We start from the raw sequence: 70,770 nt of genomic DNA, 5'->3' as shown, positions 1-70,770 counted from the left end.
AGGAGGGGGCGGAGCGAGGGCAGGAAGAGGCGGAGAGAAGGCGGGGCGTTGGGGGAAGGGGCGGGGCATCAGGGCTTTGCTGAGGGAGAGCACCCCCCCGAGGAGAAGGAAAAGTCGGCACCTGTGGTGGAACCAGAAAAGGGGAGGACGGAGACAGAGGAAAGCGTGGAGGGAAATAGAAGTGAAGGAGCAGATCCAGTCACCAGGTCTGACTCTCCACTACCTTGCGCCTTGGGCTGCTGCGCATGGCCATCCGTAGTGGGTGTGAAATGCTAGCGAGCCAGAATTGCTTGGCACGGGTATCAATAGCAACCAAGGCAACAGGGAATCAGGCTCAGCCCTGACAGAGGCACAAGCCTTGTCTACTCAACAAAACCCACCCTGTGTGTGTCAGCAAAGAATCAGTCACCAACACAGCTCAAGTTGCAAGCATACTTGCCTCTAATAGCACTATATGACCCCCGGCCACCTCACAGTCTTTATCCTCACAATACCGCTGTGAGGCAGGGCCATGCTAGTATCGCCATTGTACAGGTGGGGAAACTGAGGCACAGAACAGCTAAGTGACTTGCCCAAGGTCACACAGGAAGCCTATGGCAGAGCAGGGAATTAGGCTAGTATCCTAACGAGGGAACCGTCCTTCCTCTCTTTAGGGGTAGGGTTTCCTGAGGGCAAACTGCCTTTGTCTCTATTTCAGGACACTGTCATGAGAACCCACCTAGAAGCTATGGCTCCATTACTCCATCCACCCATACTCCAGCCCATTTCTGGATTAACACTGCAAATGTAAAAAGGCTCTTCACCAGACACATCACATTCAGATGGACCAGAATTAAGGTTCAGTGGATGAAGAGAGAAGACAGACAAGGCGTTTTCCCCTTGGCAAATGCCTGTCTATGGTGCCACATACCAGATAAGTTTCCTCCTGAATAGCTTAGACCAGTGGTTTTCAACCTTTTTTTTTCATTTGTGAACCCCTAAAAATTTTCTAATAGAGGATGGGGTGGACTGCACCCTCAGCAAGTTTGCAGATGACACTAAACTGGGAGGAGAGGTAGATACACTGGAGGGTAGGGGTAGGACACAGAGGGACCTAGACAAATTAGAGGATTGGGCCAAAAGAAATCTGATGAGGTTCAACAAGGACAAGTGCAGAGTCCTGCACTTAGGATGGAAGAACCCCATGCACTGCTACCAAGTGGGTAGGCAGCAGTTCTGCAGAAAAGGACCTAGGGGTTACAGTGGCTGAGAAGCTGGATATGAGTCTACTTGTTCTCAAGAAGACTAACAGCTTTTTGGGCTGCATAAGTAGAAGCATTGCCGGCAAATCGAGGGACGTGATCATTCCCCTCTATTTGACATTGGTGAGGCCTCATCTGGAGTACTGTGTCCAGTTTTGTCCTCACACTACATGAAGGATGTGGAAAAATTGGAGAGAGTCCAGTGGAGGGCAACAAAAATGATTAGGGGGCTGGAGCACATGACTTATGAGGAGAGGCTGAGGGAACTGGGATTATTTAGTCTGCGGAAGAGAAGAATGAGGGCGGATTTGATAGCTGCTTTCAACTACCTGAAGGGGGGTTCCAAAGAGGATGGATCTAGGCTGTTCTCAGTGGTAGCTGATGACAGAACAAGGAGCAATGGTCTCAAGTTGCAGTGGGAGAGGTTTAGGTTGGCTATTAGGAAAAACTTTTTCACTAGGAGTGTGGTGAAGCACTGGAATGGGTTACCTAGGGAGATGGTGGAATCTTCTTCCTTAGAAGTTTTTAAGGTCAGGCTTGACAAAGCTCTGGCTGGGATGATTTAGTTGGGGTTGGTCCTGCTTTGAGCAGCGGGTTGGACTAGATGACCTCCTGAGGTCCCTTCCAACCCTGATATTCTATGATTCTGTGATATCTTAGACACAGTCTGTGGACCCCCAGGCATCTGCTGACTACAGGTTGAAGGCCACTGTTCTATGGTAATGACAACCTTTCGCAGACCCCTGAGACATAATCTGCGGACCCCCGCCATGGGTCCATGGACCACAGGTTGCAAACGACTGGCATAGACAGCATCAAGATGCATTCAAGTCTCCCTGGTCAAAATGCCTATGTGGAATTCCTGCTGAATGGGACTCTCCAGATTTTTAAAGAGGGGTGTGGAGCTCTTCCAAGAACCTGCAATGTCACAGTCACCGAATTGGGGAACTACAGTACTGGGCAAGAGGCAGAAGATGTTTCCACTGATGCAAAAAGAACCAGTGATGCTAGGGAAAGGAATGCAGAAGAGGGACAAGAGGGGGACTCCATGAAATACCTTATTTTTACTCATTTCCCTTAGCAGAGCACTTTCAGAAATGGTCTGCTATCTTTGCTCCGTTACACAGCTCTTGACAGAGAGAAGGGGGAGCAAATTGTGGGAGGGACCAAGGACCTTCATTGTCTACAGAGCCAGGGAGCAGGAGCTGTAGCAAGCATGCAGGCCACTGGACCCAGATGATTGGATACAAGCAGGAAAATTGAAAGCAAATACTTATACAATAAATATCCCATTCCTTGTGCCTCTGAGGTATTTTACATAGAAAAGAGATAGCATCAGGTGTTTGTGCTGATAGAAAGCCAGGCTATCTGCGTAATCTGGGCACTCGCAAAGGTAAATTTGCACAAAGCACATTATCGGGCTGTTTCCCTCATTCCCTGCCAGCTGGAGGAAGCAAGCGGCCCCTTGTCCATCCCTCAAGACGTCAGAGGCCAAGAGGAAGCATTCATAAGAAGCATTAATGTTTGATTGCAGTTAAGAGCTGATAACGGCATTACGCGTCAGCGGGCTCGTTGGTATGGAGTTTTTCTGATTCACTGGTCAGAATAATGGAGTCCGCTGACCTAGTTACAGGATTCGAGGGCTGGTCCAGTCAGAGGCACTAACTTGCTACTGTGCCGGGGGGCGCTCAGCCCCCAGCTCTGCCCCAGGCCCCACACCCACTCCACCTCTTCCCCCCAGACCCCACCCCCGCCTTGCCTCTTCCGGCCCCCGCTCCACCCCCCTCCCCTGAGCGCACCCTGCCCTCACTCCTCCTCCCCCGCCCTCCCGCCCCCAGCACCTCCGATCTGCAGTGGGCAGGAGGCGCTGGGAGAGACGGGGAGGCGCTGATCAGCAGGGCTGCTGGTGGGCAGGAGGCACTGGTGGGAGGGGGAGGTGCTGATCAGGGGGAGCAGCTGATGGGTGATCAGCACCCACCATTTCCCACCCCCCATGGATGCTCCAGCTCCAGAGCACCCACAGAGTCGGTGCCTATGGGTCCAGTGGCCCACAGCTATAGTAGTAACTCAGCTATCCCTACTGGACCATTGGGTTAATGGTCGAACCTTGTTATGGCCAAACTGCAGAAAGGGCAAGGAACTGGGAGTCAGGACTCCTGGGTTCTATTTTCCAGCTGTCTGAGAAAGTGTGCTCCTAGTCACAGGGCCCTAGGGAGTCCAGGCTAGTTACTAGCACTAGCCCAGTGACCCAATACCAAGGTTTTCATATTACCCCAGGTGGCAAGCATAAGGCAGGCAGCATGGTACAGTGGGGTAGGACACTGAACTGGGAGTTTTTGGAAACCTGGTTTCAACTCCTGACTCACCCGCTGACTCACTGCGTGAAAGGAAGTCCCATCTCTCTGTGCCTCAGTTTCCCCATCTATAAAAGAAAAGCAATGATACTGACCACCATTATAAAGTTAGATTGGTGAACCTGGATCATCTGATGAGACAACAGCTGCGGTGGCTCCCGGGTGTACCCCCTTTGGAAGTGCAAACGATGAAGATTTCTTTTTGCAAAAGCACTTTAGAGAATTCATGCTGCTTTGCTGCTCATTAATTGTAATAGCAAACTGTTACTCATGAATTACCACCTTGCTAGCCACTCGTTAGTATTAATTGCATGAGCGATCCATTATTATTCTCTTTAATTGCTTATATAAATGATCTCACATAATAGCCTATCATTAGCTCAGTGGTTTGAGCATTGGCCTGCTAAACCCAGGGTTGTGAGTTCAATCCATTTAGCGATCTGGGGCAAAAATTGGGGATTGGTCCTGCTTTGAGCAGGGGTTGGACTAGATGACCTCCTGAGGTCCCTTCCAACCCTGATATTCTATGATTCTTATGTTATTTACTGAGTACCACCAAGTTCTCTGTGCTGCAGCATATAAGAATGTGCTCTCTGCCCTACAGGTTGGTCCCAGTCTATCTAGGTCAGTGGTTTTCAACTTGTGGTCCGTTTGGCTGTTTGGCAGCTGAGGGAGGCGCTTGGGGGCGGGTGGAGAGCAGGGGGCAGCGGGGAGGGGTTGGAGCAGGGGCAGGAAGAGGTGGAGCGAGGGTGGGGCCTCTGGGGAAGGGGTGGAAAGGGGGTGGGGCCTCGGGTCAGTCACGGATGGAGCCCCCCTGGGGAAAAATAGAAGTCAGCACCTACGTGTAGACATGTGCACAAGTAGGTCGATGCAAGGTGGCTTACGTTGATCTAACTTTGTAAGGCAGACCCGGCCTTTGAGAAAGAAGAAAACAAAACCTCATGAGAACCAGTGTCATGTTCCCAACAAATCAATCCAAGCCTGTCAGGAATACAGTCACTTGTGTGGCCGGTGCATGGGTTAGGATGGTCTCAGCAAGCCATAGAAAATAAAGATGGATCTGTTGCAGAGCTGGTAAAAAAAAACAAACCCCTTTTCACTGAAAGTTTTTTTCCCCATGAAAAATGGCTTTTAGACAAAACAGAAATTTTCACACACATAACTGAGGCAGCAAGCCCAGAGGTGCCGGGGCTGTAAACTGCCACGTCTAGAGGTGCCAGGGCTCAGCCCTGGCACAAATTAAGCACTGCTCGTAGGGTCACCAACAATCTCTTATTGCAAGGGACAGCCTTTATTTTTTTCATCTCTTTACAACAAGATCGGGAGTTGCTGCAAAAGGCAGCTGGAAATATCCCTGGCGAATGTAGGTGGGCACTGCATATTCATTAGGATTATTATTAATATTAATAATGATGATGGCTATAATAATGATGATGATAATATCAGGAGGTGGTGTGGGGCAGAGGTGCTAAGAAAACAGTCCCTTAGTTTTGAAATACAGTGTTGGCAACTGTAGGGTTCACCTTGGTTCAGCATGATCCTATTAATCTGGTACAGAGAGCAGCATCATCCATGTCTGTCATCGGGATCCCTGAGCAAACAAAAGCAATGCTGGATACCCCAGGAACAGCTGGGTAGTTGACTATTGTGGTAAGTGACTTGAGTATCTCAGCAGTCGGACACACTGAGTCATTACCTGCACGTTGAGGAAGCAGAGTAATTGTTCGCAACAACAGGGAAAGGACGATGATGGGGTGTGTAACGCCCACGCACTCAGGAAACGTGACGGTGACTCTGAGAACGAGGCCATGGTGAGGGAAGACCAGCCCAGGTGGCCAAAAAAGAACCGGCTCAATCCTCCAATTCTCCTCCCCACCCCACCCCCACCCCCGACTCTGAATGAAACTTTTAAAACGTTCATTAAACCCTCCAGCCACGGAGCATCATTTGCACTGGTCATAATTTCTTGCCAATCATTCTTAGAGTCCAGGTCCTATCTCTGCCTGGTACCTTTGACCCCACCTCACCAGTAGGACACTCTGAGACAGGGATTCCTTGGTCATAAAGATAATGCACTCTGGAGGCCTGCTGAATCAAGCTCCATTGAGTTTATATATCTCTTTATAGACGCACCTAGTGGCAGTCACCGATGGCTTTACCATGTGGGGAGTCTGGAATGGCTGGTGCAGGACAATAGTTGCTCTTTCAGACTCCAGCTTCTTTCCGGTATTACAGATGCATCTTTGCAAGACGAGCTCTGCCAGTGCAGCTCAGTCCCCATCCGGAGGCCCCAGTGCTGTGCCAATCCTGGGCTATTCCACGTCTCTGCCCGTGCACCTCAGGCCTGACCCACAGTCCCCAGGCCCCATGCTATTCCAGAACTCCGGATGCACCACAATCCTGACCCACACGTCTCCCCTGTGCAAACCTACTATTCCAGTCCCGGACTCTCATACGCACAGTTTTGCCAATGCACCTCAACCCTCACCCGCAGCACCCCCAGTCCAGGGCCCCCATCCAATTCTGCCACTGCAAAAGAGACTTGCTGGCATCACTGTATCCACCCAGTTCTGGGTCTTTCCTTGGCAGACACCAGCAACCACGTCAAATTGATTGGTGGTGTATGGATACATACACAAATGCCCGTTATGGACAAGGCTACACCCCACCAGCCAGATTCCGTCTGTGTTCTAACACAGGCTTTGAAAAAGCTAGAGGTTGTGCGCAGCAATGGGCCGGAGCCACAAAGAGCAGCTCGAGCGCCGTGTTCAAACCTTCTCAAACTTCTGGGGCTTGGGGACCCAGGACTTCTAGTTCGGCCCAGTAAAAAAATATGGGCTAGTCCTGCCAAACTTCAGATGGACATGGGGAGGAACAAGAAAGAAAGAAAGCAAAAGCAATTAGATAGGTAGTCAGATAGATAGCTGTGTATGGGGATAGATAGATAGACAGACAGAGTGGGTACATGGGATAGATAGATAGATAGATAGATAGAGTGGGTACATGGGATAGATAGATAGATAGATAGATAGATAGATAGATAGAGTGGGTACATGGGATAGATAGATAGATAGATAGATAGATAGAGTGGGTACATGGGATAGATAGATAGATAGATAGATAGATAGATAGATAGATAGATAGATAGATAGATAGAGTGGGTACATGGGATAGATAGATAGGTAGATATTCAGACCTGGATCCAAACTCCAAAGTTTGAGGAAGTTCAAGATTGAGACAAGCTGTTCAGACCCATCTCTAGTTCCCCCAAAACACCACTTCCTTATTTTCCCATCCCCGCTGAAAAGGCCAGTGGAGGTGAAGAGAGGGGAGAAAGGAATGACTGACACAGGAAGAGGGACCGTAGTAAAAGGCAAGGAATAACGCAGCTCAGCTTTGTGTTTTATGGCATCTCTCGAAGCTAATTTATGAGCACCTGAAATGGGCAAATGCCACATAATAGAGGGGGCAGGGTCTGAAGCCAGATACAGCTGGAACAAGAGGAAAAAAAGCATTACGTTTCCAAAGACCCTGACCCCACCTCCTGCCACAGCAGATCCCTGGATTTGCTGCACACGGACATATATAGATAGATATCTCGCACACCAGCACCTTTGCAGGCAGCAGCCACAGCAGCAGCAATCAGGCAGCTGTTAGGGTCATTCCTGGCAAACCCCATGATGTGGGAGCTCCGTTCCGTAGCCTTCACCCGGGCTGTCTTTGCTGAGTTTCTGGCCACACTGCTCTTCATCTTCTTTGGCCTGGGCTCTGCCCTCAGCTGGCCTTTGGCCCCCCCAGACGTCCTGCAGATCTCGCTGGCTTTCGGCTTGGCCATCGCCACACTGGTCCAGGCCCTGGGGCACATCAGCGGGGCGCACATCAACCCAGCGGTGACAGTGGCGTGCCTGGTGGGCTCTCACATCTCCTTCCTCAGAGCTGTCTTCTACGTGGCGGCGCAGCTTCTGGGGGCGGTCGCCGGGGCAGCTCTCCTGTACGAGCTCACCCCGCCGAACATCCGGGGACACTTGGCCGCCAACAAGGTAAGGATTCCACCAGCGCAGGAGCTCGCAGGGGGACAGGAGTGATGGATGGGTAGGGCTTTTGGGGAAACGAAGGCAAGTCAAGCGAGGTCATGTATAGCTGGGAATAGAACCCTGGAGTCCTGCCTCCCAGACCCCCCTTGCTCTGACCTGCCTCCCTCCTTCTGCTGGGAATGAACCCAGGTGTCCTGACACCCAGTACTGCGTTCCAACTATTAAACCGTGCTTCCTTCTAGCTGTGGGAATAGAACTTGGAGGTCCTGGCTCCCAATTCCCCCCACTCTAAGCATTCCCCAGTGCGGCCTATGAGACCAACCAACAAGAGTCAGGAAATTCACAGCCAAGCTGCCATTTTGACATAAGAGATTTTTCAGAGTTCCTAGCTCTGCCATGCTTAACCCTTCTCTGGGACCATGTTCCATCACCTCTACAATATCCTTGTTGGTGTGGGAATATGTAGTCTGTCTCCTGGTCACGTTAGGTCTTGCCAGTATTTCCAGGATGCTGGTTCCACTCCAGGCACCCGGATATCAGAGCTGGTACGACGGGTTTTTTTAAATACAGTCGCTGCTTCGCATCAGATAATGCCACTCAATGCTTTACTTTCAAAGGCTGGTAGTGGACCCACCTGGTTCATCACAATGCCCGGTAGAGAGACCCCTGCCCTGGCAGTGCCACCTTGCGGCCTCACCTGCCCTGGTCTGTAGCAAGTTAGAAGGATTTGACTCTGGTTTCGTACACTGTGCAACATCAGATTGCAGGGAGACATTTAAAGCTCTGACTTACAGGCAGAAAAACAAGGGAACTTGGGAAGTTGTACCTAGAAACCCCAGCTGATGCCCTGTCATTAACACACCGGGTCCGGATTCTCCACTGCCTTGCATTTTGTGCCATCATTGACACCTGGGAAAAGGGTGGGGAGGGAGGTTAAGCAGCTACAAAATCAGAATGTGAGCATTATGAATCCACTTTGCAAGGTGTAAATGACACCAGGTTGCAAGCCAGTGGAGAATCTGGCCCCATGCTGTCCTAGGAAGACAAGAAAAGCATCTATAACAGCACTGCCAAGTCTCATAATTTAATCGCGAGTCTTGAGCGATTTGGTGTCTTTCTTAAATCCCCAGCTCCTGGAATCATAAGATTTTGAGAGAGGCAGTTTTTATTTTTAAAATTTGTAAGTTTCCAGCCTTGATGGCTGCAACGAAAAGTTTGAAAATGACCCTAGGGTATCCTAAAAGTTCAAAAACTAAAAGGCTACAAAAAAGAACCCCAAATATATTAATAGTTTTAAATCTCATGATTTTTGGAGGCCTGACTTGTGTCTTTTAATGCTCGGGGTTGGTAATACTGCTGTTAACTCCAGCATTCTCATTATGTGGGCTCTCCTTTACCATGCCCCTAATAACAAAAACATTATGGGTCAGGTTCTCGGCTATGTAAAATTAGCCTGATATCCCTGGACCAGATTCTCATCCAAATCATCCAAAGCACAGGACTTGGTGGTGACGGGGGACTTCAGCTACCCAGACATCTGTTGGGAAAATAACACAGCTGGGCATAGATTTTCCAACAAGTTCTTGGACTGTATTGGAGTCAATTTTTTTATTTCAGGAGGTGGAGAAAGCCACTAGGGGAGAGGCTCTTCTAGATTTGAGTTTGGCAAATGGGGAACAACGGGTTGAGAATTTGAAAGTGGAAGGCAGCTTGGGTGAAAGTGTTCGTGCAGTGGCAGAGTTCATGCTTCTAAGGAATGGGAGGAGGGAAAACAGCAGAATAAAGATAATGGATTTCAAGAAGGCAGACTTAAGCAAACTGTTGATGGGTAAGATCCCTTGGGAAGCAAGTCTAAGGGGAAAAACAGCTCAAGAGAGTTGGCAGTTTTTCAAAGAGACATTACTAAGGGCACAAAAGCAAACTATCCCACTGCACAGGAAGGATAGGAAGTATGGCAAGAGACCACCCTGGCTTAACCAGGAGATCTTCAATGATCTGAAACTCAAACAAGAATCCTACAAAAAGTGGAAACTAAGTCAAATTTTGAAGGATGAATATAAACAAATAACACAAGTATGTAGGGACAAAATTAGAAAGTCCAAGGCACGAAACTAAATCAAACTAGCTAGAGACATAAAGGGTAACAAGAAAACATTCTACAAATACATGAGAAGCAAGAGGAAGACCAAGGACAGAGTAAACCCGTTACTCAATGGGGGCTGGGGGGACAACAGCAGAAAATGTGGAAATGGCAGAAGTGCTAAATGACTTTTTTGTTTCAGTTTTCACCAAAAAGTTTAGTAGTAATTGGACATCTAACATAGTGAACGCCACTGAAAATGAGGTCGGCTCAGAGGCTAAAATAGGGAAAGAACAAGTTAAAAATTAGACAAATTTTCAAGTCACCAGGATGAAGCACATCCTAGCATTCTCAAGGAGCTGACTGAGGAGAGATCTGAGCCATTAGCGATTATCTTCTAAAAGTCATGGCAGACTGGTACGATTCCAGAGGATTGGAAAAGGGCAAATATAGTGCCCATTTAAGGACAACCCAGGGAATTACACACCAGTCAGCTTAACCTCAGTACCCAGAAAGATAATGGAGCAAATAATTAAGAAATCGATGTGCAGACACTTAGAAGATAAGAAGGTGATAAGTAACAGTCAGCATGGATTTATCAAGAACAAATCATGTCAAACCAACCTACTTGCTTTCTTTGACAGGATAACAAGCCTTGTGGATGTGGGGAAGCAGTCGCTGTGGTATATCTTGATTTTGTAAGGCTTTTGATAGTATTTGGCATAACCTTCTCATAAACAAACTAGGGAAATACAATCTAGATGGAGCTACTATAAGGTGGGTGCAAAACTGGTTGGAAAACTGTTCCCAGAGAGTAATCAGTGGTTCACAATCAAGCTGGAAGGGCATATCAAGTGGCGTCGTGCAAAGGTTAGTTCTGTGTCTGGTTCTGTTCAATATCTTCATCAATGATTTAGATAATGGCATAGAGAGTACACTTATAAAGTTTGTGGACGATAACAAGCTGAGAGAGGTTGCAAGTGCTTTGGAGAATAGAATTAAAATTCAAAATGATCTGGACAAACTGGAGAAACGGTCTGAAGCAGGGATTGGTAACCTTTAGCATGCGGCCCGTCAGGGTAAGCTCCTTGCGGGCTGGGATGGTTTGTTTACCTGCCACTTATCATAGAATCATAGAATATTCTGGGACCTCAGGAGGTCATCTAATCCAACCCGCTGCTCAAAGCAGGACCAATCCCAACTAAATTATCCCAGCCAGGGCTTTGTCAAGCCTGCCTTAAAAACTTCAAAGGAAGGAGATTCCACCACCTCCCTAGGTAATGCATTCCAGTGCTTCACCACCCTCCTAGTGAAAAAGTTTTTCCTAATAGCCAACCTAAACCTCTCCCACTGCACCTTGAGACCATTACTCCTTGTTCTGTCATCTGCTACCACTGAGAACAGTCTAGAGCCATCCTCTTTGGAACCCCCTTTCAGGTAGCTGAAAGCAGCTATCAAATCCCCCCTCATTCTTCTCTTCGACAGACTAAACATCCCCAGTTCCCTCAGCCTCTCCTCATAACTCATGTGTTCCAGCCCCCTAATCATTTTTGTTGCCCTCCGCTGGACATTTTCCAATTTTTTCACATCCTTCTTGTAGTGTGGGGCCCAAAACTGGACACAGTACTCCAGATGAGGCCTCACCAATGTTGAATAGAGGGGAACGATCACGTCCCTCGATCTGCTGGCAATGCCCCTACTTATACATCCCAAAATGCCATTGGCCTTCTTGGCAACAACGGCACGCTGTTGACTTATATCCAGCTTCTCAGCCACTGTAACCCCTAGGTCCTTTTCTGCAGAACTGCTGCTTAGCCATTCGGTCCCTAGTCTGTAGCGGTGCATGGGATTCTTCCGTCCTAAGTGCAGGACCCTGCACTTGTCCTTGTTGAATCTCATCAGATTTCTTTTGGCCCAATCCTCTAATTTGTCTAGGTCCCTCGGTATCCTATCCCTACCCTCCAGCGTATCTACCTCTCCTCCCAGTTTAGTGTCATCTGCAAACTTGTTGAGGGTGCAATCTATGCCATCCTCCAGATCATTAATGAAGATATTGAACAAAACCAGCCCCAGGACCAATCTTTGGGGCACTCTGCTTGATACCAGCTGCCAACTAGACATGGACCCATTGATTACTACCCGTTGAGCCCAACAATCTAGCCAGCTTTCTATCCACCTTATAGCCCATTCATCTAGCCCATACTTCTTTAACTTGCTGGCAAGAATACTGTGGGAGACTTCCACGGGTTCGGCCGATCGCGGCTTTCACTGGCCGCGGTTCGCCATTCCAGGCCAATGGGGGTCGCAGGAAGCGGCGTGGGCCGAGGGATATAAGTAGGATGAAATTCAATAAGGCCAAATGCAAAGTACTCCACTTAGGAAGGAACAATCAGTTGCACACCTACAAACTGGGAAATGATTGCCTAGGAAGGAGGACTGCGGAGAGGGATCGATCGGGGGGTCAAAGTGGATCACAAGCTAAATATGAAACAACAGTGTAATACTGTTGCCAAAAAGCAAACTTCATTCTGGGCTGTATTAGCAGGAGTGTTGTGAGCAAGACACAAGAAGTAATTCTTCCGCTCTACTCCAGGCTGATTAGGGCTCAGCGGGAGTATTGTGTCCAGTTCTGGGCGCCACATTTAAGGAAAGAGATGGACAAATGGGAGAAAGTCCAGAGAAGAGCAACCAAAATGATTAAAGATCTAGAAAACACGACCTATGATGGAGACCAGAGTTCAAGTGCCTGTTCTGTCACAGATTTCCTGTGTGATAATAGACAAATCACAGAGCCACTCTGCGCCTCAGTTTCCCCATATGTAAAGGGGGATAATAGCAAACCTCTGCCTTACAGGGGAACTGTGAGGATAAACACCTTAAAGACTTTGGATAGTACAATAATGGAGGCACATACAAGTACCTTAAATAGATAGTAGCCTTTGTACAAGTCTTTAAATTGTGATTTGAGGACTTCAGTAACTCAGCCAGAGGTTCGGGGTCTATTACAGCAGTGGGTGGGCGAGGTTCTGTGGCCTGCAATGTGCAGGATTCAGACTAGATGATCATGATGGTCCCTTCTGACCTTAAAGTCTATACAGGTGTGAACGATTACTCAAGGGCAAGGACAAGTAGCATCAGGCCCTGTATTTTTCAAGTGATCTAGCAATTTGAATCAAATCCAGGTCAGGACCGACAGAAAGCTAACAGCATCTCTCAGCCGTTGTCACGCGTAGGAATAGCGTACTATCCCTTTAAATAGTTTGCGTGCCCTCTGGTAGCGCTCACCGTGTTTATGCGATGAAATCAGCCAGAGCAGCAAGGATGCATAGAGCTAGGCTTTGCACATCTGAAAGGACCACAGGACTGAGCTCCCCTCCAGATCAGTGAGCAAGGTAGGAGAAGCCTACACAGACCCGCTGCTCCTGGCATGTACCTGTCCTGGGCACAGACAGATGCCTGCCGTTCCAGAGCTCTATCACTCTCCCCCCAGGATGCAACATGCCTGTGACATATAGAGCTCCTCACGCTACACAGGGAGGTGAAAGGATCAGCTCTGGTTTGTAAATAACACAGTATTGCCAGGCCCAAATGCTCACAAATCATGAGTCATGTGCACCAAAAATCCTGAGATTGGCTTTAAAATCATGAAATTACGTCAAAATACTAGATTTGCTGCTCTTTTTATTTGGCCTCTGCTTTTTGAGCCTTTGGGATGAACTGGGGTCACAAGTTGAAGCTGGAAACTTACTTTTTCATGAAGAACAAAGGCTCAAATCATCACTTGATTCCAGGAGCTGGGGCTTTAAGGAAAACAATAATTATCATGAGACTCATGACAAACTCATGAGAGTTGGCAACACTGGACTAAAAGGCTGAAGAGGGGGGCTAGCTTCTCTTCTCAGGCCTTGTCTACACCCAAAAGTTCACTGCTTTAACTGTACCGACATAGCGAAAGCAGTGCAACCTGCCCCAGTGTGAATGCAGTTATGCCAATATAAAAATCCTCATATCTGTATGATTCATTCCTGTAAGGGAGGAGGAATAAGGTATGCTGGTATAAAGCACTTTTAGACCCGTAGAACTGCCTCGACAGTAGGAGCTGTACCAGTATGACTAGGAATCACGTTCCCAAAATGACTGCACAAAGTCTGCACTGCAATCAGAGGTGTGATTTAATTTGCCGCACTTGTAGATAGACATCCCTAGTCTGGATATAGCTCGTGCCCCTAACAGTAGCAGAGAACCCAGCTCACCAGATTTTGCAAAGGGACTGCTCAGTGCAACAAAAACCAGTCGACTCACAGGACCACAGGCAGGAAACTTGTTTCTTGGTTTTTAACTGCATCACAACAGAAGAGGGGGATGGGGAAAACTTCCCATGGACTAAACAGAAAGTAAGGGAGAAGTGGATCAGGGCTTCAACCCAGAGTACTGGGAGTAACCTAGTTAACCCTTTGATGACCACTTTACTACATCACTGCGATTGCTATTCTAGTGACTAGATCAAAGTTAGCTCAGCTGGGTCTGTGGTCACACCTCCGACAGCAGTGTGTAATCCAGGCTTCAGTAACGCCCGTGTAAATCCGGAGTTATGCAATCCCTGGCTTTATACCAGCGTAATGGAGATCAGAATGTAGGCCTTAACCTTCCTGGCCGGCAAAGAGGTGATACAGTGAGGGGGAAAAAAACTGCAGGTGGAATTTCTGGTTCTGTCTAAAACATCTAGATTTCAGTATTTAACAGTGCATGGCTCAGGCTCCAGCGGCGTAGCTGGACCATAGATAAGATCTCAGCCAACCCCAGAGCGCCACTCGCACTGCAAATTGGTCAATTAACCAGCAACATCCCGTGGTACCGCCACTTACATTGGATTAAGGAAACACGAGCCGCCATTTATATTGCAAAACGTACACTGGAGATGTTATCTCGAAGTGTGGTCAGATTAGGTTTAGTGCAATTGCTGAGCACAGAAGTGACTGCTTGGAAAGGCTGACCTGGAAACTGGTACAAGCTAGGTGCATATTGTGCGTGCGTGTGCACGAGAGAGAGAGAGAGAGCAAATCAGTGATTACCATTGTGAAAAATAAAACTCTCATTTCCCGACACTTGAACTTTTCAAAAACTGTCTCGGGTCACAAGTGACATGAATTTTGTGGGTCTCATTAGAGTCCTTGACGGCACACCTCACAACTACTAGACATTTGGCAGGATCTCCTTAAAAGAGGCACAGCATGGGAATAGCACCGTACAAGAACAAGGAGACCGATACGGAAAGGCAGCAAACTCTTCAAAACCATGCATGGAAATACTCTTGCACACAATGCACAATGAGCCTGTGGAACTCATTGCCACAAGATAGTATTGAGACCAAAGAGTTTTGAAGGGCTCAAAAAAACCTAGGTGGAGCCCTGACTCCGATCCACTCTGGCAGTTCCTATGTTCCTTGCAAGTCAAGAGGATATGTTGACAGAGAGGGAAGGATCCAGACTAGGAGCACAAGTGAGGACTGAGATGCATTGACAAAGCTGGAGTGGAGGAAGGGCTGACAGAGCAGGGGTTTTGCAGAGCAGGATACAAGGGCATCAGCTGGGCTGTGTGGGGACCTGGGACTGCAGCGGTTGATGCTGGTAAGACCGAGGTGCCTTGGCAGAGCTGTGGAGCAGCTTACACAGCCTGTACTTACTCTGTACCTTCTGCAAGCCTTCCAGATGGAGGGACCAGGCAGGGCTTAGCAGGGAGATTCATAGAGTCCAAGGCCAGAAGGGACCATTTGTGATCATCTAATCTGACCTTCTGGATAACATAGGCCAGAGACTTTCCCTCAAAATATTTAAATCCGTCTTGATTTAAAAATGGTCAGTGATGGAGAATCCCCCACGATCCTTGGTACATGGTTCCAGTGGGTTCATTACTCTCACCATTAAAAATGCATGCCTTCTTTCCCATCTGAATGGGGCTAGCATCAACTTTCAGCTCATGGATCGCGTTAGATCTTCCTCTGCTGGACAGAAGAGCCCACGATTAAATATTTGCTCCCCGTGGAGATACTTGTAGACTGTGCAATCCAGTCCCCCCTTCACCTTCTCTTTGCAAGCTAGATAGATAGACTCAAAGCGCTCAGTCTCGATGTTTTCCAATCTTTTAATCATTCTCCTGGCTCTTCTCTGAACCCCTCAACATCCTTCTTGAATTGTGGGTGCCAGGGCTGGACACAGGATTCCAACAGTGCTCCCGCCAATGCCAAATACAGAGGTAAAGTAAACTCTCTACTCATAGGCACCGGCTTCTTCTGGGCCCAGGGGATGCTCAACCCCAGCTCCGCCCCCACCCCCACCGCCACCCGACCCCTTTCCCCAAGCCCCCAGTCCTGCCTCTTCCTGCCCCCACTCTGCCCCAAGCCCTGCCCCACCCACCCTTTCTCCCACGTCCCCGCCTCTTCCTGCCCCTGCACAGTCTCTTCCCCGCCTTTTCCAGCCCCCTCCCCCGAGCACGCCCCATCCCCGCTCCTCCGCTTCCTCCCAGAGCCTCCTGCACGCCGCGAAACAGCTGATTGTTGTGAGTCGGAGGCAGGGAGAGGAGTTGATCGGCAGGGTTGCTGGCGGCCGGGAGGCGCTGGGGGCAAAAGGGGGAAGCTGGCTGCTGGTGGGTGCTAATTTTTTCCCATGGGTGCGCCAACCCTGTCTCTATGGCACCTATGTCTCTACTTCTACTCAAGATTCCCCTGTCTGCGATTCCTAGGATGGTATTAGCCCTTTTTGGCCACAGTGTCACACGAGGAGCTCGGACACAGCTGATTCCCCACCATGACCCCCAAATCTTTTTCAGAGTCACTGCTTCCGAGGACAGAGCTCCCCTGCCCTGTAAGTCTGGCCTGCATGCTTTGCTCCCAGATGTCTTCATTTACATTCAGCCATATTAAAACGCATATGGTTTTCTTTTGTGGCCAGTTCACCAAGCCATCTCGATGTCTCTGAATCAGCGACCTGTTCCTCTTCCTAAAGCACCAGGGAAGGGCGCGCACTCATTACTGAGAAGCTGCTTTCCTCTCGTTTCAGCTACACAATGACACGACTCCAGGCCAGGCTGTCACCGTCGAGCTGTTCCTCACCTTCCAGCTGGTCCTGTGCATTTTTGCTTCCACCGATGACCAGAGAAGTGATAATGTCGGCTCTCCAGCCTTGTCCATCGGCCTTTCTGTCGCCGTGGGTCACTTGCTGGGGGTGCGTCACAATGGCCTGACTTTTGCATTTTAGAGCGATGACACAAGCATGCCCATGTCCCAGATAGTTTCACTAGGTTGGGTGCTCTACCAAGCAGAGGAAGAATGGCCCAGTGGCTAGGGTGTCAGCTTGGGATTTGTAAGAGCTGGTTTTGATTCCTTGCTCTGCAACAGCTTTCCTGTGTGACCTTAGGCAAGTCACTTAGCCTCTCTGTGCCTTCCCAAAGGGGGAGAGTAGCAATTCCCTGCCCTCAGGGGTGTTGTGAGGCTAAGTCAGTTAATGGTTGTGAGGTGCTGAGATACGACAGTAATGGAGAACATTCTGGGTTTGCGCAGTCCCTAACACAAGGCGGTCATGTGCATGGCTCCAAAGCACTATGGTAACACTACAAATAAATACCCAACATAGATCACTCCAGCCCCAGACTCACCAAACTAGAGATGCATCAGAGACTAGTATGCAGATTCCCTCCACAGATCTTGAAGCCCTTTGCAAACATGAATGACCCCCTTTTGGATCTAGGTCAGTATCATCTCCATATTACAGGGGAGGTAATTGAGGAGACTTGCCCAACACCTGTGTAGCCGAGCAGGCAACAATTCTGTGCTTTACCCATTAGACCATGTTTTCCATAAGAGCTCCCAGAGCTGGAGAGAAATTCCCAGCTACTCAAGGCCCAGCCCCTTCCAGCAGGAGCAATGAGAGAATTTAGCTCATTTAACTAGCTATACGACTGGGTGGTGAAAGATGCCCGTCATTCTTTTCCTGCCTGGAGGACTAAATCATAGAATATCAGGGTTGGAAGGGACCTCAGGAGGTCATCTAGTCCAACGCCCTGCTCAAAGCAGGACCAATCCCCAATTTTTGCCCCGATCCCTAAATGGCCCCCTCAAGGATTGAACTCACAACCTTGGGTTTACCAGGCCAATGCTCAAACCACTGAGCTATCCCTCCCCCCCAAGGCTTGCGCCAATGAACGAAGCATGCTAACAACAGGCTAAGGCGTTTAAAGATAGTCTTGTTGCTGAAAGAGTTTGGTGGTTAATAATAACTGTGCCCCTTTTTCACCCCCCACCCCCCAGATCCACTACACCGGCTGCTCTATGAACCCCGCCAGATCTTTCGCCCCAGCTGTGATAGTAGGAGACTTCAGCGCCCATTGGGTAAGAATTCAGCCCCCCGCATTCCTCATAGCTGCAGACCTGGGTGCAGTTTTGGCAGGACGAGCTGCCGTGCATAGGGTTGCCAATTGTGGTTGGACGTATTCCTGGAAGTTTCATCACATGACGTAACCTTTAATGAAAGATTCATCTCTTATTCCAGGAGACCCAACTCTAGGCCAGGCACTGTGGTGTCAATATTTCTAGAACTCTCGAGAGTCAGCCTAGCTGCTGGCATTTTGACAGTGAGAAGGGTAATAATAATATTATCTAAAACAGGCTCTGGTTGACACCTGGAAGACAGATCTAGAGATTGGGAGCAATAGATATAGCAAACCATAGCCCGAAATTGCCTAACCAACTGGCTAAGTTGCAACAGGAAAAGGGTGTGTGGTTCATTCTATGTGAGTTGGCAGTAGGCACAAAACCTACAGAGACTTTAACTCTAGTTATTATCCAACTAATCTTTCCCGATTCTAGTCTGAACCAGCGTGGTTCAATTTTTCTATCAGATGTGGTTGGCATTTGTTTGGAATCCAAGGTTTGTGTTCAGTGAACCAGAAAAGGGGTAGAGGAAGAGACGCTTTGCTCATTCTTGGCAAGTTTTAGCAAAAGTTCTGTGAGTTTGATCGACTTCCTGGGTCAGAGGTCAGGCGACAGCCATCTTGAAAAATGTTTCTTTTGCATGTTGACCAGGAAAATGTGCCTGCCAAGAGCAGATTCAGAACTAGAGTCCTGGAACACATGGAAGCTGTGTTTTAGTTTTGCAGAACTGCATTGGTTCAGTCTGGGGTTTTGCATAGATCAAACCGAGTTTGGTGGTCACCTGAGTCTCATTTTACCCAAATCACCAAGGTGATTAAGGTGACTAAATAAATAACACTGAAGTTATACTACTTAGCACTTATCTACTGATGCAATCTAATGAACATTCAAAGATCTCAAAGCACTTTATAAGATGGGTAATATCACCATCTCCATTCACCCAGATGGACAAACCAAGCCTCAGAGAGGGGAAGTGCCTTGCTTTAGATCAGAGAGCAATTTAATACTTGAACTGAGAAAAGAAAAGAAATCCTGCCTCCCTACTTTAACCACTAGACCACTTTCCCTTCCAGAACTGGGACCAGAACTCAGGAGTCCTGGTTCCCAATCCCAGCCCTGATCTAACCACTGGTCCTCATTCCCCACAAAGGCTGGGAAGAAAACCCAAGAGTCACAATTCCCAATCTTCTATTCGCCCAGCTGAGCACAGTCCTTCCTACAGCTGAGCACAGAACCAAAGAGGTTAAATGCTCAGTAGTGTGTTCGAACCACAAGCCTGCACCACTTTCCAAAGTTTTGGTTTCATCACAATCCCTAACCCAGGTTTGGGCAATGGCTGCACTACAGTTTAAGATGACATAAATTATGTCACTCCAGTGGTGTGAATTAGCCACTCCCCGAGCAACGTAATTTATGCCAATTTAAGCACCACACTATGAGAAGTTGGGGGTGGATTAATTAAGTCAATGGGAGAGCTCTTTCCCACCGGTTTAGAGCGGCTACACAGAGAGTTTACAGCAGACTTAGATTTAGTGTTGCAAAAGCTCATTGGTTTGATCTTGGTTCCACAAAACCAACCACTAAAAAAGCCAGGGTTGTTTTCAGATCCATTTTATCAGAACCACCAGCGCTTTGGGGATGGTAGTTCGGACAAAACGATCTGTTTTGGGTCCAAAAAGCAGTGGAGACCAAGATGAAGCAAATATAGATGGATGTATGTGTCCCACTGGGATGAAAAGGTTATGGCCATGGGCAAATTTTGAGCCCCGTTGGTTCCCAAATGCAGAGAGAACTCAAGCTTAGGTGGCTTGAAGACCAGACTCAGATCCATAAATATCTGCTGTTCATCTCAAGTTCCAGCTAAATTTCTGAGTCCTGCAGCTCATTCGGGAGACTTATTTTTTCTCTCTCCATCTGCCCAGGTCTTCTGGCTGGGGCCCTTGGCTGGTGCAGTGGTGGCCTCGCTGATCTACAATTATATTCTCTTCCCACGCACAAAGACCCTATCAGAGAGACTCGCCATCTTCAAAGGCCTCGAGCCTGAGGAGGACTGGGAAGAGCGCGACGTTCACCGGAGGCAGTCGATGGAGCTGCACTCCCCGCAGACTCTGCCAAGGGGGGTGACGGAGAAAGTCTAGCTAAGCCCCCACAGGCTTCAAAAGGCGCTAGCCATGTTCTCCGGCATCTCTTTTAGACCAGCACACGTTCGGACGAGTGACAAATGCACTTTCCCCACTTTTGCCGCAGAGTAAAGCGGCCAGAAGTTGCCCCAATGAGCCGTAAAAGGTTTGCTCCCATTGTTAGCTGTGCCCCATTCCCTGGGCAATTCACTTAACCTTCCCTATGCTCGCCAGCTTTCCACCTTTACGGTCCGTCAACAACCCCTTGCCTGAACCAAACACCGGCTCTGCCTACAGAACACACTGACCCCTAGTGGCCTCAGGATGGCAACCCCAGGAGGCAGAGCTCCTGGGCCCGATTCCTAGCTCTGCCACCAAATGTAATTTGGCACATCGCTTCTTTTCTCCATACCTCAGTTTCCCCATTTGTAGAAGGAGGGTAATACTACTTCCCACCTCACTGAGCTCTCGTGATGGATTAACATTTGCTGAGCACTTGAAAGCGCTATATATTAGCGTTGTTTTTATTACTGTTGCCATTTAATGGAGCAGGGAGATTGCTACCTATTCTGGTCCGCTCCCCCAGTGTCTCACACTTCTCTCACTGCTATGGCTGCTTGGACCCAGACTGGAGTGTGTCCCATGTAACAAGCAGTAAGCGACTCATCATCCATCATATCAGGAGAGCTTTGATAAACTTCATCTGGCTGGTTCCTCCGGTGTGCCAGCTCCCATGTTTCTACAGAGAACTACAGCCCCTCTGTATTCCCCAGAGCCATCTCCCGGCTTGTTCCCTCGACATTTGCCTCCAAGTCTAATTCACTGTATGCCCAAGCTCCTTCTTATTCTTGTATTAAATTGTCACAGGCATCCTTGTGAGGCTCTTAAATCCCACCCCAGAGGTGGCTGCATTTCCCCCGGCAGGTAAAGCAGCGGTGCCTTAACCTGTTCTGGGTCAGGACTAAAAATATGGCCCCCTGCGCCCCAAGCCTCTTCTTCCAATCAGAATAGTTTTAAGACAAAAACAAAAAACTTGCCCTGTCTCTCTGTAGATTGAACTAAAGTGATAGAGTTCACTGATTTAAAATGTGATTTGAATCAGTTGCAAACAATATCATTTAAATCACCAATTTTCTTTTCTTTTTTAAAAATATTTCTTATTTTAGTTACTTTCCTAAGGAAAACTTAATTCTTACTGGCTGACAGAAGAGCCCAAGGAACTTACCCAAAACTTATCCTCGCAATCAGCTGGCATAAATAATGACTGTATATATTTATTCAGATTCTTCATTTTTACATTCCAGTACTAACCAATGTCAATGACTGTTCTCTTTCTGTTATAGACATTTTAACTTATTGTTCATTGTGATTGTGAGTAAAGCTAAAATGAAATGGAACGGAGCCATGAAAATGATTTTTTTAAATATATTTGAATATTTGTTGTATTAATTTCAAATAAAGCACTTTAAATTTGCGTTTACATGTCAAATCAATAAAATAAGAGACTCGCATTTATATAGTAGTTCATCCCAAAGTGCTTTACAAACTGGTTCCGCATCAGACCACATTCTGCTATCCTGACACAGAATAGTCATTTATGTCCTCAGAATGAGACCAGATGGTAGAAGTGGGTGCGTAATGATTCCTCACCCACCACTGAAATGCAGCCACCTCTGGGGTGGAACGCAGCCCCCTTTCTATCACCAGCAACACACTGTAGCTTTTTTATTTGTGTTGGACGGTAAGACCGGACACATTAACCTTTTATCAACCCAGTCCACATCATCTAACTGGGGGACACAAAATAAAGATCAGTCCCTTACCAGTACTCCAGTGTGTCACATTTTTATTACCCGCTTGTGACAATTAAATCTGATCTCTGCTACACCTGTAGGCCAAATTCTCAGCAGGCATCAACTGACCTGCAGCAGTCAATGGAGCAACACCAGCTGACAGTCTGGCCAGTGACTTCAATGGATTCATGCTGATTTACGCCATCTGGGGATCTGGCCCCTTGGCCCCAGTGGAGCTACACCAATTTACATCCGTTGAGAATCTAACCCTCTGACATCAAGGGAATGACACTGAATTACAACAACTGGGGTAATTGGCTTATTTACTTTAACGTAAACCAGTTTACACCAGCTGGGAAGCTGGTCCCATCCTCTCCAAGGTATTTAGGTGCCTAAGTCCCAAATGGGAGTTAGGTGCCTCAATACCTCTGAGGATCTGGGCAGCAGCCCATTGGCTTCACTGGCGGGGCGGCAATTTACACCACTTCAGAATCCGGCTCCTTTGCTGCAATGAAGCTATACCAGTTTACACTAGCTGAGAATCTGCCCCGTTTACACCAGGGGAGTCGCTCCAGATTTACACTAATGTAACTCGGATCACACCTGGTGTCACAGGGATCAGATCTGCCTGAAGGAAACCCAGGACTAAGCCAAAGGAGCCACACTTTGCAGCTGAGCTTCTGTTTATAAATAGTTTTAACAGGGGTCAATAAAAGAGAAGGCACTGTTTTAATAAGCTGTTAATCACTTACAATAGATTGCTGTAGAATCCAGCAGGTCTATGGGGTTGCTTATTACCAACTATAACATCTGCTCCTGAGGCACTTAGAAGCATGAATAATGGTATGTCTGTAACATGTATTATTAACCCTTTATAAACCATGTATCAATGGACCCTCAAAGCATGGCTGCCACGTCAACAAGGAAAATGGAAATATTGCACGGGATAACCTCTTGCTCTCCCTGACTTGAGGTTTATCCTTTGAGTCCTGATGCTCCAGACCTCAGGCCCATTGTTTTATTGATGCCAGTGGAGAAGGGTGAAACGCTGGTACTATAGATATGCGAGATCCTATCATTTCAGAAATGCTCAGCCCCACTCTGCTCTGAGATGGCTCCAAGACACCAAAATGAACCTGTCCTTTTAGCCCCAAAAACAGCAACCTAGCCACCAGCATTATGCAGGTACTCAGCATCAGAGGGATGCCACAAAGGGTTTTTATTTTTATCTTTCTTCCTCAATTATCACCTGGCTCACTTTGGCCATTACCCTGTGGCCACTGGATTAGCTGCCATGGGGATCTCCCGCAGCACCCTACCATGCTTCCCATAGCTTGGTGCAAGCCGCCGTCTCATGGCTGCAGTCTCCAGAGAATAATATTAACACCACCTCAGCAGATTGCAAAGCACTTGACAAAAGTGGGCAATTTAATTATCCCCATTTTACAGATGGGGAAACTGAGGCACAGGGGGCATGATTTGCCCAAGGTCACCCACTGGCAGAGCTGGGACCAGAACCCAGCTTTAGGCCGGCGCACTAGCCACTAGGCCATGCTGCCTCTCATCTCATCAAGCAGGCACACAGCCTCTTTATTGTTTTGCTCCTTGGCTGGCGCTGAGTCACTGCAACCTAAAAACCATCAGCCGTTTGGCGGGACGTTTGCCAACTCTCATAATTCTATTGTGGGTCTCGGGATATTTCCTGCTGTTCTTAAACTCCCAGCTACTGTATGTGTGTGATTAGGTGACAATACCAGCTCACATTTAAGAAAAAAAACTAAGTTTCTAACCTTCGTGGCTGCAGAAAAAAATTAACTATTTTTGGATGTTTTCTGCATTTTCAAATATATTGATTTCAATGACTACACCAAATATAAAGTGTGCAGTGCTCACTTCCTGTTATTTTTTATGACAAATATTTGCACTGTAAAAAAAGAAATGGGTTTTTCAATTCACCTCATAAGTACTGTCGTGCAATCTCTTTATCGTGAACGTGCATTACAGGGTGGGGAATTACCGGTAGAACCCCATAAATGTAAACAAACTTGTTTGTCTGACGGATTGGCTGAACAACAAATAGGACTGAGTGGACTTTCATAGAGGGTAGGTCCATCAATGGCTATTAGCCAGGATGGGCAGGAATGGTGTCCCTAGCCTCTGTTTGCCAGAGGCTGGGAATGGGCGACAGGATGGATCACTTGATGATGACCTGTTCTGTTCATTGCCTCTGAAGCACCTGGCACTGGCCACTGTCGGGAGACAGGATACTGGGCTAGATGGACCTTTGGTCTGACCCAGTCTGGCCGTTCTTATGTTCTTATGACTTGTAGGCTCTAAAGGTTTTCATTGTTTTATTTCTGAGTGCGGTTATGTAACAAAAACAAATCTGCATTTGTAAATTGCACTTTCATGATAAAGTGATTGCACTACACTACTTGTACGAGGTGAATTGAAAAAGACTGTTTCTTTTATTTACTTTTAGTATAGTGCAAATATGTGTAATCAAAAATAAGAATATAAAGTGAGCACCATCCAAGTTGTATTCTGCATTGCAAGTGAAATCAATATATTTGAAAATGTAGAAAAACATCCAAAATATTTATAAGGAGTTTAAACTCGTATTCTACTATTATTTAACAGTGTGATTAAAACAGCAATTAATCGCAATTAATTTTTTAAATTGCGGTAATTTGTTTTGAGTTAATCGCTTGAGTTAACTGCGATTAATTGGCATCGCTACTATTAACCCCATTTTACAGAGGGGGAAACTGAGGCATGGGGTGGCTAAGGCTATGTCTACACTAGCACTTTTGTCGGTATAACTTATGTCGCCCAGAGGTGTGAAAAAAACCACCCCTTTGGGCGACATAAGTTACACTGACAGACGTGCCAGTGTGGACAGCACTCTCCCACTGACATAGCTACTACTGCTCGTTGGGGGTGGTTTAATTATGTTGATAGGAGCGCTCTCTCCCATTGGCATAGAGAGGCTACAAGAGAGACCTGCATCAGTACAGCTGTGCCACTGTAAGGTCTCTAGTGTAGACACAGCCTAAGTGGCTTACCTGAAGTCCCAGAGGAAATCTGTGGTACACTAGGGACTTGAACCCAGCTCCCGCAAGAGCAAGTCAGCTGTCACAGCTACCTTGCATGGACCAGTTGTGCAAGGTGGGAAAATGGAGTCTGCTGCTTTTGCAAGATCCGTAGGGGAGATAAAAGAAGCCACGGGGACTTTCCTCCTAGTTTTCCACCCAGGGCCAGAGTTACAAGTCCTCATTCCTCCCAGGTCTTTTCACTCCTTCCCAGCCGGCGCCCGGCCCTCACCAGCCACAGGGCCTACCAGCATATGTGTCAAGAGACTCTTGCCTCATTCACAGACGGCACTGCTGGTTGCTATCAAAGACTGGCCTCCTGTGCTGGCTCTGCGCTCGGTGGCTGAATTTCCAGTCCAACAGGGACACGGGCTGGGGGGAATCCACATGCAGAACCGGATTTTCTGGGACCTTGGGCATTCTGCAGAAAATAATGCGTTTCAGCAGGGATCCTTTAGTGCAGGTGAAAGGTGCTAGACGGACAGTCCTGGAGGGAGAAGTGCTTTAATTATCCCCAGGGGGAGCGAAGCTTCGTGCGCACGATCGCCACTGCATCTGAGCACACGCAATAACTCCCTCTACTCCCCCATCAAAGTCGGTCATCCCGAATCCAGCAGGAAGAATTACTGGGGAATGAAGTTTGTTCAGCAACGTGATCCATTCCTTCTGGGCCTTCTAAAGTCCATTGCATCTGGAAGCGAGCCTCCCAGCCTGGGCAGACAGACGTGTGCTAGCTTACTAAAAATAGACGTGCACAAATTGCGGCTCAGGCTTTGGAGCCCGGGAGAGGGCTTGAAAAGCTGGGCTCCAGGCCAAGTTGCAACATCAAAGCAACATCTACACAGCTACAAAGCAACATCTATTTTTATCATGCTAGCGCAAGCCTTACTTAGCAGAAGGCTGTCGACCCGGGCTGGGAGACTCAGTCCCAGATGCAGTGAAGAGATCCCCTCAGATTTGAGAGGCACTGGGGCTGATGCTGGCCCGTCTTATTACAAAGTACTGGATGATAGCCGTGTTGCCAATTTTATCGCCAGTCTCAGGACAGTCGGTGTTTTTCTGAAAGCCCCAGTTCCTGGAGTCAGGTGATTCGGCGAGACTCTCAAGCTTTCATTTCTAGTCCTTGTGGTTGCAAAGAAAAGCTTAAACAATAGAGCTGGTGAAAAGGCAGAATTTCCCTTCTGTGTGAGGTTTCAGAGGAGCAGCCGTGTTAGTCTGTATTTGCAAAAAGAACAGGAGGACTTGTGGCACCTTAGAGACTAACCAATTTATTTGAGCATAAGCTTTCGTGAGCTACAGCTCATGCTCAAATAAATTTGTTAGTCTCTAAGGCGCCACAAGTCCTCCTTTCCTTCTGTGAGAAATTTTGACATTTCAAAATTTCCCATGAAACAAAACGTGTCGAAAAAATTCATTTGGGATCCATCAAAATCTGGTTTTGAGACTCTTTTTTTTAAAATAGATAATATAAAATTTCAAAATGAAAAATCAAAACAGCCCATTCCAGTAAGAACCTCATCAAAAGCCTTTTGCATCAAAATCACCACGTTTCCGCTGGAAAAGTGTTGATTTTGATTAAGCTGCGTTTTCTGACGGAAAAATGTCCCACTGGCAAATTTTGGACCTGTTCTATGAAACCATAAACAACCCCCACAAAAAGGTTCAGAAACCCAAATACAAGAAACCCAATTTCCCTAATTTTAATCTCATGATTTTGGGGGCCTAATTTATGATTTTTGAACATTTGGAATTGGCCCTACTTCAAGAGTCAAGGTGAACAACTCCAGCTGAGAGAAAGCGGTGTTCTTGTGGGAAAGGGACTCACTTGGAATTGAAGATCTGAGTGTAATTTACAATCTTCTCTGTGTCCTTGGGCAAGTGCTTTCATCCCTTGTGCCTCAGTTCCCCCATCTCTAAAATGTCTCCTCTATTTAGGTTGTAGACTCTTTGGAGCAAGGGTTGTCTTTGATTATCTGCATGGATGACATCCCCAAGCTCAGCTGGGCTACTGTGATACCAGCAATAATTCAAACAGCCAATTTGCTTCCTGTCCCCCCAAAATAAATAAAACCCCAGAAAATTCATAAATAGAATAAAAAGAGTCTAATTCAGCCAACGAATTATTTGGTCTGTGGAGTTTGCTTAGATCTAGGGTAGATTCTCCTCTCACTCACTCCAGAATAACTCCTTATTTACACTAATGCAAAAAAGAGCATCAACCCCTTTCTCCCCCACTCCCGCGAGAATGTCAAGGACAGAGAAAGAGAGAGAGACTCAACCGCTCTATGACTCTTGTGCCCTTGGTTGCTGGGTGTTGCAAAGACACCATCCTTTTGGGGGTACTTTACACACTAAGCTGCAGAGGAGGGCGCCAAGGGACACCTGTGGCCTCTGTTTAACCAGAGAAAAGAAAGGTAGATGCTTCTATGAGTCCAAAACTTTTCCACCTAGGATGGCAGATGGCAAGAGCTTTCAGCGTCCTCTAGTTGGCATTGAGTTACGGGATGCCCCTACACACACACACACATCCACCGAGGGATGAGCCATGGAGCCATTGTTTTTGCACCATATGCCAGCCACACCTGAGGAAATTGCACAGGTAGCTTTGGAATGCTCTTGCTTGTCTTCTTTGGCCTGGCCATTGGCTTTTCTTGGACTTCCTCCCTCCCATCCATCCTGCAGATCATGCCAGCCAGCAGCCTGGGTGCAGACGCGGGTGGCACCCATGTGAACCCAGCAGGAGCCTTCCTCTTTGCTTCAAGCTATGCCCATATTATGTCCCAGCTTCCAAGGAACATGGTCGGAGCAGCCTTGCTGCGTGAGTTGACTCCAGGGGCTGCCCAAAGGGAAGCTGAGCTTGACGGTATTAAGTTCATTGACAGGGACATGACGAGCAAATTCTATGCCAGTTTCTGTAGCTGCCGTTCTCTATGTGCCTGACCTAGGTCCACATGGAATCAATGGAAACCATCCCAATAGTGCCAACGGGAGCTGGGTCAAGACTTTGGTGTGGAGAGGGTCACATGTAGCGGGAATCCGGAGTTCTTTGACTGAATCAGTGTCTTTGCTGAAAAATGCCAATTCATCAACATGAAAAGGGTTTGTGGGAAAGGATCCGCGCTGATGAATTTCCTGTTGAGAAACGTTTCAAAATTGTCAGTGTCCCATTTCAACCTTTTCCACAGGGAAAAGGGTTGGGGTTTCTGGTTCCAAACAAGGTTTTGTTTCAAAATTCAAGGTTCAAAAAAACGAAATGGTCCAAATTAAAACAAAACATTTCCAAGTTACAGGGATGAAATGTCTCGGTCAACCTGAGCCAAACATTTTGGGGGGATTTTCCGTTCGTGACAAACGTCAAGATTTTGAATTTTCATCCTGATGCAAGAGGGGACCGTTTTTCAACATCTTGGAAATTCTCATGGGTTGGGACAAACCACTTCCCTCCCAGCTCTTGGCATATGTCATCTTTACCAAGAGATCGTTCACTGGGGGATTCATTTATTGGACTTCCTTGACCACTGCAAAAACCAGCCCACTGCATCTCCACGGGGCGCGCTGCGGTATCCCCCACACCCCACCCTGGGGTGATATGCTGCAGATAACCCCAGCTAATACTGTAGCCAAGATGTTGCTGATTGCATCTCCTTGCGCAGTGGGAAAGGGTTCCGCGGTTTGTCTCAGGAACACAGGCATAATTGTGGAGGACTGTCAGGTAACAGATCCAAACTGCCTCTTCCTGCTAATCGCTCCCCCTCTATGCGATGGGCTGGATTCTCCCCTACCTTGCACCGGCACTGATGCCCGTGTGGAACAGACTCATTTTGATCAGGCAGTTTTCCACCCATCTTGCATGGGTGGAAAAGGTGACCGTGGCCCAGGCTCTCAAGTGGTGTAAATCCACATAGCTACTTTGACTTCAGAGGAGCCACGGCCATTTACACCAGTTGGATCTGGCCCACAAGGTGCAATGCAGTCTCGAGTCTATGCTGTTCGGCATGTGCATGAAAGAGCTCACAGCGCTTTTAGAGCAGTGGTTCGCCCCAGCATCCTCGGCGGAAATTTCCGCTCCACGCTGCAGCTGTGCAGCATGCTATATTGTTCGCCTCCACCCCAGAAGTGGCTGCATTTCAGCTACTGTTTGTACCGGCAATATGTTGGGAGGAAAGCAACCACATCGTTGATTTATTGTTACAGAGCCACGCACGTCGTAGTTTCTACAGGCCAAGCGTATGGCACACATCAGGGGCTCCTTGCATGCTTCCACCCCCCGGCACATACACACACAGGTGCCCTGCAGACCCCTCTATTTCAGGGACTCCCCCCTAGCTTCTCCTTACCAGGGGTTCTGTGAACCCCCCTAATTGCCCTTCCTCCAATACCAGGATCCCCCATTTAGCCCCCCATGCCCCCCCATTCCCACTTCTCCATGCCAGGTCTACAAAGCCCCTCTCCCCAGTTTGCGACTGGACTAAAGATCTATTGCATTCAGCAGGGGGTTCAAACAGCATGGGCTGTTGGGATAGTTTTCATTCCCACTAAATAGCAATGCAACCCCAGGCCAAGCCATTGTTGTTGACCTATTCCTGACCTCTGCAGCTTGCCCTTTGCCTCCCATGACAAAGCATGGCTGTGTTCCTCGGACACCTCTTGGGGAGAAGGTACTCAAGTCATCAGGCCTGATTCTCTGTTCTGTCAGAGCAAGGTGCCACCAGATCAGAATGGTGCACCGGTGTCGAAATGGAAATCAAGGAGGGAGGAAGAGTCACTTTCACAATGCTGCTCGTTTTTCTTGCACTACTTCACCCTTCTGCCTCATGAATCCCATCCAATCCTTTGGGCCAGCAGGTGTAACGGGAGACTTGAATTTCAGACAGCTCAGGGGCTGGTGCATTTCAAAAGGTATGCACACTCCCAAGGGCAGATCAGATCTTTGTTGCCTGAATCCTTAGCACATCAGTCAGTGGTGATAGGACACATTAAAGAGAAATCAGAGTACTTAACTGGGAGATAGATAAGTCTGCAGTTGTTGTTGGACAAGAACTGGAGCGTATGTTGGGAAGTTATTGGAAGTGGCATCGAAATGGGAGAGAGGATTGAAGCTGAAAATCAGGATTCCTGGATTCTAATCCCAGCTCTGTCCTGGATTCCCTGGACAAGTCATTTCCCCCTAGCTGTGCCTTGCTTTCCCCATCTGGATAATAATACAGACCAGCTTCACGGGAGGGATAATGATGCATAAATAATGTTTAGGAACATAGGAATTGCTAGACTGGATCAGACCAGCGGGTCCATCTCTACTCCAGTATCCTGTCACCAGTGGTGACCAGTGTCAGCTACTTCAGAGGAAGAAAGCCTGAAGTAGGCAGTTTGGGTTAATCTGCCCTCAAGGAAAATTTCTTCCTGACCCATCCAACAGTTAGAAACCCTGAAGCATGTGAATTTGTCTAGTGCTTTGAGATCTTTGCATGGAAGCCACTAGAAAAGAGTGGAGGATTACTGTTAGCAAAGTATTAATACTATTTAACACCTCCCGTGCTGAAGCATCCCAAATGCAGTCACCTTTGGGTGGAGGCTGCCAGCCAGGTAGACAAAGTATACCACAGAGACGTGGGAAATGTTTGCAGAATAAACTTCTCCTTTTAAAGGGCCATCTGAACATAGCAGCACCGAGGGCCCCGACTAGGGTGACCAGAGGGTAAGTGTGAAAAATCGGGACAGGGTGGGGGGCAATAGGAGCCTATATAAGAAAAAGCCCCCAAAATCGAGACTGTCCCTATAAAATCGGGACATCTGGTCACCCTAGCCCCAACCGAGATCAGGGCCCCATGGTGCTGGGTGTTGCACAGACACATAGGATTTGACTAGACAAAGTGGCTGAGGTCTTAGCTAATCCTGACCACAATTCCTAATCAAGACAAAACCATTGCAAGAGAGAATCCCTGCTTCAGACGGCTTAGAGGGTGCGAGAGGGAACTGACTTGCCCAGCACTATACCAGTGAAAGTTCTGGGAACAGAAGCCAGCTCTCCTGGATCCCACACCAGTTCCCCAACCACTAAACCACAGCACCTTTAACAACCAGTCTGACCGTACGGGACCTCACTCTTGAGGATCTCACCTGAAAGATTCCCCTCCAACATACACGTCATAGAAGGATGCTGGACTAAGGCCATGTCTACACTACAAAATTATGTCGACATCCAGCCACCGCAATTATTACATCGCTTGTATGAGCGCGCCCTTGGCTCCTTGCGTCGGTGGAGCGTGTCCTCACCCGGAGCGCTTGTATCAATTGTACTGTCAGCATGGGGCGTTGTGGGACGGCTCCTGAAAGCCAGTAACAATTGACGTAGCACCGCCAGGTCGACACTGACACCGAGTCGACCTAATTACGTCGACTGTGACTTGGTGCCACGCGGGGGAGGGGGTGTAACTAAATCGGCTCAGAGAGGCACTTAGTCGGTGGGAGCCAAACGTCTACGCGGGGACTTAGGTCGGCTTAACAATGCCACGCAGGGGTGTGGATTTGTCACCCCCCTGGCCAACACAGTTAACACGACCTAATTTTCTCATGTAGACCAGGCCATAGACACCGCTAAGTCGATGGAAGAAATCTCCTGTCGAACTAGCTACCGCTTCTCGAGGGCGTGGATCAACTACAGGGAGAGAAAAAACACCCTTCCATCACTGTAGCAAGTGTCTACGCTACAGCGTTACAGTGACACAGCTGCAGCGCTCCGGTTGTATCATCTGTCATGTAGACAAGCCCCACGTGTGGTTCTAAAGAAGTACTGGAGGTGATGGGTGCCTGATCATTAACACAGTAAGCCATCCCCTCTGGAGAGGGGGGGATTGACAAAGGGAGTTGTGTGCCGGCTAATTACTGGCTGTCAGCGTCTCATGAAAAAACAAGACAGCGAGGGAAGTGGCTCCACTGAAGGGTAAGATCAAGCAATCTTTATTCTGACGGACAGAGGCTAGATCGTTTCACCTGACAAGGGAGGGTTCGTGACTAGTTTTGACGGTCTGCCTCATCTGCCCCGCAGTCCCTTCCAGAAAGTTACAGCTTGAACTAGAACAGGGCTCCAGACACAAAACTCAGGTCAGGGTCCAAACTTTTGCCATTTTCACGCATCTGCAAGTTTCAGATCCAGGCTGCTGGTTCAGCCCGTTGCAAAGAGAGGGGCTGTTTGCGAGACCAGGAACTCTAATCCCCCTGCAAGAGTCAGGAGGAGTGTTTGCATGTGGGGTTGTGGCCCACACCCATCTCTAGGTCACACCACAACTCCTGCTGCTGATATGATCTAAGAGGCAGAGACTGCGGGCCTGACTTCCATTGCCATGCCCCTTGCATCATCATTTACATCAGTGCAAAGTGGGTATGAAATGCTACTATGGCAGAACTGTGCAACTAGTTTGCAGGGCTGTGATTAATGCCCCGTGTGCATGCCGGGAGAGAACCAGGCCCCATGTCTCTCACTTATCTGCAAAGTATCACACACAGAACAACAGCACTAGATACATACTATCCCTGTGTCAATTCTCCCCTTTCCCCCAGGCAGGAGCCCTAGCAGCCATCTTTCTTTAACAGTGCAGATCTATAACCTCGTCCTGCCCCACGTGAGAAAAAGTTTGCTCAGATGTCCTGGTGATTTGGAAACAGCTTCTTCTACCCCAGGATCAGGCAGAGGGAGGCTGGAAGGAAGAAAGGCAATGGATCATCCAGGCCTTATAACCGTGGGAGGAAGATTAAGAGTGTACACCCCGGATAATGAAGCGATGGAGTGGGCATGATTGAGCAGTTCTGATTCTTGCTAGTGGAAGGTTGTGGTGCTGTTACACACACACACACCCCTCTCTTCTGAGCCTGGACACACACACAAGGTAGTTCACTACAATACACAGTTAATGTCCACGTTGTCACTGAACATTCTTTCATGTATCATCTGGTGTCAGCAGTTACTATTAAATACTCCAGTGGCAAGAGCATGTGGGTAGGAAGGGGAACGGGGGGGCAGCTGATATTTGCCATTTTGTCTGCAACTTTTATCATTATTCTGATCAATACATGCCTGAAATTTTTCAAAACTGAAATCAGGTTATTTTTGCTTAACCCCATCATATTCATCCTGATGGTCGGTTTCATCGGAAGGATTCGATTTCCTAATGTTATTACATATTTTATGGGAGCACCTATGAGCCCCAGTTGTGCTGTACAAACCCAGAATGAAAACGGTGATGCCCGCTTCATGGAGTTTACAATCTAATCTAATTTGACAGGCTCATCTCCCACATTGAAACTGACCAGTCAGAAATCCGAGCTGATTGGAAATTACAAATCAGTAGCTTCCCAGTTGAGGATCAGAAAATGAAATCAGCCATCCAGAGATTACAATAAGCAGAAATTTATCCACTGAATAACATACACACCTTCATGGGAAAGGACAAGTCTGTGTGACAAACCTTGCAAAGAGCAGTTTGGCAAAAGCTCTGACAGTTCCAATTTGTTCACACCCATCAGGCTCTGGAAGAAAAGAGCTCCTGAAGTGGATGATTTTGATTTTATGAGGTTACATTGTTTGTCTAAGAGCAAAATTAAGATTGCAAAGATTATTAAGGAGGGCAAAGAAACATCCCATCTTCAGAACGACCGCAAAGTGCCTTTCTTTTGCATTCCTGAGATTTTTCCCTATTAATCTAAGCCTGCCTCCCCACCCCTGGTTGGAGAATTTTCACTCTGAGACCCAATTCACCAGGGTTCCCTCCCCCCCCTCCCCCCAACAAAAGAAATAGATCTGGAGTCAGATTCAGACTTGATGGAAGAAGGGGAAGGACTCCATTTTAAAGTCAAGGGAGTTTCACCCACTTACACTAGTTCTGGTTTGATTGTTAACAGTCTTTAAATGGGGTGTTAGATGATTGTCCTTTGATTTGTTTAAGGCCCAGTGGGTCTGAAACTGCACAATGGCTGGCATGTGTGTTGATCGCTTGGCTGACAGGGAGATGCAGCCTCTTTGCTAGCAACATTGTGAAAAAGTGATCAGGAAGAGGGGAGAGGAGTTTATGGGTAGCCAGCTGACACTGCAACTAAGGTTTATGGGAGGTGGAAGGTCATTACTCATGTTGGAATCTAGCCAGCTCATCTTGAGGACCCAGCGTACAAAACTTTCACCAGAATTTGCCAATGGGGCAAGCTGGGTTAGGTGTTTCTTGGCTTAACAGACTTGGTTTTTCCTTCGCTTTACTTTCTACTCATGACCCACATAGCTGGGGGAGTGTGATTATTATGAATTCTGCTGTTTCCAATCCATATTCATCTAGGACCTTATGGCTGTCAGTTTCCTGCATGCTTAGAACTTCAGGGGGACAGTAGGAATAGAATTCAGCTTTCTTCTGCTCTTAAAGTGCAAGTCCCTGATTCTCAAGTTAAAGGGAAATCTCCCCAAGCTTTTAACATTATAGGGAATAGAACGCACGCAGTTCTGATTTCAAATCACTTTGAAGACTGTGTCCCTGTATGGGTTGCCAGAATGCAGCCACCTCTGGGGTGGAACACAGCAGCTGTTAGCAATGCTACAAACGAGTTTTCACTAGTAAAATATAAACTGCAGAGAGAATTTTAGGGAGATGGAATGCAATTTGTCTAGCAAACTCCCTAAACCTTGCACACAAAAAATGTTCTGGGATTTGCAGTGAACATGAGGGGAGTCATGGCTTCAGGGATACATGTGAACTAGGGGCTTTGCTCCACCCAGTGAGCTCAGCAATTAAATATCAACACCATGTCAGCTTCCTGCAGTACAGAGCTCAGAACCTACACCCTCTTAGAGCCTTTGTGGGGTTTTGTTTTTGCTCTGGACATGCAGATTGACCTGGGAAAAGAGGTGTAAATCTGGAATTATCCCCATTCAAACCCAAGGCATTTACACCGGCATCACTGAGATAAAAATCTGGCCCTTGACCTTGTTAATGGGCTTTAAAAAAAAGGGAAAATTACCAGGTGACACATACTCCTCTGCGGAAAGCATCCTGGCCTGGTTCCTGTAGCCCTCGTGCAGCGTCGGCATTAGTCCAACCTGCCCGCACCTCTTGCTCATAAAACTGCCGTCTCTCACTGTGCTCTGAAGTAAGTGCCAGGGCCCAGAGACACAGGGAATTTCAGAAAGAGCTCAGGGCCAGGTTCCAAGAAATTGGATAATCTGGTGAGGCTAAAGAGCTTCCCTTCTACGGAAGCGCCTAAAGGTGGTCCAGAGTTTCAGGCGCCCGCTGTGAATTTCCCGGCCAGAAATTTTTTTAAAGGCAATCAGCTGACGAGGTGCCGAGTTCTTGTGAAAATCCAGCGCCGGAGTGGGAGCTGAGCTGTTTTGAAAAATCAGGCCCTGACGGTGCAGGGCAGAGCTCTGCAAGATGGCAGCAGGTATCTTAGGCTACAATGAGCAAGGTGCCATGGCGGCTAGCCAGGCTACCCTGAATGTCAGTGTCATTCCCTTACTCACAGCTACCATCATCCATTGTGATTTTTAATTCTGGGTGCCACTTATCTGGAAGAGATACCCCTGCTCTATAAACTTTCTGGGGGCTACTTTACACCCCGAGGGCTCTGTGCTGATCAGCACCTTCACCTCCATGTCTCTGATATCTGGTGGCTGCTGCCCAGGAGAAATGGTTGGAGGGCAGGGGGTAGGGTGACCTGATGTCCCGATTGTATAGGGACAGTCCCAATTTTGGGGTCTTTTTCTTATAGGCGCTCCTATTACCCCCCCACTCCCTGTCCCGAGTTTTCACACTTGCTGTCTGGTCACCCTAGCAAGGGGTGCCCTGGAGCAGTGGTTCTCAGTCAGGGGTACGCATACCCCTGGGGACACGCAGAGGTCTTCCAAGGGGTACCTCGACTCATCTCTAGATCTTTGCCTAGTTTTACACCAGGCTACAGGAAAAGCAGTAGCGAACTCAGCACAAACTAAAATTTCATACACACCATGACTTGTTTCTACTGCATGCACTGAAATGTAAGTACAAGATTTAGATTCCAATCCATTTCTTTTATAATTAGATGGTAAAAATGAGAAAGGAAGGCCATTTTTCTGTGCGAGTACGCTGGGACACATTTGTATTTTTATGTCTGGTTTTGTATGCAAGGAGTTTTTAAGTGAGGTGAAACTTGGGGGTAGGCAAGACAAATCAGATTCCTGAAAGGGGGCCAGTTGTCTGGAAAGGTTGAGAACTACTGCCCTAGAGGTATCTCAGGTCTCAGACAGGGAAGGGGTTGGGTGGGAGGAGGGTCCCTCTAAGGAGCAGACCTGGGAGAATTGGCTCTAGCTGGGGGGAAAGCCCAGTAGCAGAATTCCCCTGCCTTTGCACAGAACAGCCCATGGTAACCCTCAACAGCACCTCTCCAGCCCGGTGTACTCTGGGCTTGCAAACACTCCCCTGCAGAGGGGGAGAAGGGCTCTGTTTATTTACCATATGTGTGTAAATCTCTGGCTTGCGAAAGCCAAGGGGGTAGAGTCAAGTATGTGTGTGTTTGCAGGCGACAAGCCAGCTTTGCTTTCCAAAAAGCTCTGCCAATGCGCCTCACCTGCAACGTGCCTGGATACCCAGCACAGCTCTATCTCCCCCTTGCCAGCACCTCCCTCCTACTCCAGCCCTGAGCTCCCCCAATACCTTTGTCCTGCTGCAGGACCCCCTGCTATTCAAATCATGCGCCCTGCCCCGGTGCTGCCAGTCCTTTGCTCTTCCAATTTTCTGGGCACCCACCCAGTGCAGCTCACCGCTGCAGACCCAGTCCTGGGCTCCTCTGCCAGCCATTTTTCACCTTCCCAGTGGCACCAGCTGTTATTCCAAGCCTAGGCACCCTTCAGAGCTCTGCCAGCCTGCATTACCCAGCTTGTTCCCTTCCCAAGGTCCCCTGCATGTCCGCCGACCCACCTTAACCCTGCTCAGCTCCTTCAGAACTAAGACAGCAAAGCCGTGTGGTGCGGGGAACATGCCCAAATACCCACCAGGCCCTAGGCCGCGACCCAGCCAAACACATTCCACTAGGGCGCTTAGACAGGATTTGAACCCCAGCTAGGAGGCAAGAAGTGTATTAACCTCCGTTCCCCACAACCACCCACCTGCCGGATAGGACCAGAGCAGTAGCAAAGAGGAAAATATTTCCCTTTAGAGCACTGGCTCTCAACCTTTCCAGACGACTGTCCCCCTTTCGGGTGTCTTGCGAACCCCCCAAGTTTCACCTCACTTAAAAACTCCTTGCTTACAAAATCAGACATAAAAATACAAAAGTGTCCCAGTGCATTACTACTGAAAAATTGCTTCCTTTCTCATTTTTACCATCTAATTATAAAAGAAATCGATTGGAATGTAAATACTGTACTTACATTAGCTGTGTAAACAAGTCATTGTCTGTGTGAAATTGTAATTTGTACTGACTTCAGTACAAATGTTTTTTATGTAGCCTGTTGTAAAACTAGGCAAAGATCTAGATGAGCTGCGTTATGCCCTGGAAGACCTCTGTGTACCCCTAGCGCTACGTGTATCCTGAAGGAGAACCACTGCAGCCATGCAGGAGACTGGTCTGCAAAGCCTCAGCATTTGTTCTATATAATTGAAGTCCCAGTTCTAATCCCCGAGCTCCTCCTGTGCATTGCTGGTCTGCGCAATATAAACCCTCTAGCAAATCCCCACCTCCCCCCGCAACATCCTGCATCAGCTAAGCACCAGGGCCAGCTTCTAATCTCAGACATGCTGGTATAAATCAGCAGTGAGAGTCACTCTGGATGGACCCTGAGAGGAGAAAATGACCAGGAGAGCTTCCCCCATCCAGGCAGTGAAACTGGCCAGAAATAAGGACTTTGTCACCTTAAACCTAAGGAGGCAAAAAACCAAATACATGCTCCAGTTCAAAAATAAAAGCCAGACCCAAAGAGGCAACCTGCTAGTTATGCTAACGACCACAAAGACATCGGATAGGGGGCCATTGTCTGGAGAGGAGGAAAGAAACACTGCCAATCAGCTGAGTCCTTCACTCTCTGAGAGGTGCTGAAGTTCTTTTCAGCTGTAAACTTTTCCAGCTGCCCAGGTGGGCTGGCCAATTCCTTGACTCCACCCACCATGCAGCTACTTGCTGCTCCTGTATATATATGGCCCTGCGCCTGGCTGTTGTTTGCAGAGCCCAGACAGAAGAAGCCTGACACTCCTTTCTCTCCAATTACCCCCTCCCGATCCCACCATGTATAAGGAAATTTGCACCATGGCTTTTCTCCGGGCCATAGTGGCCGAGTTCCTAGCCACCATGATCTTCGTCTTCTTCGGCCTCGGCTCAGCCCTGAAGTGGCCTTCAGCCCTGCCGAGCATCGTGCAGATCTCCCTGGCTTTCGGCCTGGCCATCGGAACCATGGTCCAGATGTTCAGTCATGTCAGCGGTGCGCACATCAACCCGGCGGTGACCATCGCTTTCTTGGTGGGAAACCACATCTCCTTCCTTCGGACGGTGTTCTACATGGTGGCCCAGCTGGTGGGGGCCATTGCTGGGGCAGGCATCCTTTACCTGGTGACCCCAAGCAACACCCGTGGAAACCTGGCCATCAACGCGGTAAGTCTCTTCCTGCCCACGGATGATTAATTGTGCCCAGGGCCTCAGCAACCCTGCACATGGGTTCCCAGCCTCGCGTGAGGAATCGGACCCACCACGAGGGTTGATGAAGGCCGGTTCACTCTGGCGCTGGAGATACCTATGTCCATGCAGATGGAGAGAGATGGGAGCACCATGCCGGCAGTCTTAGCATAACTGATATGGTGCTGACAGCACAGATTTATTGTGCTGTGCAATTAATGAGGTGGGTTTTTTTTCCCTACATGCTTCTCTTATCCTGAGGGCACGAGTAAGTCACAAGCACCTTTCAGATGGGCTTGACTCCAGCCTCTCTTCCTGGAGCCAGGGAGATCAGAGCAGGGAAAGGAGCTAAGCCAGGACTGGAGGGGAACCCACTTAAACCAGTGTGGGGGTGTGGGTGGGGGGAGAGTTAGGAGCCCTTTAGACCAGCATGCCCAGTCAGAGGAAGGAGGCTGGAAGACCCCCTTAAACCAGTGTGGAGGGGATGATAGGCCCCCACTTGGACCAGTATGAGGAACGTGGTTGGAAGATCTTTTTTTCCAGTATGACCAGTCTGAGGAAAGTAGCTGGGAGACCACTTAGACCAGCAGAGGAGAGATTGGAGAAGGAAGGGGGGGGCTCTTCGTTTTTTGGGAGGAGAGGGTGAGATTAGAAGCCCACTTAGACCAGCATGAGGGAAATTTTGGGAACCCATCTGGGGGCACTGGGAGATCTCTTAGGTCAACAGTGGGGAGTGTGGATGATGGGAACCCCAGTTAGACCAGTAAGAGGCGGATTCCAGCCCCCTTTCAGACCAGTCTGAGGTGGACCAGTTGCTGTGCAGGTGTTGATTCTTGGAGCCTTCAGCCTCGAAGGAGGGTTTTCAGGGGCTGTGTGTTCCTCACTGGTTGTTCTGTGCCCCTCCAAACCCTAAACTCCCCCCACTCCCCGATAACTGTGCCTTGTGTCCCTTCATTTCCCAGTGCTTCCTCACCACTTCCCCCTAACTGGGCCTCGGCCTCATCCCAGCCCAATAGGGCTGGATCCTTCTGCCACGCAGCTGGCAAGAGATGAAAACAGGTGCACTGACACCAGGTGGTGATGTCCCATCCCACCCCAATGGCATCCCCTGCTGTTCCCCCCTCGAGTCCCCGTATAGGGGGATCCTAGCCCAGTCCCAGTCCTCACCTCTTCCTCCATGTATTGCTCATGCCCTCACTCACTGAAGAGCGGAGTGTCTCTGGCTGCTCCGGGGCAATTTGGGTGTTAGCAAAGGGAGAAATCTGAAGGTGATAAGTGATTTGTAAATGCCTAGAGGGAGAAATGCACTTCCAGAAAGATAGAAAGACCCAGTGGCATCTCCTTGCTAGGAATTTAAATGGGGTCGGGGGGGGAATACTGTAATCCCCTCTGTTTTTTAGGGGGTCGCAAAACCCTTCAGTCTGGCTCAGCTCAGCAGCCGTTCACAATCCTTCTTGTTCACGTGCAGCTCAACAACAATACATCCCCAGGCCAGGGGCTGGTGGTCGAGATCATCCTCACCTTCCAGCTGGTGATGTGCATCTTTGCCTCCACGGATAAACGCCGGACTGACGCCATAGGCTCCCCAGCATTGTCCATCGGCCTGTCAGTCACCCTGGGTCACCTGGTTGGGGTGAGTGTCTGGGTCACCGGGCAGGAGAGCTGGCCTTGGGAGAGCTGGCCCAGCTACTCTCATCCCAACCTCTCCCAGTCGGGGGCGCTGTAAGTAGCAGGGCGGAAGGGCAGGCTATTGGGGGATTCTCCCAGCTACTCCATCCCTTGGCTCTCCCAGCAGGGGGTGCTGCAGGGAGCAGGGCAGGGGGAAATGAGGGCTGCTCCAATCCCAGCAAGAATCCAGGGAATGGTGCATGGAACAGCACTGTAAGGAATGGGTCAGGAATGCTGGCTGTGGGGAAGCGTCCAGTTATTCCAGTCCCAGCCTCTCCCAGCAGGGGGTGCTGTAGGGAGCAGGGCAGGAGCATTGGCTGAGGGGGGAAGCCCCCAGTTCCTCCAGCCACACCTGGAGCAATGCCCCAGTCGCAAAAGGACTAGACCGAAGGGAAACGTGATCAGTCTTAATTCCCATGTCCCTTTACAGATCTACTTCACCGGCTGCTCCATGAACCCAGCCCGATCCTTTGCACCTGCCGTTGTAGTGAAAAGATTCAGCACCTCTCATTGGGTAAGAATCCCCCTCCAGTAACAGTGGCTCGCAGCATGGGGTCTGCAGCACACTGGTTGCTGGTTGGCAGGGGCTGGGCCACTGGTCGTTGGCAGCTCAAGAGTGAGTGAGGTCAGGGCTGAGAACGTGGGGGGAGGGTGTTTGAGTATAAGGAATTTGAGGCGGAGGGGAATCTGCTAGAAGACGACAACTGAAGGGGGCCGTTAAGGAAGCACTTAGAGGCCAACGGCTCCACTGCGCTAGGTGCTGTATGAACATGGAAGGAAAAATCCCCTGGGCTTTCCCATGGCTCGCTGTGGGGAAGCAGTGTGGCCTAGCGGATAGAGAAGTGGGCTAGGACTCAGTACATGGAGATTCTGTTCCTGACTCGAACACTGGCCTGCTGTGTGATTTGGGGCAAGTCACGTCACTGTGCCTCAGCTTCCCCATCTGTAAACTGGGGATAATGATACCGATCTTCGTACAGTGCTTTGAGATCTACAGCTGGAAAGCGCTACTGAAGGATTAGAGATTAGCATTCTACCCTTGGCTTCCCAGGTCTTCTGGTTCGGACCCATCATCGGTGCAGTCCTGGCTTCCCTGCTGTATAACTACTTCCTGTTCCCCTATTCGCTGCACATGTCCGAGAGGGTAGCCATCGTGAAAGGCACCTACGAGCCAGAAGAGGAGTGGGAAGAGCAGAAGGAGCAAAGGACAAAGTCCATGGAGCTGACCTCCCCGTAAGAGCGATAGCTGGAAGGGAAAAACCAAAGAACAAGCCAAGACTCTCAATCTGTGGCCTCACATCCCAAAGACCAATAGTCTCTATATGCAAAAGAAGGGTGCATGTGATATCTGTGCATATACCCTGCGATTGTGTGGGTGACTGATACAAATATTCCTGGCCAAAGAATAGAGACCCACACCTAGCAGAAAGGGGTCCCACCAACATCAGCCCTAGGCCAGACTGGCATTGACCCACTGCGCCTCAGAAGGGCTTGTCAATGGCTGGGGTGTGCCAGGATTTTTAGCATTATGCAATTGTGCCTGACTACTTGACTTTCTCTTTGGGATGAGCCCCAGATCCGAACATTTCCCCCTATCCAAATACCCCCAGACTCTTTTATTTTTGGAGCGGGGGGGGGAGGGCATTGGTGGAGGTGATAACCTGGTTTGAATTTCACAGCCCACCTCAAATGGGTGTGGGTAATTTCCACTGATTTTTCTTTTAATGCTCCCTGGGTGCCCCGACAGGGTGCCATGCAGTATTGTAGCTTTGTTGGTCCCAGGATATTAGAGAGACAAGGTGGGCGAGGTGATGGCTTTTTTGGACCAACTTCTGTGGGTGAGAGAGACCAGCTTCTGAGCTACATGGAGCTCTACCTGAGCAAACCCAGATGTGAAAACCAGTTCTGTGCAGCTCCAAAGCTTGTCTCTCTCAGCCATTACCTCGCCCGCCTCACCTTTCACTTACAGGGTCAACTTAACAGGGTCCCCTCGTGATCCTGGATGATGGAAACCTGGACCATCCTCTGCAGGGTCAAGGAGACATTCAGTAGCTCTTGGTGGGGTGATGTGGGAATCTCTTAGAGACAGCCTGGCCTGAAGGGATTGGATCTCCCATTTTGGTGGCCCCATAATTGGCTTTGGGGGGTGGGGGGTAATTAAAAAGCCCATGAGAAACAAGCACAAGGCCTTTTAGATTATTCAGCTTCTGCCTTAGAGTATGACTAGGCCTCACCTCCATGCATTGGGTATCCCACCCCCACCCAAGCAGCTGAAGGTCTCTGGGCTTCCCCCCCTCAGCCGACATTTGTGTAGGGCTATACACCATGGCACAGCAGAGATGGGAAGTGGGGGAGAGACAGAGAAAGGGGAACAGAAGGAAGGAGACACAGCAAAGGGGGGAAAGGGCCGGGCAGATGGGTGAGATTAATGGGCCCAAGTCTTTCTGTCATCCCTAGGGCCCGGCGTCTTCTTGGCGGGGCTGGAAATTCGATTGTTCCCCAGCCACGAAGTCACAACTGCCCAATTGGGAGGTAGCCCGAGGAGCCGGGAAAGGCCTGTAACCTCCAGTCCTAGCTTGCTCCATAATCCTGATGGCATATCCCCGTAAGCCCCAACCGCACCCCCAGCTTCTGCTTGTTTTCTTCCCCTTCCTTCCCTTCCCAAGCTTCTCCTGAGAACCACATAATACTGACTAAGCTCTAAGGAGTTAACCCGGGGAAATAGCCTTTCTCTGAATTTCTCTCCGCCCTCTGCTTAGGCCCTTGGAGAGGGCAAGACAGCAAGCGTAAAGGAGCAAGACTAGGTGGTTTGTTGTAGAGGATGCTGCTGCTTCTTCAGACGCTCATCTCCTCGCTAGCCTGCTGCGTCTTTACCTCCGTACAGCCGTAGGCCTGGACCTTTCACAAAAGAGCACGATACAGGCCGGAGACCGCATTTCTCCTGCGTCCAGAGCACCCATTAAACCCCATGGAAGCACTGGGGGCCCGGAGCGGGGGAGGAGAAAGAGATGGGATGTGGCCTAAGGGCCAGCATGGCTGGTATCGACAGACAGTTGCGGCAAATATATTTTTCCTTGGTGCATCCTACGTCCCAAACCTTTATCCCCGGGGGAAGCTGCTCTTTCCTGCATTTGCTGGTGTTGGCGATTCCTTTTTGTTCGGTGCATGAAGGATATGATTTTGGACATTGTACTTGGATCTCTGTAACGTATTGTATTATTTATTGTCAATAAAAGACACCAAGGGTTAATCCTGAAAGCACAGCTGATCATTTTTGTTCCAGGATGTGTCGCACTAACCCTGGGCAACACCCCTGCTAGGCTCCATTAAGCCCATTTTGCAGATGGGGAAACTGAGGCACAGCCATGGGTTAATTTCCAGGGGAACTGTGGGCACTCAGCCCCTCTGCAAATTAGGTCCAAGGTGTGTCCTGGGTGGGCACTCAAAAAAATAGAGGCCTAGCTACTCAGCAGCTGCATGGCAGAGCTGGGATTGGAATTCAAGATCACTGTCCCACACCCTGCCCGCAGGGCAATGCTCCCTCTAAATGTGCTAAGAGGAATCTGATGTTGTGCTAGGCCTGCTCGCCACAGGATGAGATTTCAGAGCTGGCGTTGAGGCCAGGGTGCAACAATTGCCAGAGGATTATTTATATGTATGTTTTGGAGGGCATTTATTAAGTGAGCTAAGAGGGAGAGCACAAGTAGGGTTACCAACGCTCCAGGATCATCCCGGAGTTGCCAGGGAATTAAAGAGAAATCTTTAATTAAAGAGGACATCGTGTGATGAAACCTCCAGGAAGAGGTCCAACCAAAACTAGCAACCCTAAGCACAAACATACATTGGACAAGCCTCCCTCAAGAGCTCTCCCAGTTTGTCATGAGCAGCCAGACCCTCTGCTGTTCCAGCCCTGGCCTCAGGACACACACAACTCGGCCAAACACACACCTTAATCCCAACCCAAAAATCCTACCCTCTTGCCATGCCAGTCCTGAGCTCATACACCCGCAGTTTAGCCAAATACACACCTTAATCTGGACCTTCCGCAGTTTGCTTGCTTTTCCAGTTCTGCCACTCGCATTGGCCAATGCACCTCATTCCCCACCTGGAATACCCCCCTGCTATCCCACTCCTGGGCTTTCACCATACAGCCCTGCCAATGCCCCTCCACCCACAGCCCCTCTGCTATTCCAGCCTCCACACACACACACACACACAGCTGTGCCACTACCCCTCAATCGTGACCCACAGCCCTTCTGGCAGGAGTTCTCAAATAGGGGGTCGGGACCCCTCAGGGGATTGTGAGGTTATTCTATGGGGGGTTGCGAGCTGTCAGCCTCCACCCCAAACCCCGCTTTGCCTCCAGCATTTATAATGGTGTTAAATATATTAAAAAGTGTTTTTAATTTATAAGGGCGGTTGCACTCAGAGGCTTGCTATGTGAAAGGGGTCACCAGTACAAAAGTTTGAGAATCACTGCCTTCTGCTATTTATTCCAGACCTGTGTTGACCAATATATGATGGGCTAATTATAAATATATCACATTATCAATATGTATTAGTCACACCATGTATATTAATATACATTAAGCACACAATATTAATACAACATTATATTGTATATATATTTCTAGCAGTTGCATGGCCTATGTTTTCTATAATCCTATGCAGTTTAGTTCTAGCCTGGGGTATTAGAGAGAAAGTGGGTGAGATAATCTCTTTTATTGGACCAACTTCTGTTGGTGAGAGAAACAAACCTTCAAGCCACACGGGGCTGAGCTCTTCTTCTATAATCCTGTTCACTTATACTCTCTATCCCATAACACTTTGAAAAACTGAAGGCAATATTGGCATGAGAAAATAAGAAATGTATCAAAGGCAAAAGACTTGAGTGTTCTGCTCCAGTACAAGTTGGGGAGGTACCTTCACAAATTAGTACCTGGAGTGCTGGTCTCCAAAACAAAAGTAATCAAAGGTATAGAACAACAAGGTTAGGAACCGGTCCAAACTGATGGGCTGGATTTTATGTGATGTGCAAAGAGTTTTGTAACTTGTAAAACCATCCACTCAGTACTCCAAGCTGAAATGTGTAACTCGGGGAGCACGCCTTCCATGTGTGGTGAATTTAACAACGCTGCACAAGATGGCTTCCCAGAAACTGGTGTCCTTTTGCTTTCTTCCTGGACTGCACTATCATTGACTTTCAGCAATAAACTTTATTGGTACAGATTATTTGGTCTCTGGAGACTGTATATTTCATAATGAACCAAAGTGTGGTCACGCAGTTGACTAAGCAATTTACCCACACACACACAGATCTGCCACAGTATCTCATTGCTGATTTTCAGCAACTCTTGCTGTTCCAGTCCTAGGCTCCCTGACACACAACTGAGCTAATCTACCTCCATCCTGGTCAGAAGCAAACCCCTCCTGCTATTCAGGCTCCACAGCATACCCCATTCTGATACCAGATACCTGTACATTTCCAGGGCCTCACTGGGCTGAACATGACAGGGCCACAGATATGATGCTCGATCGGGGTTAGACTGAGGGTGGGCAGATTTCCTGACGGAGGCGCAAAAATGTGGACAATGCTAATGTTCTGCTCATCACAAGAGCTTCTCCTCATGGCTCTAGTGAATTAAGCGGACCAGAAGGGGCTAGACACCCTTGTGTGGTCTTTCACAGCAGTGCAAATCATGACCATTCCGATCTAGCAGCGCTTTATACCCACTGGTGAAAGTGACTACATCAAGGTGCAGGGCACTGTGACCCACAGGCCTGGCGATTCTGGGATGTTTGACAAGCGCTCGCCATGAGCGGAAGCATGGTCCAGCGTTAGGAGAGCTGGATTCATTTCAAAAGCTGGTGCCTGTTCTTTTACAGGTGGGGAAACTGAGGCCCGGTGACTGGACCAAGGTCAAGGCAGTAGCAGAGGTGAGATTCATAGACTATAAAGCCAGGAGGGGCCATTGTGATCATCCCCTCTGCTCCCTGTATAACACAGGCCACAGGACTTTCCTGAATTAATTCCTGTTTGAACAGAGAAGTGGTTCCCAAACTTTTTCCCCCCTGCTAAGGACCCCTTTGGCATCTAACTAAATGTTGCAGACCCCGTTCATTTCTGGTACTACCAGAATACCCCCACCTGTGCGGGAATGCCCCCCATCTCCACGCCAGCATTGTGCAGAGGCGGCCATTTTGAGAACAAAATGGCATCCTCCATGTGGCAAAACAGCCGGAACACCCTTTCGGTGCATACTGGCCCTGGCTCAAGGCCATGACCTCCCACGTAGCCCACGGCCGACCCCCCTCGGTTCCCCACTTCGGGAACCACTGAAGTGGAGCACTCACTGAGGAGAGCCTAGGCCGGCAGCGTCAATGAACTAGTGAGCTCCTCTGGTTCCTAACCAAGCCCTAGCCACGTGGGGTGTGCTCATAAACCGCATGTAGGGGTCAACCATGCCACCAACTGGTGCCAGCTTGCAGTGTGGACAAGGACTAATGCAGTCTCCTAACCTGAAGGCCTCATCTACCGTATAGATAGAACCATGGTAAATGTAACAAGGCGATGGGTCTACCTGCAGCCTGGCAGCTCCCATGCTGGCATTTGGGGGGTGCCCAAGGAGAACACTGTAGCTCCCCAACACAGGTAAAACCATTGTGCCTGGAGACAGGACCAAGCTACGGTTCGACTGTGCTCCTTACTTTGCTACAGCACTATTAATGCACAGGGGTGGAGCGCAGCTGTGAACGGAGCCTCCGTGACTGGGACTCAAAACACGGAGGTTCTAGTCCCAGCTCTGCTACTATCCTGCTGCGTGACTTTGTGTAGGTCATGTCCCTGATCTGTGCCTCAGTTTCCCCATCTGTAAAATGGGGATAACGATGCTGATCTCCTCGAGTAAAGTGCTTTGAGAGCGCTTTTGGTGCAAAATTCAACATAAGAACCAGCTGTTGCTATTAATATAACCAGGTTGCCCAACAGTATACTAATTACAGGGTTGACTAAACTCAGAGCAGTGACCCAAAAGTGAAAGATCACCCATCACTACCCTGAGGCATCCACTGTCACCCCTCAGCACAGAAGTTGATACAGCTAAATTCTGTCTACCGGGCTGCATCATCTTCCTTCAGTTAAGCCACTGGGGTGATATTAAAATGTGGGGGCTGCTGTTTATGAGGATGGCTACCCACACCCTAGAATTCAGCCACTGGGAGGGACAGACTGAAACCCCCACTGTCTTGCTGCGTGACTGTGGGCAGGTGGCGCCCCCTCTCTGTGACTCAGTTTCCCCATCTCTGTAACGATACTCTCCCTTTCGGCAAAGCACATTGAGCTCAATGGATGAAGAATATGACTGCGCTTAGTCGCATTTTATGGTACCCAACCAAGATCAAGGCGTCATTGTGCTGGACACTCTACCGACATGTTGAGAGACAGTCCCTGCCTCTCAGAGCGGACAATATAACTAGATAAAACCGGCAAGGGATGGGAAGAAAAGCGACTTACCCAGGTCACCCCGCAGGTCAGAGACAGATCTGGGAGCACCATCGAGATCTCCTGAGTCCCAGTCGGGTGCCTCAGCCATTAGCCCCACCCTGCCTCTCTGTACAAACACGAAGCGGGACTATTATGAGACTCACCAAACCTCATTACACTTGTGACGTCCGGGCTTGTCTACATGGGGACAAAGTGAATTAAGCTAAACCCAACTGACGCCATTCGAATACTGGACATCGGCATCCACACCAGAGTTTAACGAATCTGCTTTAAAGACATATCTTTGGTTAATTCAGATGACATTCGCAAAAAGAAAAGGAGTACTTGTGGCACCTTAGAGACTAACCAATTTATTTGAGCATAAGCTTTCGTGAGCTACAGCTTATGCTCAAATAAATTGGTTAGTCTCTAAGGTGCCACAAGTACTCCTTTTCTTTTTGTGAATACAGACTAACACGGCTGTTACACTGAAACCTGTCAGATGACATTGGATCTTTGTCTCTGCTGCTTCGGATTCAAAGTAGCTACACAGGGCCACTCAGAAAAATTACTGCAGCCCTTCAGGTCTGTCGGCTGAACGCAGTCCCGCTCCCTTCTGGGCAATAGGGCTTGGCATGTCCTTTATTCACATACCATTGTGCAAATGGCTCAGGCAATTAGCAATTAGGCAGAAGAGCCAGATCCAGAGCCAAGTCTAGCAACTGTGAGAGTGACTGCAGGGGAGGGAGGGTCCTGGAATTCAGTCAGCCAGCCTGGGGGGCACTGGAGAAAGCCTGCATCCCCCACCACTTTATCAGCAAGCCTTCCAGAATGGCTGCTTAAAGTCCCCCTGACTTGGGGGAGTTGTCTGCACTTCCAAAGCTGCAACAGGGCACCCTCCAGGCCGCACAGTGGCAATGGACACAGCCCTGTCTGGTTTTTGTAGACCACGCTAATGCAATCCCCCAGTGCAGTGGGCTGCAGGTTGAGAACCACAGCGCACCCCTCCAACCCCCACACAGACCCCTATGCCCAGCGCCTCCCACACAGAGACCCTTCCACAGAGTGGGGCCAGGAGTGGAGCCCCCGGTGGGGGGTCATGCAGCAGGGACCCTAGACCCCACTCTGCGGGGCCAGGTAGCAGCCCTGACCCCACAGGGCCGGCCGGCCCGGAACCCTGCCACACAGGGCCGGCCAGCCTGGACCCCACCACGCAGGGTGGCCAGGAAGCCAGGAACCCAAATCCCATGTGCCTCGGTGGCCTTTAGCATACAGCTGGTGTCTACAATGCGGGGGCAGAAACTGCATGTAAACCAGGCTAAATACTTCAGCTCCACCATCTCCCCCCAGCCCCCCAAAAGTCATCCTTTCTAGGCCTTAACCCTGTGCCTTCCCATTAACACACATAATAAAGGGGGTCTGGGGATGGGGCGGGGGCGATCTATCAATCCCATGATCTCGTCACACACGTACGGATGAGAGGGGTGCCACATCCTCTTCATCTCTCCTTCTCCCTCCAGCCTCCCCCTCACGCCATTTGGAAGCAGGGTTCTAACCATTCTTTTGGAGCTTTCTTTGCGCCCTTCTTGGTTCCTTGTAACCTTGCCGCCCCGGTGGGCAGTTTTCGATTCTGGTAAGCGACAGGCGGATAACAAACCCAAGGCAGCTGTCCGGAGGTCAGCGCCTGGAGCAGTTACAGCACCTTCCTCATCTGAAATCTCTTTACATAAGCGGGATCAACACCTGGAACGATACTTAATACCGTGCATTTCTATAGAGCTTTTCGGCAGAGGAGGCCACATGGAATAGGGCGGCCTTGAGGGGAAAGGTTTCAGAGTAAAATAAAATACATTTGTTAGTCTCTAAGGTGCCTCAAGTACTCCTCGTTCTTTTTGCTTGAGGGGAAAAGGCACTGCTCTAACCACTAGACCCCCTTCCCCTTCCTGGAGTCAGGAATCCTGACTCCCAGACCCCTGCTTTAGCCAGTAGAATCCACTCCCCTCCCAGAGCCAGGCACGAAACGCAGGATTCCCGAGTCACCCGCCCCGCCTCTCTCACCACTAATCCCGCTCAGAACCAGGAACAGAACCCAGGAGTCCTGACCCCAGTCCTATGATTTACTATGCTGTGGAAACACCAACTGCGATTCCAACTCCACCTTCTAGAGTGGAGGTGGGCAAACTATGGCCCGAGGACCACATCCAGCCCGCAGGACCATCCTGCTGGCCCTTGAGCTCCCGGCCAGGGAGGCTCGCCCCCAGCCCCTCCCTTGCTGTCCCCCCTCCTCCGCAGCCTCAGGTCGCCACGCTGCCAGCGCTCCGGGCGGTGGGGCTGTGAGCTCCTGCCAGGCAGCGTGGCTGGCTCCGGCCGGGCGGCGGGGCTGCCAGTCCTGGTGCTCTGAGCAGCCTGGTAAGGGGGCAGGGAGCGGATGGGGTTGGATAAGGGGTAGGGGGTCCTGGGGGGCAGTTAGGGGACAGGGAGCGGTTGGATGGGGTGGAGGTTCTGAGGGAGGGCGGGTCAGGGGACAGGGAACAAGGGGGTTGGATAGGCTTGGGAGTCCCGGGGGGCCTGTCAGGGGGCGGGAGTGTGGATAGGGGGCTGGGCAGTCAGAATACAGGGAGCAGGGGGGTTGGATAGGGGGTGAGGTCCCGGGGTGGGGGGGCAGTTTGCGGCACAGCCTTCCCAAGCCAAGAACTTGGGAGGCTCAGTGGAAATGAGTAAGGAAATCAGCACCCTTGGGGACGACGGGTCTTATCGCCCCCAAGTCATGGATGACGCAGGACTCACTATCTCCTGTTTAGGATTAGCAGCCATGTTAGTCTGTATCCGCAAAAAGAAAAGGAGGACTTGTGGCACCTTAGAGACTAACAAATTTATTTGAGCATAAGCTTTCATGAGCTGCAGCTCACTTCATCGGATGCATGCAGTGGAAAATACAGTGGGGAGATTTTATGTACACAGAGAACATGAAACAATGGGTGTTACCGTACACAGTGTAATGAGAGTGATCAGGTAAGGTGAGCTATTACCAGCAGGAGAGAAAGAAGAAGAAGAAGAAATAAAAAAAAACAACCTCAAAGTGGTCCATCCACAAGTTACTTCTCTCTTCCCCAGCACAAGGGAGAGTGGCCACGCTGTAATTGGGTGCTGCAGGGGTTGCTGGGATATCATAGAATATCAGGGTTGGAAGGGACCTCAGGAGGTCATCTAGTCCCACCCCCTGCTCAAAGCAGGACCGATCCCCTGCTCAAAGCAGGACCATTCCCCAATTTTTGCCCCAGATCTCTTGCTGGTACACCGGACCGGACCGGCTTACTTTCACCTCTGCTGCCTACCCATTCGCCTCCTGCCAGGGCTAAAGCTACTGCGTTATCATTTGCTTATGAGCGAAACAGTTCACATGCGTTCATTTGCATCTCAACAGACACACTTCCTGTTATTACAGTAGATTGCATTGCAAAGCTAGAGCAACCTGCGTGTGCCTATTGAGCAATAAGTGCTATCCTAATACAAATTAAGCATTCATCACCACCAGTACCGATAGAGGATCACATTCTCACCAATGTGGAAACATTCACATACTTGGGCAGCACCATCAGCCAGGACGGTGGAACAAGCCAGGACATCCGGAACAAAATCAATAAAGCCAGGAACACCTTCAGGAGCTTAAATACCGTCTGGAAATCATCAAAGTACACCACCAAAACCAAAATCAAGATTTATCACAGCTGTGTACTTTCAACACTACTTTATAGTGCAGAATGCTGGGGAATGAGAAAGAACATGTTCAAAAACTGTCTTCAGTCCATACAACCTGCCTCAAAAAAATCCTCCATAACTTTTGGCCCAGAACAATCTCAAACCAAGATCTATTGACACAGTGCAGCCAAGAGGATCTGAGCACCATCATTGCCAGTAGGCGTTGGAGATGGATCGTTCATGTGCTTTGGATGGAAACTGATTCCATCACCAGTGTAGCAATAAAATGGACACCGGAAGGCAAGCGAAAACAAGGCCACCCGCAAACAACATGGCGAAGAGCTGTGGAAGCCGAGCTGAAAAACCTGCGGCACAGCTGGGGAACCATTGAAAGGACTTGCCAGAAACAGACAGGAGTGGAGGAGCTTCGTCACTGCCCTAAATGCCAGAGGCGTAGTAGGATGATGATGATGATGATGTAGTAGGTGCAGACCAAAATTAGGGCTCCATGGGGCTGGGTACTGTACAGACACCCAGGGAACCGTCTTCACTGCAGAGATAACTCGGGTGATCGGCCCCCCAGGTTAGCTTAGCCCTGGTATGATGAGCCACACTGCAAAGCCCTACCTGAGTCACTGGGGCTACTTCTGGGGGTCTTTGAGCTGAAGTGAACTGAGCCATGCTATATTTTTTCCCAGTGAATTGTGGGAAAATTTGTCTGTCCTTCTGGCTACACAGGGGTTTGGGGGGAAGGCACTGGAGGACTAGCAGCCCTTGCGTGGTTTGTTAGCTTATATCCACACTGCAAAATGGGAGGGTTACCAGCCCAAATGAAAGCCTTGCTCGGGTTTTAGCCTATACCCCAGGAAGGACCAGCTAGTTCAGGTGTAAAGCACCATTAAACTCTGATGAGAGGGTTGCATGTGTGGACAAGAAGGGGAGTTAAGGGCAACACCCAGATAATAGCCCAGGTTAAATGTGCAGTGAACATATAGCCATAGTAAGAGAAAGTCCCTGCCCCAAAGTGGTCAGCGCTGGCCTACCTCATCTCCCATGGAAGTCAATAGTTGCTTTCAGTGGCCCACGCTAGCTGGCTAGTTCTGCTTTCCCCCTACCTCAATCAGCAGGGGTGTGTGCTCACTGCATGGAAGAAGGTAAGGACACGTGGTATGGGCTGTAACCAGGCTGCAACTTCATTAGTCAAATTACCTCCAAGGTTCCCAGATAGGTAACAACCCAGCACAGTCACCTGCACCCCAATGATCCCTTTGACAACTCTTTGGGTGCTTCCTCACCACAATAGGGAGTTCTCCTGGTACCTCCACCCCCTAACATCCCTCCTCATTTTGGGGGTTGAGGCAAGAGGGGACTCTGCCCCCCGCCCCATGAGCACTGCCATAAAGTGCATTGTTGGGGCCAGAGCTTCCAGAGTAGTGTCCTGGCCCCTGGTTCACCCCAGGGCTTAAATTCAGCTGGAGCTGTTTAGAGTGGAGCTCTGGTAAATATTTTCAAAGCTGCGGGGCTGAAGCCCCAAGCCCTGGCGCCTCCTGTGGGTGGCTCTAGGAAATGCTCTATGAGAATTTAAGCCCTGGTTCGCCCACTCTGTGGTTCTTGCTCTTTGGGGTAGAAGGGTCCAAGTTCTGTCCCTGCCACTCCCATGAAGTTCCAAGTGTCCACAGCAGGACATCCAGGAAGCCCTGGATTGGTTACAGGATATTTGGACTCCCCAACTATTTAACTACATGACTTGGCATCCTGCATCCGTCCCAGCCCCGGTCTGCTTGGCATCTAGCTAGCTTGCCACCTCCAGTTATCGTGCCAGGAAGTACAATACCGTGGGATAACTCAATGGCTCTTGACCCACCTTTGTTGAACAATACGCTCCTTGTCATACGTCTCCTGTTACTGAGGGTTGGACTGGAACTAGAAACCAGTTCAAACTTTTAAAAATTTCTTTGCTAGGTCATTTTCTGCAGTGCTAAAAAAAAAGACGATAATCACTAGCACATCCTAGGATATAATAGGAATGAAAATTAAACAAGAGAGCCAAAGTATTTGCTCTAGAGACTTATATAGAATTTTTACCCTTGCTATAAGATTTTATAGAAGTAGATTCTATAAGTAGGGCAGAATTTGATTTTTATTATTATGATGGATAATAGCAATGTTTATTTTTAAGCTTTTTTTCTGGTTTTGTCTATTTCAATGTTCATAGTAGCAGGAAACTATGGGGGTTTGGACAATAATTATTTAATGACCATTGTCATTTAGATGCAAAAAGTTAAAGCTTTATAACCATTATAATACAGGTTTCAGAGTGGTAGCTGTGTTAGTCTTTTGTTAGTCTCCAAGGTGCCACAAAGACTCCTCATTATAACACAAATTGTCAACATCACAGGTCAAACAATCCAAAGTCAATAGCCTTAAAAATCAAACTCCATTTTTCTTTCTTTGCCTGTCTAAATTTTGATTACTGTTGGTGGAAAAATCTCCTTTCATTGGTTCGTACCGTGTACAGTGAAATCAATATTTACTGACATTAACCAATAAAAATCTAAACCTTCAAAACCTACCTCTAAATGGATTCCGGACAGGATACGTCAACAGGAGCTCGTCAAAATTTGCCAAATTTTAATTGTGGGATGAAATTTTTCATTGAAATTTAATCAGAAGGGGATGGGGAATGCCACAGAAACCCACCACAGTCGCATTTACTTCAAAGACAGGAACTACACAAAAATGAGGAAGGTAGTTAAATGAATATTAAAAAAGGGTCCCAACAGTGAAATGCCTACAAGCTGCATGGAAACTTTAAGCACACCATAATAGAGGCTCAAACTAAATGTATACCCCAATTTAAGGAAAAAGAAAGAGGACCAACAACAACAACAAAAAAAGCCATCCTGACCAAACAGAGTTAAAGAGGCAGTTAGTCAAAAAGGCGTCCTTTAAAAATTGGAAGTTAAATCAGACTGAGGAAAATAGAAAGAAGGATAAACTCTGGCAAGTCATGAACAATTAGCCAAAAAATAATTTGAATAGACAGCTCATAATTGCAAATCCCAATGTCTCCTGACCTTGCTTCAGAGAATGGCCTAAGAGCTTAGTGCCAATGGGCACCTGGATGCAAGGAGCAGAGATGGACAAATGGCTACCGGGGCTCAGGGAACTGTTTGCTGCAATCTGCAGAAGGAGCCTCGCTCTAGCTCCTGGGCCAGAGAGCAACACAATGCCGCTCCGACAGCCAGCCACGTGTAAAATTGTGTCTAACTGCGGTTGTGAGGGAGGAGGCGAAAAGGTTTGTGTGACCAATGGGAAAGGGAGTAGGGCTGATTCACAAGGCAAAGGATGTGGCTCACAGGAGGTTATTTACAGGGTGGGACTTTTCCTTCCCCCCCCAACCCCCATCCTTCTATTTAGTGGGAAATGGTTTCAGACTAGGTTGGAGTCTAACCTGCAATAAGGTCAGGTCTCACGCTGTGCTTATCAGGAAACTGGCCGGAACATCATGGGGCTCCAGTCCACGGACTTTACAAACCGCAACAATTGCTTTGGTACATTCTGTGGCTGAATACTGTGCCCCAGTGTGGTCTCCCAGCAGTCATGCTAAACTCCTCAATACTCAACTCCACAACTCTATGTGCATGGTGTCAGGGATGCTCAAAATCGCCTCCAGTGGACTGGCTCCCAGTACTCTCTCATACCCAGCCGTCACAGACTACAGGAGCTTTCTCAACCAGGTCAATGAAAACACGAGGATCCCATTGCACGGCAGTCTTGCAGAACCCACCAAAGACAAGACTAAAATCCCACAACCCTCTATGGACCCACATGGAGACCTTTACACTCAACTTCGACGCCGAGGCTCAATGGAGAGTCACGTGCAGCGTTTTGACTGCTCAAAAACTAGCATTGCCAACTCTGACTGAAGCTATTGCGGGAGATGTTTCCCCCCTCCCCCCAACATGACAATGTCATTTTCTTAAAATATCCTATTAAAATCTCCCGGATTGCTTTCAATAGTCACCAGGAGATCGATGCCGATTCCGACAGCCTCCAGGCCAATCCCGGAGGGTTGGTTACCCTATCAAAAACAAACAGTTCGTCGTCGACCCTGTCGAGGAACCAGTGGGTTTCGATTTATGTCGGAGAGACTGGTGCAGATTGAATCGCACCAGGACAACTCATGGGAGATGTGGACAAGCCCTCTTCCAATGGAAAATGAGCCAGACCCCCGTATGTGACGGTGGTTGCCAGGCATAGAGGATGGAGCTCATCATATCCGAGCGTCCCCTTATTTCACCGGGGGTCTGGAGGACCGGCACCAGTTCACTGCTATGGCAACGTGCTGGCTATCAAACCTAGATATCCAGTTGTACTTGCATTCAGAGGTGTAATTGCCGCACATGTAGACATAGCGAAGCTAGCTTGACTCTAGCTAACTCGGGTACCAAGAGCAGTGAAGCTGTGGCAGACTGGGCCACAGGCTGGGGACACAAGGGGTGGCTGATTCATGCTTTAGCACCTTCACCTGAGCTAGCTAGATCAAAGCTAGCTCGGATCCATCTACAATTACAGTTTAGACATAGCCTAAGTGATAAGATAGTACCCTAACCAGTAGGCCATCCTTCCTCTCTACCTTCTACTGCCAGTCCCCATCACCTGCTCTCATCTGAGGATTGAGGGGAAAGGTTCCTCCCCTGTCACTGAGACCAAGTTATCAGAGGCAGTACAGCCCCTAAAGGGAAAGGCACAGATTAAGCACACAGGACGAACTAGCGCTGACAGAATCTACATACATCAGTCATAACATACAGCACACAACCCCTCCTCCTGCCGAAGAGGTCACCACTGGAAGGCTTCGCCACTGAACAGACTCTCAGGAAAACAGACAGCAACCAGGGCCTGCAACGAAGCAAGGCAGCCAAGAGCCACAGTCGTGGGTCTCTATCTGCTGCAAATGCTCTGCAATGAACATGCCTGGGATCCTTACAGCAGGCTGGGCAGGTGAGATCTGGGCTGAACCATTCAGCACAGCTCTGATCTGTTCAGACAAGACAGGCTGGGAGAAGGCCCGGTTTAAATCTCAGCTGGCACATGAAGTGAGCTGTAGCTCACGAAAGCTTATGCTCAAATAAATTGGTTAGTCTCTAAGGTGCCACAAGTACTCCTTTTCTTTTTGCAAACAGTAGGCTGGCACTCAGAGGGGTCTGCACCATTTAGTTACACCTCATAGACTATCAGAGTTGGAAGGGACCTCAGGAGATCATCTTGTCCAACCCCCTGTTCAAAGCAGGCACAATCCCCAATTTTTTTTTTTTGCCCCAGATCCCTAAATGGACCCCTCTCTGGGATATACAATAAAAGGTACAAGCAGGGGTTGTGTGCTCTAACGGTTATGGGGGAACTAGGAATCAGGAGTCCTGGGTTCCATTCCCAGGTTTGGGATCTAGTATTTAGAGCAGGAGACCAGGGATCAGGATTCCTGGCTCTGAAAGGGAGTGTGTTTCCCGGTGTTTAGAACCAATCCATGCCTGCTCTGTATTATTGCTGTGCTGGGGAGACACCCTGTGGTGAAAGAAGATGGCACCGCAACCCTCCAAAAATTAGACTACGTATGGGCTGGAAGAAGAATCTTCTTCATGGAAACATTGATTATCTGTGAAATAGCTCCTCCCCTCCCTTAAATGTGTCTCTCCCCAGTGTTGCTAACTCTCACAATTTGCTCATGAGTCTCACAATATGTGGTGTTTTACTTAAAGCTCCACCTCCCAGAGCCATGGGATTTGGTGGGACTCTCAGCTTTCCTGTGAAAGACTAAAAGCTAGTTTCTAGCCCCAGCAACAGCAAAGACTGAAAATGTGACCTGAGTGCACCTTATTATTATGATTTACCTTCAAGTCTCAGAAACCAGCCGCCAAACAAAATGAACCCCCGAAATATATATATTTAAATCTAAGGATTCTTTTAAAGCAAACTCATGATTTCTGAATGTTGGGGGTTAGCAGTACCACATATGTTCCCTTCTCCACTCCATCTCATGATCTCAGTGCCCTGCAGGGTGTTGGACTAGGTGACCTCCTGAGGTCTCTTCCAACCCTAATATTCTATGACTCCCTTCCAAGCATGCATGTGCCAAGGTTCCTTACTATTCTAGCCAGCACAGGTGACGATCTACAGTTAAGTTAGCCCAACACTTTCCACCATAAGACCCTATTTTCAATGGCTTATAACTTTGCCACATTTTAATCAGTTTGGCTGAAGTTTTTCTAGGCCGGGTGTCTGCCTCAAGCTGAATTTTTTTTTTTTTTTAAACTACCACACTTCAGATGTTTCCCAGGATGAGGTCAGGGAAAGTTACATTAGTTCACCCATGGTAAAAAAACATTTTTACCACTGTTGCGTCCAGAAGCTCCAGCCCCTCCATGCTTTGGAGCAAGGGCTTGAAATTTGGCAATACAAGGAGAGAAGTCACCACCTGCGCTCCCCCTGGCAGCAGAATGCAGTATTACAACTCCCCTCATCTCCTCCTTTGGCTCCCAGTGGCCTGTTCTGGCACGTTGGCCCTCCAGCCAAATCAAGCTCAGTTTGCTCCCCCTCCTGGGGTTCAGGGGCGGTAAATAAAAGCTCCAACAAAAGAATCTTCATGTCCAACACAGACCAAAATAATCTCCTGCCCTGCCGGGGCTCAATGCAAAGTCCTTTTGCCAGGCTGCTGACTCTCTGGTTTCTTCCCCATAGAGAGTCCAAATTTAGTCAACATGCAATGGGCACCCATTGCTTCCCACCAGTCATAGCCCGGCGGCTTTCAAGGGCTAACCTAGTTCAGTCTGTCTGGGCTTCCTGGACCACACCTTGCTCCCCTGACTTATCTGACAGGCCTTTTGCCACTCTCTGCTGCTTCCTTCCTTGCCACTCAGCGCTCTCTGTACAATCACAGAATATCAGGGTTGGAAGGGACCTCAGGAGATCTTCTAGTCCAACCCCCTGCTCAAAGCAGGACCAATCCCCAATTTTTTCCCCAGATCCCTAAATGGCTCAAGGATTGAACTCACAACCCTGGGTTTAGAAGGCCAATGCTCAAACCACTGACCTATCCCTCTCCCCCCAACCCAGCCTCCTTTTAGCTGAGCCTATTAATTCATGCAACCCCTCTAACTGATATCATCTGGGGGTGTGGCAGCTGAGCCAGCAAAGATGTGGCTGGCAGAGCCTGGCCATCTTTAGGGCCCTAATCAACCTCTGAAAGGCAAGGGAGTGGCCTCTGTGTCCGGAATGTGTCTTTTGCTGTCCCCCTGGGAAAGCCGCCCAAATCTAACCAAGGGATAAGCCATTGAAAAAAATTCAGTTTGCACATGCTCAATAGAAACTTGTTGGTGCTCAGCAGCTACAGTTTATGACGATTCCATCTGGCACAGAGCATGCTCCATTCCCTCACAGCTCCTATGAACCTCTATCACAGGGCTCCTGGGCAGGACTTTCTCTACAATTGCTATTCCTGGCACCAGTACAATGGTCCCCGCCCCTCCCCAGCAGAAGCATGCATTGTCAGTTGTGCCCAGATGTCAAATGTTAATCTTTTCCATAGCTTGGCAGATCGCTTAGAAGAACAAAATGCTTCCCCGCCAGGAAAGGAAGGGCTCAGATTTCAAACACAACTGTGTTAAGAGCCACCTATTTTGTCTCAGGGCTAACTGTTCATTTTGGATCCAAGCCATTTTCTTCATGGATTGATGCCTTGCAGGAAATTCTTAAAAAACGGCAACCCTTGGACAATGTTCACCCTAAATCAGTATATCCCGAACGGTTGAGTGGGGTGTTCTTGTACTCATGCAAATCTTTTTTGTTACAGTAAAATTCACATTTTTGATCATTACTGGAGTGTTCATCTCATTCTGCAGCTATAAGAATCATGATGAACCTTCATATTTTTAGATATACTGGTTGAAACTGGATCCCCCCCGCCCCCATCCCTAGTAGCTGTCACAGCTGATGTCTGGAGTTCCTTACAAGGTCATGAGATCATTACACTATATCATAACAATGTCCCTGCAAACTAAATTGGATAGCATTAATAAACAGGTAATATGGAATGACGTGCTAGAGAGCAGTACAATTTGGACCTGTTTTCCAAAGGTTGAGCTAATTAATCTATTATTGCCTTGCTTTTGTGATGTCAAAAGCTTTCTTTTAAAACCATGATTATACCTAATTAGCAGAAGGCTCTTCTAGTCCAGCACCCATTTGAACCACAATGATATTTGGACAGTGATATTAAAAAACCCTCTTTGGTGGAAAGATAATTACTTGGCTGCAATAGGACTGTTCCGAGACTGAAAAGCGTGAAGAATGTGAACAGCAGAGAAGTTAAAAAGTGGAGCCATTGTGTCTGCGTCAATACCAAAAGTTATAGGAATCAGACTGGGTTAAGCAGTCTGAGAAGAAGAAGAATGAATCAATCCTGCAACGGAACAGGAAGTAGGAAATTTTCAAAAGTGCTCAGGGCTGTTCCCAGTGAAGTAAATGGTCAAACTCCCAGGGCCAGATTCTAATCTCATTTATACAAATGAGTTGTCTACATGGAAAGTTACTGCACGGCAAGCCATTGTGTGAATCTACAGCACCCTAGCTTGTAACATCTGGTGTGGACACTGCTACGGTGCACATAAAGTCCCCGAGTGCACCTTGCTGTATATAGTAGATTCACATCCTGTCAGAGCTTTAGAGTAGCACGTTACCCTCTGTTTTGGGGGACATACTTCATAGTATCTTCTTCCTCTTCCCTCCTTGGTCCATAATTCTTGCTGTTTCTCTTTTAATCCTTTTCTTGATAAACTTTGAAATTCCTGCTTACTCGAAGGAATCAGTTTGTTTGGCAATTTTGAGTAGCTGGGGTGGAAAAAATTATAGATTTAGGGTCAGAACAACAAGGAAAATATTGAAATTTCTGGCAAGTCAAAGACAAGAAAAAAAAACTTTGTTTCTGGTCAAATGAAATGTTTTGTTGCAACAATATCAAACCATCTTGTTTTGATTTTGGCCATTTGTAATGATGATGTTTTTGTTTGTTTTTCCTGCAATGAACAATCAGCCCCCCCAAAAGTCAACAAATACCAACAATTTGGCAAAAGTCAACAAAAATTCACAAGACATTTCTGTATTGCCAAATCTGCTTTTTGGGGAGAGGAAGGCGGCAAAAGAAAGTTTCAGCCAAAAAATTCTGGCCGATTCCACACATGATTAAATGCCAGTAGTTTATCTAAAGAGCGCAACCTATTGTTAAAAAAAGGTATGTAACATTGTCCATAGATTTGGAGGACCAATAAAGTTGGACTCCAGTTTACACAGTTCTAAACAGGTGGTGAAAATTCTAATTCCCACTGGAGTTCCGCCATTCAAACATTTGCTCCAGAATAGCATTGTCATCAACATGAGACTGGAAGATCAGGGAAATGAGACAAAAAGGGCCGCCGACAGGCCCAGGTCTTAGGGAAAGAGTGTGTAGAGTCCCAGGCTAACCTAGCTCACAGGGGTAATGGGAAATCTCCAACAGTTCCAGGCAACAGAAATTGTCCACCAGTGTTTAATGCTAGTCCTGAAAACTCTCAGAGACAGGTCTCTCAGCCCTTGCTTTCCCCAAGAGCTAACCTGCAGCTGCCTCACTCCCTCCAAAGCCAGTGGACAGCTCCTTCAAATGGCAACAATGGATGCAATGCATTCATTGACAATTACCTGTGCCCTAGGCATAAAGTATCTCCCCGCAGCTCCCTTGACTCCTGGGTAGGGGGTGAATAACCTGACAGCATGATTCCTCCACAATAGGGCTGAGGAGAGAGTGTAAAGTTGCTCCCAGTCACCTTCCAGCCTGAATGGATTTCTTGCTGGAGGGAGTTAAAAGGACTTGCAGCAAACCTGTGCAGAATTCTTCACTGCAAAGACTAGTGTGGCATTCACGCATTGGCAGGGAGCACTGGGGCAGAGGCCATATTGGATAACAGTGCCCTGGCAGGGGGCTGGACTGGATGACTCTTAAGTAGTTTTCCTTCTCGAGCTTCAGTGATATAGAAATGATTAGAACAATTTTCACAGAAGGAAAAAACACTGTGTCCTTTCCCCAGGACACAGCTATCAAAACAAGCTGGTCTGATCAACTCCAAAATACTGCCCAGAGCTGGTCTGAGAAAAAGCACCAAATCAAAAGTGGGACCAGATCCTCAGCTAATTTGAATCAGCTTCGCTCCATCAAGATCAGAGTGATGCCAGTTTACACCAGCCAAGCATCTAGCCTGTTGTTTCAGGGGAAGTTAGAGGTGGCCAAAATACTGCTTGGGATGGAAAGTTTATCCTCAGTAGACGAGTTCGATCCAGGACCATAATTTAAGTAAGTCGTTGTAGTACAGTGAGATTCCTTATTCATTTATATTGCAAGAGCACCTAGGAGCCAACTTGTGAGCCAGGACCCCAACATGTGTTGAATCCCTGTTAAGTTATTTGAGATTCACGGCTGATCTTCCAGAGATCGAGGAAGATTGTCTATTTAAGTATTTTTGTCCCAAAATGGGGTGGGTTTATTTGGCACTCTCGCTCTTTTCTTTTCACTTGAGCAGAAAGGTGTTTGGAACAGAAACCCTGCAGGCTCAGAAATCATTTCTCCACATAGGATGTGTTGTGGCAATAAGGGACCAGTTTATCTACAAGGGAAAAATTGATAGGTAGGTTGATTGGTCCAAGCACTGTAAAAAACAAGTTGCTGAAGGCGGACGTGGAAAAATGCGGCAACTGTAGGTTTTGCAATAGACCCACTTAAAAAAAAAAACATGTAATGATTCATAACGACCCATGGAACTAAAAACCAGAGTACCGGTGACCCACCTGTCATCTTTTAGCATCCTGCTAACAAGCTTAAAAGCACTGGTGAGGAGCAGAGTTTAGCCACAACCGGTTTGTACAAGGAAAACAAGATTCTGATTTTAGGAGAACATTGGTTCTTGTGCAAGGTAAGCCTTTTCCCCCTTCCTAGTATCCAGTTTTAGCGCTTTGAAGAAGTGAAGTCAGGGTGATGTATCTGATGGTAGGGAAAGGATTAGAAATTCTAAATTATTCATAAAACTAGGGAGATTTAAAAAAAAAAAAATTAAATAATCATTTGGATTTTGACTAACCTTCTCAGGAAACAGTCTGATTTACTTGCTTCAGTAATGTGTCACTGTCCTACAAGTGACCAGCTAAAGGAAGATATGGGGATAATGAGCAATTTCAAACATTGGGGCTGGAACTAGGGGTATAGGGGACACTGCTATGCCTCCTGGCTTGAAGTGGATTCCATCATTTACTGGGTTTATAATTTGATTCAATGGCTCTCAGCATCCCCACTATAAAAATTGTTCCAGCACCCCTGATTTCAAACCTTTGAACCATTATTAATTAGACCTTCTAAAGGGTGTGTAGATATATATAAATAAAATACACTAAAGATTGTAAGGTGCTCAGCTGCTGTGGTAATGGGGACCATATAGACAGGAGTGCAGGGTAAGGTTTATTACCATTAAACGAGTCTTTGAAATATACAGCTGTTTTCTTGTAATCGTGTACTTTTGATTATATATGCCTATAGGCAACCAGGTCCTAGGATCTAATTTTCTACCCATCAAAATGCTGGAAATGCAGTTTAAAATTACTTGTGTTGTGATTCATCCAGCTAAGGCTGGCTTTAATTTGTTGGCAAATTGTAACGTCGGGTGTTATTTCTTGTACAGAAGGCCAAATGAAAAGCCTACAGTGGCTCTACCTATATGGACTAGTAATCGTGGTGTTGATCCCAGCCAGCTGGCAGATTGTCCTCAAAGATTTGTCCGATGAATCTAGGTAAGGTGCATTTGAGACTGACAAGTACACCGTGGGTTGGTGGTACTGGGCTGAAGTAGGTGGAGATATCAGAAATGCTACCATCAGATACAGCTTAACAATGTCAATTACTCTGTTTTATTTGACAGGTTTCAGAGTAACAGCTGTGTTAGTCTGTATTTCAAAAAGAAAAGGAGGACTTTGTGGCACCTTAGAGACTAACCAATTTATTTGAGCATAAGCTTTCGTGAGCTACAGCATCCGATCCATCCGATGAAGTGAGCTGTAGCTCACGAAAGCTTATGCTCAAATAAATTGGTTAGTCTCTAAGGTGCCACAAGTCCTCCTTTTCTTTATGTTTTATTTGGCTTTGCTGCCAGGTGATGGTACGGCATATTACAATGTACAGCAGATGAAAAAGTGAATAAGATGGTGAGGTGTATTAGGAAAGCAGCACAGAATATGGACCATGTCATTATGCATTGCAGTATCGTCTAGGAGCCCTGGTGATCATAGAATCGTAGGACTGGAAGGAACCTCGAGAGGTCATCTAGTCCAGTCCCCTGCACTCATGGCAGGACTAAGTATTATATAGACCATCCCTGACAGGTGGTTGTCTCACCTGCTCTTAAAAATCTACAGTTAGAGATTTCACAACCTCTCTATGCAATTTATTCCAGTGTTTAACTATCCTGACAGGACGTTTTTCCTAACGTCTGACCCTAAAACTCCCGTGCTGCAATTTAAGCCCGTTGCTTCTTGTCCTATCCTCAGAGGTTAAGGACAACAGTTTCTCTCCCTCCTCCGTGTAACAACCTTTTTTGTACTTGAAAACTGTTATGTCCCCCCTCAGTCTATTCCAGACTAAAACTCATTTGTTTCAATCTTCCCTCATAGGCCGTGTTTTCTAAACCTTTAATCATTTTGGTTGCTCTTCTCTGGACTTTTTCCAATTTGTCCAACTCTTTCCTGAAATGTGTCACCCAGAACTGGACACCATACTCCAGTTGAGGCCTAATCAGAGCGGAAGAATTACTTTTCATGTCTTACTTACAATACTCCTGTCCTGCTAATACATCCCAGAATGATGTTTGCTTTTTTGGCAACCGTGTTACACAGACTCATTTAGCTTGTGATCCTCTATGACCCCCAGATCCCTTTCTGCAGTACTCCTTCCTAGGCAGTCATTTCCCATTTTGTATGTGCACAGCTGATTGTTCCTTCCTAAGTGGAGTCCTTTGCATTTGTCCTTATTGAATTTCATCCTATTTACTTCAGACCATTTCGAATTTTAATCCTATCCTCCAAAAGAACTTGCAACCCCTCCACAGCTTGATATTGTCCTGATGAACCAGGACCACATTGTGCTAGGCACTGTGTGGATTTGGTCTTGGTTCATCAGGTTCATCTACGCAGTGCCCAGTCCTGTTGTAGATTATGTGGGTGACTTTAAGATGCAGTGAGTCCTAGTGGATAGAGCACTAGACAGGGATTTAGCAGAGCTCGGTTGCTCCTAGCTCTGCCACTGGTCTATTGGGTGACCTTGGGCAAATCATTTCACTGCCCCATGGCTCAGTTTCCCCATCTATAAAATGTGGATATGATGCTGACTCCCTTTGTAAAGCACTTTGAGATCTACAATAGACGCTCTAAAGAAGAGTGAGGTATTATTAATTGTATATAGTGTAGCTCTACGTAAGGAAATGTATGTTTTGGTTTTATGGTAGAGCCTACAGGCTCAGACCAAGATCAGGGCCCTGGTACACTAGATACTATCCAGAAAGAGATTGTCTGGGCCTTGAAGAACTTAGTCTAAACACACACAGGATAAAAGGGATGTGACTTACATACAGTTACATTGCCATAGCAAGTCAGCGGCAAGGGCAGGACCAGAATTCATGCCTACCAACTGCCGCTACGGTGTGCTATCCACAGGACCCCGTACCCATCCCAGCACAACACCCTCCTTAACTTTTCCCCATCCCTCTCTCCCGAACAGATGGCAATCTTTCGAATCGAAAAGCGCTCGGAGTTTTACTTCCAATATCAAGAGGCATTCCGAAGGCACCTTCACCAGTGATTTTACCAGATATTTGGACAAGATGAAGGCCAAGGACTTTGTGCACTGGCTTATCAACACGAAACGTTACAGGTATGCAAGCGGAATATGGCTGAAATGGTAGAACAGGGACATGGTGCTCGGCAGACTCCTGAGAACTGAGCGACTCAAGGATTGGAAAGGGACAGCCTCGGACTGCTCGAAAGATTTCTGTCAAAGCTGTTTCACAGTGGAAAATTGGGGGTTTTGACAAAATGAATTTTTTCATGCAAGTATTGGCTTTCTGTGGCAGATTTCGATCTTTTGACAAAAAGCCAAAACACCCACCGACCGAAATAGTTTGGCCAAAAACCAAAATAGTTTGGCCCAAACCAGAAAATGGGTCTGTTGGTGGCCCATTTTTCAGGGTTCAAAATTTCCACCCAACACAATTTGAAGATTTTCTGTAGAAATGTTTAATTTAAAAAAAAAAAAAAAAAAAAAACCACCTCTCCTCATTTGTCAAAATTTTCTTTGGAAATTTTCTTGCGGGATGGGGAGATTCCCACAGAGAGGAGTCAAGGCTGGGTTCTTTAGGACAAACTCTGGGGTATGCCTCCCAGGCCAGGCAGACATGGCTAGCTCTGTTCGAGCTACTGCACTAAAAATAGTTGCCTAAATACAAGCCCACCTGACCCCCTGGGTGTGTTTTAGGTGGCTGGCCCAGGCCATAATCTCCACACTAGCTCGAGCAGAGGTAGTACATGACCGTCTACCCAGGCTGGAAGGCCTGCTGTTCCCAGCTGCAGTGTAGACATAGCATAGAGACAGGGCCTCTGAGGGTACCAGAATCCCATTCTGATCACCCAAATGGCAACGCTCCAAAGTGGCCTGGGCAGCTGTGGGGGGGGGGCAAGCACATGGGCACAGGTGTCTTGGCTGGAAGAATCAGAACCGGTAGAACAGAAGTCAATGAGGGGCAGTTTTTAAGGGGGAAGAGTTTCCAAAAGATCAGGCAGAAGGGAAAGATGAGGCATAAATAAAAAATAATTTCTTCTGCTCTTTAATAATGCAGTATACCAAGGAGTGAAGGTTGAATGGCTGTTTTGCACAGTTAGTACATTCACAGATGGATTTTTCTTACTTTCCACAGCTCTACAAAGAGGTACATAAAAGGAGACCACAACGTTATCTCCTTCCCTTCTGACCACTCACTATTTAGGTAAGTCAGATACACGTTGAATTTCCAAATGTCTATTTCTTGCAAACTGCTTCCACAGCTGGGTTGTCCTGACTTCTGAATCCGACAGCATGAGCTAAAGAACCAGTACATGAGCTTGAGGTCAGTAACAAACTTTGAGTCCCTGAAGCAGGGGGGGAAGTGTTAGCCTGGATTACACACTCCCTTTGCCTGGGGAAGACTGTCTCAAGCAGAGCGGATTGAGAACATTGTGTCATCAAAGTCAAAATGTTTCATGCAACCGTATCGATATCAAAGATATTTTCCCCAGAAATTGTTTGAAATCATTCAAATTTGCAATGGCCTATTTTGTTTGGACAGTCCTGGTTTATTGCTCTGATTTTCTCATATTAATTTTAAATATATTTCTACATTATCAAAGCAAAAATGTTTCAATGAGATTTTTCGGTGTTTCCAAACTGACATTTTTTGGCATTTCTGTTCTGCGGAAAAATATGAAATTTCAATTTTTCATCCCAATTTAAGACAAAAACAAGTGTCAAATGCCATTTTTGACCAGTTCTAGTACCAAGCGTTAGAGGTCTGAGCAATTCTATTTAAATCAGCAACAGATATTGAATGAGGGGCTTTCAGATCAGAAACCCTGGGCTCCTACCTTCTCAGCTAGACAATCCACTGCCTAGCAGCCCCATAGACCTATGTATATGGTCTAACCGGTTGAGCTGGACATTTTGTTAGTGTTGGCCAGTCAATCTCCCGAGCAAAAACAATTCATGGAACTAATGCAGTACTAGACTGTGGTAAGGGTGTAAGTTAGACTGCCCAGAGCAGAGCCGGACTCCGTATTACTCTAGTCCCTGGTGCCTCCTGGCTGGCTGGCTGGGGAAAGTCATACCTGGCACAGACCATTTTCCTCTCCGTGTTGGTTCAGCTGCGTTGGCCAATGCGTTTGATGGGACAGAGTCAAGGCTCCCCGCCCTTGCCAAGCCGCTCGCTGCCCACCGGCAAAGGGAGGGTAGTAGTAGGCTGACAACAGTGCTTGATGGGTAGCAATACCGGTAGGCTGTACAGGAGAAAAAGAGGGAGCTTTATGCCCCGTTACTCCCCTGTGCTGAGGCATGTGGAGGGGCAGCATTTCTGTGAATAAAAGACTAAAACCAAAACAGCTGTCAGCTGATTGCAGACTGTTCACAAACAGAAAGAGAAGGTGACTTAATTATCTTTCTAGCCCAACGAATAAATTGGTAGCAAACAGTACACGTTAACCAGACCCTGTCTAAAGTATTGACCTAGCAGCTACTGATTTAGGAGGAAATCTATACCTATTTTAACCCCAAAAGTAAGCCATCCATTGCAGTCCCAGGAATCGCTGAACAGCAACGGCTAACACCACTGCCATGTTTCACTGCCCTATATTTCTGAGCTCCTATGGCGTTCTGTGTGTTTGTTTCTTAGGTCCGATTAGCCACCAGACTAAGAAATCAGCTTTGTGGAAGGATCTTCCCACAGCTGTCTAGTGGATCTAGTCACATCTGACAATGATCAAAGGATTCTTCAATGAAACTGAATTGTACTAAGTGTTCATTGCTCCCCGGCTATTGTCATGAGAAGGTATAGTGAAATATCCAACATCTGTGATGAAATTATGTCAGCACGCCGTGTTAAAATGGATTTGTTTCGACCCTTTACACCACTGTTTTAGTGTTGTCTGTAGGCTGCTTCTCTGGCACCAGAGTTTCTGCACGTTCTCGTAAATGACAATAAAAACCATGCTAAATGAAGCCTTTTGTTTTTTCAAGCCAAGATCTGCCATATTTTAGAGTAAGTCATCCTGATAATTTTCCAAGTGGAATTTTTAGTGGGGTGGGGGGGAGGGGGGAGAAATCTACAAAACAGCGTCCAAGGGCCAAAGATATTTAAGGTTTCAAGTCACACACACACCCCGAAGCACGTGCTAAACATTAACATAGGCCTGTTTGAGAAAGGCCTTTGCTCCAAAACAGCCATCGCTCTGTACAACAGCTGGACAACGGGGTCCTGGTCCGTGATGGGGGCTCCTAGGTACTTCATATCATGCAAACAGGACAAGACTGGTAGTTGTAAATATAATTCAGCCTGTTGGACTCAGGTTAGAAAGGACAGCCCTGCAAGCCCCAAAGTATGCAGTTAGGTGAGATTGAATAGCCATGCCTTGCTTTTATATAAGAAGAAGACTTTTCCCCCATAGCTCTCAAAGCACTCTACAGAGGAGGTAAGTATCATTATCTCTATTGGGAAACTGAGGCACAGAGGCAAGTTGAGTTACCCAAGATTACCCAACAGCCTAGCCAGGAATAGAACATGGTTCCTGGGGATCCCTGTTCCAGGTTATAGCCACAGAACCAGGTCCATCTTCTGCCCTAAAGCCACCGTTTGAGCACTTGCTTAACTTTAAGCAGCTGCTTGAGTCTCATTGAAGTCCATGGGATTTCAGCAGGCACTTTGCCAAGTCAAGGCGTTAGCTCAATCCAGACATGTCTTCTGACTTCATGGGGGTCAGGGACACGTGGCCAAAGGTGGAGCACAGCTGCTGGCTTTATGCATTTCCCCCCATCCCAGAGTACACTCACCATAGATAGCACCTCCTCCTGGCCGCTCAGGGGATTAGCTCTTTCCAGGTCCAAGGCCCCATTCCACTGCTCACGGCATTCCCTGCTTCTGCCTTCCCCAGCTCACCGTGACTCAGCCTGTTCCCTCTTCATGACTTGACCCTCCAGCCAAGTCACTGTGTGAATTTCCCCTTCCAGGGGGACCAAAGTCTTTTCTTATCAGCAGTCTTCTCATTTGCTACTCCTATGGTGCCACCTCCCCAGGGCTGGTAAGGGAACCCAGGCTCACTCTCTGCTCCAGGTTCCAGTCCAGGGACCCTCTAATGGGCAACTGTAGGATCCTGTTGCTCTTTTCCTGGACTCCCTCCTACAGCTTCCAGCTTTCAGGAAGTAACTGCAAATCACTCAGTTCTCCCATACCTCCTAACTCCCAGGGAACAACTGCAGGCTACTTCCCTGCAGCCCCTTTCTTTTGCTAGCCTTCGTCCTAGCTCCACCTTTTCCTTCTCAGCTGAGCATCATCATCCTTCCTTTGGGCACCCTGTTCCCCTCAGCTGTGGCCTTAGCTGGTTAATTGGCCCCTTCTCGGCCTCATTAACCTCTTCCAGGCATAGATGCTAGAACTAGGAGTGCTGCGGCTCGGGTGACCAGATAGCAAGTGTAAAAAATCGGGACGTGGTGGGGGGGGGGGGGGGTAATACATGCCTATATAAGAAAAAGCCCCCAAAATTAGGACTGTCCCTAAAAAATCGGGACATCTGGTCACCCTAGCTGCAGCACCCCCTGGTTTGACATGGTTTCCATCCTATCCCAGGTTTAGTTTGGTCCAATGGCTCTCAGCACCCCCACTATACAAATTGTTCCAGCACCCCTGCTTCCGGGCTGTTGTGGGGTGAACACCCTCTCCCCCCAAAAACAGCTGTAGCTGCATTAGGGTTTGTAGAACTGGTCGTTGCTTTATAGCACTTGCTGGCAAAGAAAGGAGATTCTCATCACTGACTCTTGACTTTATTAAAGGTGTCTCGCCCCTTTCTGAAGGGGGGGAAACGAAGTGAATCTAAAACTGAAATAAAATGTCTCTCCTAAGCGGCTCCACAGAATAAAATGCAGGAAGGTTGCTATAAGAACTCAACAGCCGTGCTCTGTAGCGGTCATCAGTACATTTGTGGATTCCAAGTTCTTCTTTTGTTTTTAATCCATTAGAAGTTGGGGGAATTTGCTGTCGTTTGGGAGTCAGGCATCCAACTCCCCAATAGGAGCCGGACCCCTTTCTTGCACTGCTGAGAAATCTTTAAGTGCATGGGGGAAGGTTAAGCCCATTGAGAGGCTTCCTAAAGACATAGGTGATAAGGTCACTCTGTGTCTATCCCAGGGGTGGGCAAACTATGGCCCGTGGGCCGGATCCAGCCTGCCATTTTAAGCCAGCCCTCGAGCTCCCACTCCGGAGCAGGGTCTGGGGCTTGGCCCCCTCCGGCACTGCAGCCAGGAAGCAGAGT

At 48.1% G+C, this 70,770-nt stretch overlaps 3 protein-coding genes across 3 annotated transcripts; all 3 read left to right on the top strand.

The window, feature by feature from the left end:
- The first annotated feature begins 7,184 nt into the window (after positions 1-7,184).
- Positions 7,185-21,728, top strand: LOC102942559 (aquaporin-2). The gene is made up of 4 exons (XM_007069915.4): positions 7,185-7,635; positions 16,765-16,929; positions 18,012-18,092; positions 20,057-21,728. The coding sequence occupies exons 1-4, from the start codon at positions 7,273-7,275 to the stop codon at positions 20,270-20,272; spliced, it is 825 nt and encodes a 274-aa protein (XP_007069977.1). The 5' UTR covers positions 7,185-7,272; the 3' UTR covers positions 20,273-21,728.
- Positions 21,729-38,311: 16,583 nt separating this feature from the next.
- Positions 38,312-43,679, top strand: LOC102943892 (aquaporin-5). The gene is made up of 5 exons (XM_037883905.2): positions 38,312-38,732; positions 40,222-40,386; positions 40,852-40,935; positions 41,473-41,654; positions 43,181-43,679. Exons 1-5 carry the CDS (start codon positions 38,370-38,372, stop codon positions 43,209-43,211), a joined length of 825 nt encoding a protein of 274 aa, XP_037739833.2. The 5' UTR covers positions 38,312-38,369; the 3' UTR covers positions 43,212-43,679.
- A 19,688-nt stretch (positions 43,680-63,367) lies between these two features.
- LOC114021857 (exendin-3-like) lies at positions 63,368-68,467 on the top strand. The gene is made up of 4 exons (XM_027832040.3): positions 63,368-63,468; positions 65,447-65,599; positions 66,639-66,707; positions 68,142-68,467. The coding sequence occupies exons 1-4, from the start codon at positions 63,368-63,370 to the stop codon at positions 68,149-68,151; spliced, it is 333 nt and encodes a 110-aa protein (XP_027687841.2). The 3' UTR covers positions 68,152-68,467.
- Positions 68,468-70,770: the final 2,303 nt, after the last annotated feature.

Source organism: Chelonia mydas, chromosome 20, assembly GCF_015237465.2.
Source record: "Chelonia mydas isolate rCheMyd1 chromosome 20, rCheMyd1.pri.v2, whole genome shotgun sequence".
NCBI classification, from domain to species: domain Eukaryota; kingdom Metazoa; phylum Chordata; order Testudines; family Cheloniidae; genus Chelonia; species Chelonia mydas.
The sequence above is the reverse complement of the archived record's forward strand: the minus strand, read 5'-3'. Positions and strand labels throughout refer to the sequence as shown.

Excerpts from the sequence above, each read along its gene's own strand:
- LOC102942559 (XM_007069915.4), top strand. The coding sequence starts at position 7,273 with ATGATGTGGGAGCTCCGTTCCGTAGCCTTCACCCGGGCTGTCTTTGCT. Across the intron at positions 7,636-16,764 it reads GACACTTGGCCGCCAACAAG|CTACACAATGACACGACTCC; the intron begins GTAAGGATTCCA and ends CTCTCGTTTCAG. Across the intron at positions 16,930-18,011 it reads CCGTGGGTCACTTGCTGGGG|ATCCACTACACCGGCTGCTC; the intron begins GTGCGTCACAAT and ends CCCACCCCCCAG.
- LOC102943892 (XM_037883905.2), top strand. The coding sequence starts at position 38,370 with ATGTATAAGGAAATTTGCACCATGGCTTTTCTCCGGGCCATAGTGGCC. Across the intron at positions 40,387-40,851 it reads CCCTGGGTCACCTGGTTGGG|ATCTACTTCACCGGCTGCTC; the intron begins GTGAGTGTCTGG and ends GTCCCTTTACAG. Across the intron at positions 40,936-41,472 it reads GATTCAGCACCTCTCATTGG|GTCTTCTGGTTCGGACCCAT; the intron begins GTAAGAATCCCC and ends TTGGCTTCCCAG.
- LOC114021857 (XM_027832040.3), top strand. The coding sequence starts at position 63,368 with ATGAAAAGCCTACAGTGGCTCTACCTATATGGACTAGTAATCGTGGTG. Across the intron at positions 63,469-65,446 it reads GATTTGTCCGATGAATCTAG|ATGGCAATCTTTCGAATCGA; the intron begins GTAAGGTGCATT and ends TCTCCCGAACAG. Across the intron at positions 65,600-66,638 it reads ATCAACACGAAACGTTACAG|CTCTACAAAGAGGTACATAA; the intron begins GTATGCAAGCGG and ends TACTTTCCACAG.